Genomic DNA, 72089 nt, shown 5'->3' on the forward strand with positions numbered 1-72089 from the left:
AATGAAAATAGAAACTTATAAAGAATGAGAAATTTTAAAATCAAATACTAAGCAAAGATATTTGCTCCACTGATAAAATCTGCCACATGGCCTGCTAGGCTTTTCAAATCTCAAAGTGTTTTGAAACATTGATGATATGTGATGATCTCAAAACTGCACCAATATTCAGTTCTTTACCATTATGCTAATGCTCTTGACCATAAAAAGAGTTTTCAAAAAGCAACATTTTTTAAGGAAGCAATAATAATCTTTGATGTAGAAAATATCCTATGTAAGAAAAAAAAAGCAAGAAAAATAAAGATTTAGGAAACTGAAATAGGAGAGCTGTAAAGTAGACATAGAAACAGGAAAGTCCTGTTTAAACAGATAACACAAAATACAAAGTAAATGTGCTCTCCCTTCTCTTAATCTTCTGTGAGGAAAGCTAAAATTCCAAACAATGAAAGAAAATAGCTTAAGATTTATTTCTCTTCATCATCTAAACTTCTAGCCCATGATACTCCTCACAGGACTTGCCCTTCTTTAACAAAGTTAAAACATGTGTTCTTACTTTCTTCTTTCTTTTATCATATTAGAAAACTTTTATATTCATGCTTTTTTTGCTTTTTTTTTTTTTAATCTAAAATTCTAAATAACACAGAAGGAAAAGAGGTTGAACTATCACAGAAAGTGTGCATAGGATTCAAAATGGTCTTGCCAATCTTGAAGGATGGTTACCACCTACTAGCACCAAGAGAGATCCAGTTAGCTCTGCAGGTGCTCATTGCCACTGAAAATCACTCCAGCCAGTAACCTTGGCAGAAAAGGTTTTTTTGCTGCACTAAGGCAGGTTCAGAGCCTCAAAAAAATGTTATTCTCATAAATCCATTTGTAGAACCAGGACCTTATTCTATAAACCAGTCATGTGTCCATATTTAGACTAATGATTTGTTAATAAATGCTTCCCTTACATCCTAGGCATTGGTGTCTGCCACTTCTTGGGATGCAGTTCCCTTTCCAGTGATATTTCAATGTCTTTAGAGATGTTACTCCTGTCTTACTTAAGTTTGAATAACAGCCTTACTTTTTTAAGCAGCATAGTAATGAAGAATAAACTTTAATCTACCTGATTGTACTTGTATTGTACAGCAATCATTCCAGAAAAAGTTTTGTGAAGTGGGTCTTTGACAAGAACGCTTGCGAATGGTGCAATAGAAAAAAAAATAAGAAAATAAGTAAAAGGAAGCATCTGTTGGGAATTCTTCCAGCTGTGCTTAACACATTTGGAAGATGACAGAGACATAATATGTGCAAGGCTAACACAGTAGCTTGTCACTTCCTATAAACATGCAGAGGTGTTCTTTCAGCCATGATAACGTTTTCCAAAAAATACATAATATGACTTGCTCTGCTTTCCCTCCATGGGTCTCAAAGTAACTATTATTCCTATCTCACAGAGACAAACATGCAACTGGTTGGAGAAATTACTCAAGTGGCTCAGGTCATTCAAAGGTAGGAACTGAAATAACAGCCAAGTTCAATGTAACCATATTTAAGATCTGTTGGAGATCAAAAGTGCATTTTTGTTAGTTTTAATTCATTTACATACAGGATGCCCTGAAGCCCAGAACCACAAGTTTGCAAAATTGGTCTCAGTGGCCTAAGCTGCCACTGCCTTTCAGAAAACCTAAAACCACATCCAGTGACAAAATAACATTATCAAAGCACAGCAGATAAAAATAAAGGGTGCAAAATACATCAAGCTTACTAAGCAGATATTGCTCAGAACCACAAAATCCATGCACAGGTTAAGATCAATCAGCTATAGTTCAATGTACTTCATATTTTAAGATGAAAATAGGGGAAGGAAATCAGAATTGGTCATTTGATCAGACAATTCTGTTCAAAATGGCAATGAAGTCTGTTATAGAGAAGCACTCATGAATCAGAGTCGATATAGCCCTTATTTGGAGTAACTTTGTCCTTCTGTGGGCTCTTTTTAGTACTTAAATTATCCAGTAGTTTCTTGATGAAAGCATAGTTGACCAAAATCTAAGAATCAGAATTTGATTAGGTTGTTTATGGGTCTGGGTTAATTTTTTTTTCCATTAGCTTTCAGTGGTTTGTTCAAAATAAACCAGAATATCACTATATCAATAAGCCAAACTAGAGGTGACTGATTTATCTGTAGCTTCTATTTGATGAAAATATACAGAAAAATGTCAGTGACAGAGCTCAGTATTTGAGCATACAGAACATATTGGCTTCAGTCCACAAAACATTGTGTAAATTTAATGGGATAAGCCCCTTCTGAGTAGTAAATCATGGGAGTGAAGAGAAATGAGCCCAGAAGAAATAGTCCTAAAACATACAATAAGCACCAGATTAATTGCAAATTAAATAAATTTTAAATGGTCAAAGCAGATGTTCTTTTTTTTTTTAGAGATATCTTATTTCATCTCCAAATAGAGTTTGCTTTTAAGTAGAATAAGGAGCAGTATCTGAAGTGTCTAACTCATGCAAATACTCTTCAGGCCAAGATACAATAGATGGGCATTTTTGTCATTTTCTTACACTGTTGGCTTTGTATGGACATACACAAATACACTGCTTGTAATAAAATTTATAGTATTCAGTTCTCTTTACAGTTTTTCCTAAGTCAGCAATTAAAAAAAAAAAAACACATAGGCATTGGCATTCATGTGTCTAACTTACAGAAAAAGCAAAATACCATTAAACATATGTGCTAGACCATATTCTATAAAAATCTGTGAGCACATATTTAGCCTTGATGCTAATGATTACTCAGGGAAAAAATTAATATGTCTCTACATTCCACCTAAATGTGGAAGAAACAGTTCTAGGAAATTAAGGGAATATATAAGGTTATGCATTCTTTTTTCTGTGACAGAGGCACTTAAATGAATCACAGAAATCACTCTTCATACACATGTAAGTTAATGCTTGCCCATCTCAATTCCCACTTATTTTACCTTCTTTCTATGAATGCAAGGACAGAGCTTACACAGTCATATGTCCTAAATTTTTCTCTTTCCTAATTCTGACTTTTTGCTGCTTTTAGGAATAGGAAAGTAAGCAAATTTTTGAGCAAAGATGACCTATTCAGGAATTAATATTGGGAAAGTGAGAGCAAGACTACAAACAGCTAAAACTGGGAAATTCCAGTTTAATGGAAAATGCTGGTATTTTGATTATTCTGATTCAGAACAAACTATTTCAAAATTTCCCACAAAGCAGAAATTAAAAAAAAAACTTTAAAAAATGCTCTCAGAAATGTTGAAACACAATTTTTTGAGCTTTTTGGTTTTGTTTGTTTAGTTAATATTTTGATATTTTGTATTTTTCTACAGTCATAACTATAGCTCATCTCATGACACAATTAATGCGTAGCTTCCATAATATAGTATAATTTTTCAAAATTTAATTGTTCAAATTGTGAACAATTATAACCAACAAGAGTTAATGTATATTTCATTTGAGTAGGAAAATAGGATCAATATTTGACTTTCTATTACTCACAGCACATTTGTTTCAGAAAGAATGAAAACGTCGTGTTAATATAAAGTTATCAAAACAACAGTTACTTGAATTAATGCTGTACATTAAAATTTTGAAGTAATTTTATCTTGCTCATCATCACAGCATTTTCACCATACACCATCAGTTTACATGTCCATGGATTAATTTTGAGCTGTTACTAACATCATTTTTTTTACCACTGCTACCTATAAGCCATAATTCTGGACTTTCTCACACATCCAACACTCATGTTTTTCTTGATCAGCACGAAAATTTATGTGATCCTCCCTAAAACTTAATCATGAAGCTTGCACTCTCCCTGTTTTGCCCAAATGAGAAACTGTTTTTCATGGCCCTGCTTTCTCCTTGGTGTCTTTTCAGTACTGACAAAGCAATGACAGCTCAGTCTCCATGACCTCATCCTTCCCATCAAATTTGTCACTTGTATTTCATCTAGGGATGATGCTGCTTGGGTCACCATTACAAAAGGTGTCTGAGCCTTTTTTAAAAAAAAAGTTCTTTAGCTCATATCAACTAGCAAAATTTTTTTTTTGACTTCTGAACTTTTAATTTGATGAAAGGAATTTTCCACCATACATTTGACTAATCACTGACTTCAAAACAGAATTCCATATTAATAAAATACTCCCCTTCACCTCTTCCTGCAAAGACAAATTTGTCTCTGCCATTTTATATAATGAAGAACAGCTGTTTGCCAGCCACTGGGTTTATTTGCCTTCTTCCATCCTTTCCTAAACCATGCCCTATCACCCTCTCAGTGATATCTGTTATAGTGGTGATATCTGTTACAGGGGTTCTTTCTACCAGAGTGGTTCTGTCTTGGTTTTCTATAGGAAAACTTGTAATCTCAGTGTGAAAAAACAGACAACAGCTACAAATACTTGCATTTGGTAAGAGTGATCTAACAGAGAAGAATGCACAACAAAGGCACACTGGTTCAGGTGTTTTTAGACACTGTGGCAATGTTGCTACCTTTTAAGAAAGGATTTAGGTAGAGACAATATATTAATTAGGATAATTGCCTATTTTTGTATTTGCTATCTTCTATAAAACAGAGTTGTCCCTGGAAAAACTGACACATGAGATCTATAGCATTAGAGCATGTTAGTGAAATCATTGGAGTAATAAAGAACAAAATATGAGGGTCAGGACACATAAACACACATAAATACCTGATTCCATCTCTCACACATTTCATATATCTTTGTGGCTATTATAACACTGAAGGTTATACTTAAGAAGCCAAACAAGGATATATATACTATAGCATTTTAATGTAGAATAGCTACACACATTCCAAGTAGAAAACTGTACATCTTTTGTAAATACTTTGAAAACTGCCATAAACTCTGTAGTTTACAGGTGCATTCTATTTAAGGGAATGTATACGACTGCATAAGCAAGCAGTCACTTATTCTAAGTGGTTTAAAAAGTTATTAAATTTAACAAGGGAGAAATGAACCAATCTCCAATAGTTAACTGACTGATATGCTGACCAGAACACTATCACCAGCATAGAAGCTATATTTAGGAAACTAGTGATCATCAGATCAGTATGACCTAAGGGATTTTTAATTTTCTGTTTTAAAAAATGGTCTTTGTGAAAAAAAGCACTGCACCAAGTCTAAAAATCCCTAATGGAAACCTATCTTGAATCTCTTCTGTTTTCCTGCCTTTTCAATACCACTTTAAAACAAGAACCAAAAGAAAGAAGTGAAGTGGGACAGATCCTTAGGCTGGTCAGGTGTGTTGAGAATGGCACTGTGGAAATAACCAGCAGTAACAGTTGTTTAGAGACACTATGATTCTCTGATTACCCTGAGAGCCCAAAGCTGAGCCTTCAGCTGCTTGCTGCTCTCATGACAAAGAGAAGCCTGCTGAAACCATGGAGAAATCAAACAGTGAAGAGTGAGGAGTGTTTGAAGCCTGGGCAGCAGGGAGGTTATGGAGGAGTGTATTCCTGCTCTCATTTAGGAAGGGAAAGGCAGAAGTGTGTGCACCCATCTGTTGTGCTGCAAAAAGAAAAAAAATAAAAAAGGTAAAGATTATAAAGATTATCAGAGCTTTCTAATTTGTCTTCCCACATTCTTCTCTAAGGCTAGTGGAGTGAGTGATACATGTCCTGCGAGTTGCAGCAGGCTTCATCAAGGTATGTGCAGAATGGTGCCACCACTCAGTGACCTCTGAAGTGCAGAGGGGAGGATAAAACAGAGCAGAACATGAAAACACAGCACCTGCAGTACAAATGTGTATCAGAATACCTGAAATATCAGTATTACCTGAACCAAGCAAAATTACCTCCAAGCCCCCTGTGCTTCTGCCATTATGGTACATTAGAAGAAATCCCTTCCAAAGATTAATCAGCTTAGCTAACCATACACTGTTTAAAAATGCACAGAGCAGAGCATTAGCCATTCATGGAGGATACAAATAACTAAATGTGTCCTTTCTGCCTGGCAAGCACCCTATAGTTCAAGGTGGATCTGAAAACTGACAACAGATCTGGGCCAACATGGTCTCAATTGTTATTTTCAATAATAAAGTACAGCTAACACCTCAGCATGCAACCCTCACTTAGGGGAAGCAGACAGGGACAAAATGCAATGTTCTGAAAGAGCTTTTATGGAATTCATGCACTGCTTGTGACATGTGTTTGGTCTCTGGAGCTGCAGCCTTGTCTAGCCCTCTACTTTTAAATGCCATCTTCCAAACTCCGAGGGTAACAAGCATAAACTGTGTCTATAAAACAACATCACAACTTTATTCTCAATAGCTAAGTATTGAAATGCAAGCATACATTATAAATAGAAAAACAGCTGGCTTGGAGCACATTGCAAGCCACTAACACAGTTGAGGGATTTGAATGACATCATAACCCGTGAGAGCATGTTGCTGGCCAGCTGGTGTTATTTATAATATACTCATAATTGAGGAAAAATAAAAAGGCAGAAGTTAGGTATTGCAGAACTAATAAAGTTGAATTCTGTCTTTCTCAGTGTCATTTAAATTGTCATCAAAAGAAATTTGAAGATTATTACTATAAAGGGGGGGGGGGGTTATCACTTTATAATTACAACAGCAGATATAAGATAAATGTCATGGAAGCCCCCCAAACTGGGCTACTTGATTACTCTGTTCATAGTACTGTAAGTTCTAGGAAATTACATTATTTCTCCTGTGTGGTTGTTGAAACATCACAAAGCTATTTTGCCCTATTTACAAGTAGTTCTCAACAATTCTGTTATTTTTAGCAAATTACAAACTGTTGTTTTAGGGTTAATCATGGAGAGAGTTGGAGGTTTTAATTGGTAGTCAGCATATAGGCGTGCCAAGTTTAATAACATAAAAACACATTAAGGGAAAAGTAGATAACTGCCTGCCTGCCTTTTGTTACTATATAAATAAAATACCTATGCTGCTATGCATAAATAAAATGTGTGTTTATGTATATACACAAAGGTATGCATATATACAAACATTGCCCATACATATTTAAGTTTTCATATATTTGAAATGCAGATACACATAAATACAAACGCTCACACACAGCTACCTGAAAGTTAACCAGAATACATTTTCTTATTTTTCATGGCAGCACAAGCTCTTTTTGTCTGCTAACCCCTCAGTCACTAATTCACATTCTTTTAAAGGGAAAAAAATATGCTTCTGTGCTCTAGTTTTAAAATGCAAAGGTATGATGTTATTTGTCACCATGCCCAAAAAAGTCCTTACTCGGTAACTTTGCCAGAAGAGGGAGAGAGAGAGAGGCAAATGCTCCCCCAGCTGTTTCCTGTCTACAGTGTCTGTGTAATGTAGATAAATGTGAGGATTTTCTCTAAATCCCTCTTCTGTTTGCTAAATCTCACTGTCACTGCTAAAATCAGAGCAGATAGAGCCTGCGCAATGGAATAAAGTCCTCAATATTGAAATGTGACATTGCTCTCAACATCTCACATCTCTCTGGATTTCTTTTTTCTCATCATTACTGCTAACAAATTCATTTCCAGACTTTGCACTTTCAAGAAGCAATGGAAAAAATCAACAGTCTTTCAACACAATTAGTTAAGTGCTGCTTGTGTGATTTCTTGAAGGTAAATCTTTATTACTATTTCAAATAATTTTTTAGTTTTATTTTGCTGTGTATTGTCTGCTGCTGGCTTGAGGAGTATTGTGCACTTTTCAATAACATTATTTTAGAACTGAGAATTATTTATAAATTGCTGAACATGCAATTTTATGTGATCTGGAAAATGGCTGTATGTAATAGTTGCAATTACATAGATAACTGTAAGGGTAAACTATTGCAAATACCTGTCTTAAATTTCACTTCTATTCAGAGAACTTTGTAATATTTCAGTTATGTCATTTTTAAAAGGTCCACTTACATCACTGTCTATATTGTTAATTAATGCTTCTGAAAACATGAACTTTTAGCTATTTTCTGCAGGTGCAGGGTTTTATAGGAAAAAAGGTACTATTCACATGTTAAGTTTCTGCAGTTTTATTATACACAATTATAGAGAAAACGTTCATGCTTTCACAAGGAAACTTTTAAGGGATGTTGTCACTGCAGCAATTTTCTGGCAGCATCGTGGCATTTACTTGGTTTTTGCTTTCATAAATTAAAAGTAAATGAGAAGTTCAGTTTGTTTTCTACATTAGAAACCAGCTGCGACTCTTGCTGACCTTGCATATTTGTACAGCTTAAGCAATTGTACATAAAGAAAATGGAAATTCCTTTACATGTTCATCTCCAAGTTTTCCCTTCTAGGGAGGGCTTTCTCAGGAAAGTTTGCATGTGAAGTTTGATGTTATGACCCTATAATTTCTGCGCAATAATATAAACTGTCTTAAGGTAAATTTGACTTCAGTAGGTGCATTGACCTCTGTTTCTGTCAGTTGGCTCAAGTCCAACTTTCCATTATCTGCAAATTTATATCCTTCAAGAACTTTTTTTCCCCTTAGTATTTTGCAAGGATATTTATGGAGTTGAAAGAATTATCTTATTTTATTTGCTTAGGGCCTAATATTTTTTTTAAGTTGCTCTTACACTTAAAACACACTTATCTCATTCCTTAATGACCTAATTACAGATCTGAAATTGCAAGAGATGAAATCATTCCCTTAATGTATAAATGGGCATCCTTTCCAATATACTTGAAAGAAGAGGGGTTGGAGGTTTTTTTAAGTATTGAGCAAGGCTCTAAGAGACATAAAAGTAATGTGCTAGTTCCTCAGCTGTGCATCCTGCCAAGCTTCCTTGGAATCAATGGAACATATTGATTTAAGTTAGCATGTAGCCCAGATTCTTTTCTCAAAGTTAACAGTATTTAAGCCTTGATCCACTCCAGAGTATATATGCTTTATTTATATAACAATTACCAGTGAATACTGATATTTCATAATAATTGCACATTTCTACTATGGCTTGATAATCAGGCCCAGCCCCTCTGGAATAAAATGTAATTTTGAAGATATAACTCTTGATTTCTTGCTGTAGCATATAGTCTCCAAAAAAATGTTGCCTCCTGCACGATACTTATAATTCTTGCAGATGTTCTTACATGTTACTGAAATGACCAAGCATGTGAAGAATTCTTATGCACAACTTGTGTCAAGTGATAATTTGTTAAATGAAGGGGACTTACATAGAGGAATTAAGAAGCGAATGAGATGCAGAGTGTTCATATATGACATTCCTTTGTAGTGCTACTCTTCTGGACTACTAAAAGAGCAATGTAGCAAAAGCTGGCTATTTTACTGAAAAAAAAAAGAGGAAATTCCAGCTGTGAAAATATGGTCAGTCATTCTGTGCAAGTAAAAGAAGTGCTTAACCAGGCTCATCTTGAACCTGTATTCAATTTCTTAACGTAATTAGATGCTTCAATAAACCCCACCCACACGCCAATGCGTTTTCTTTTAAGCTCTCAACTTTCTAGTCAGACTGGGGATAATGTAAGTACCCTGCTTGATTGTAGAGAACCTGCAGCAATATTGGATTACAACTCTGTATTTCCTTAAGAATATTCCCCTCAGATATAAAGGGGTACTTGGATTTTATCACAGGCATATTGAATCAATTAATGTTGTGTTTAATTAAAATGATGAAGTAAAGTTAAAGTTTTAAACTGTGTTTTGGAATTTGCTTTAATGAAACAGTACTTGATTTATCAAACAATTGATTGAACCTCAGAAACATGTGAGCCTGTTTTCTTTTCTGCAAAGTTTTTACTTGTTTGAAAGTTCTTGACTGCTGTTAAATTTGGAGATAAAGTTAGAAATTCTCTGTGGTTTATACTGTGCAGTCTTTTTTGGCTTCCACTAAAGGAAAAACAGTAGATAATCTGTTTTGTCGTAGTTCAGTGCTGATATTTATCTGAAAATGCAAGCCAGCTGAGAAGTCTTTAAAAATAAAAAATTGTTAAATGTCTAAAATTTATGTTTAATTTTGGACCAAATGTTATACGAGAACAAATTGTTAAATACATAATGTTCTTGTATTTGTAATGTCTTTCAGCTTTCTGAGGCAGTGTGCTAAACAGCTTTCTGCTTTACCTCCTCAGAACTGGGAACCATCTTAAACTGCAGGTGCATCACATTTATCTTATAAATTCAAAATATGGCAAAGGAAAAAAGAAATTGTTGTTAAGATATGGAATCATTGCAGGAAATAGTGCCTCATGTTATCATCATTCATTTATAATCTGATTTTTCTCCATCTGCCATTGAAGTCATGATCATGCATTTGAGCTTGTTGGGGTTTGCATGGCAAAGTTGGCTAAAGACACTTGTGAATGGGAAAATAATTTTTTTTTATGGTATATCATGGGATTTAAAATTATTCATTATTTTTACAGTGGAAATAAGAGACTCATCCAGCAAGGCACTAAGATCTCTTGCCAAGAAAATAAGAATTCTTAAAAATTATTGACTAAAAAAGGCTCAATATCACACTGGATCAGATCCCAATTGATCAGAAAATAGATAACTACATCTTTTTTTCAAAAGTTCAGTGAAGAAATATTAAAGATTAAGTGGTCCCTGAACCCCTGAAAGAAACTTTAGGGAAGATGAATCATTTTACTTTCAATTACTTTGCACTAGACTGCTAACACAAAGCAGTTTTAAGCCAAGTTTAACTCTATGTGGAAGACAGATTTTTAACTTCTTACCTGACTGCAATGCTAATGTTAACCTTAAAAGAGAATGAAATTAAATGCAGATTTACACCTTTCAAAACTATCATTTTTGGCAAGTGATCTAAACAAGTTCAAAATAAGCATTAAGCACATTACTCAGTGTCCTGCTACTCTACGTAAATAGCTTTTCTTAATATTAAAAGAAAAAGCTATCTTCTTTGCATGTTGGGTAAGAAATTGGGTGGACATAAAGGGATACAAAAATAAGTGACTAAATGGATTGGTGCAATTTTACACCCATTGAGAACTGGTCTTTCTTTGGTCATAAGTACAGGAAGATAGTTTGTAACCAAATGTAAATGAGAAAAGAATTATCACCTCTGTATTAACCTCATGGCCACATCTGCCTATGAGGGGATAATGAAGGTCGATGAAGTATAGCTCCTTAAAACAAGTAAAAATAGAAATCTTTAATGTTTTAAAATTCACACTCCTTTTAATTTCTCAAATGTTTGCCTGCTAGTAACAGGGAACTGAAAGAGTGAATGAATGTAGTCTTCAGCTACAGAAGATCCCACATCAATTCCTGTAACTTTGGCAAGTTGAACCTTGCAACATTTTTGGTTTTTCCTGGTGTTTTCCTTTCTAAGGTGGCTGGAGAACTGTGGTGTACCAATAATGAACTATTTTTCTCTTGGGCCAAATTTCCTTACAGCAAGATTAGAGTCATTTATTCTTCTGACAATGTTGATTTTAGTTTAAACAGCCTTTCTCCATCCTATGCCACCCCCCCATTTCTCACAGTACATTGGCAGGCACCTGTCATATTCCCTCTTAGCTTACCTGGTCTGAGACAAACCAATTCAAGGTTGTTTTCTTTATTTATATTATTCCAGGCTTCCCTTTGTCTGCCTATTCCACCCTTCCATCTTTTGCTTTCCAAAAGCAAATATAAGTCATAGATACTACAGGGTTCCCTAACTAGATGTGATTGTGAGAATTCACCAGAATAAATAATCAGTTTCCAAAATACATAGACAAGGACATGTAGGCAGTTGCAAAATCATGGGGAGACATTTCCTGATACCATGCTTATTGTCCAAGAAATCACAGTACATATTCATTCTCATTCACAAGTGTGCAGGAGTCATTTTTTGTAAGACTCTTTGGGGAAATTCTGACACTGCTTCTTCTTCCTTGGCAGGTGAAGATGCACACTGCGTCCTACATCCATTTCTTCTACCTTGGCCTGTGTTTGCTTACCTTAACCAGTTCTGTTGCTGCTGGCCCAGAGACACTCTGTGGTGCTGAGCTGGTTGATGCTCTTCAGTTCGTGTGTGGAGACAGAGGCTTTTACTTCAGTAAGTCCTCCCTTTCTTTCCTTTAACTGCTAAACACTTTCATGTAATCCACTGGAGTCTGCAAGTGCTGTAGATTAGTTTAGCTATGATCATCCAGGCTGCCAACTAGGACTGGTGTCTTATACCTGGAAGATGCTCAAGCCTTCAGTTACCATAAAGCCTCAGTGAGGAATAATGTAGTGCCTGTGTTAAACCTCTCTTTCTGATAAAATTTATTTTGAGACTTGTTATTATTTTTCAACACTTTCCAGCTGTCGCTATTTCACCTGCTGTGTTCCTGCTTTCCACTGACCTGTCACTGAAATCAAATGAATGAGAGCAAACACCAAACCCAAGACACTCATGAGGCAGAACTACACGTACCTGTTATGTGAGACTACTAGTAAACACTTTAAGTACACACTTTTTCATGTTAAAAACACACTAAGCTTCAACATCTGGTGTAAAAAAAATGAAGAGCTGGAAGGCAGCAAGCAGAAAGTTACTGCATCCAAGTATCCACATGCTTCATCATTTAAATACAGGTGGAGGGAAATTCATGTGTGGTGAGATAATAAAGGCTAACACCAGTACAGGCAACAGATAAAGTTAACTCTGCAATAGTGAGGATCAAGAAATACTCAGCTTTTATGTAACAGAAATTTATTTCTGATTTTCAGCTATTTGCCACTTAAAGTTAATGAAACTTTTAGTTAGGAATATATTCATTCTGAACACATTCAATAATACATTTCTTCAAAACATGATAGAATTTGTGCTCCTATAGCCTCTGAAGCTAGCATTTACTTTTAATAACAATATGTATTTCTTTGATTTCCCTGATATTCCTTCATGACTGAAGCTTCTTGTCTTCTCTGCTAACATTTTTGTTTTTCTGATCATACCCACCCTATTCCTATTTATTTCTATTCATGAAGTCACTGCTTTAAATGTTTTCTCCCTGCTTGCAGTAAAAACAAATTCAGACACTTGCACTTCTAAATTACAGAAAATTCTACCTTCTTCAACATATAAATTGTAGAGATTTTCACTATCTTATTGGCATATTTTATTAAAGTTCACTTTTGGAACCTTAGTTTTATGTATACAAAGTAATCCACTATTCACAAAAGAACCTTTCTTTTCTGTATTTAACACTTCATCTCCTGTGAATAAGCACCTACTCCAGGGTGCTGTTCAGCTTTGTATTCTGGTGCTAAACACAGCATTAAAAGTACTGGAATCTCTCATACAGGAATTTACATTTTCCTACAAACTCATCAGGTGCTCATTTTTACACCACAATCTGTTGCATTTATTAGCAGCAGAGTTAGGGATTATTTGAGTGTCCTACAAATGTTTTATTGCTGGAGTGCCTGTAAAGACTGTCATCTCCCCCTCTTGCTTCTGCACCAGAAAACATTGAGACAATACATATAGAACAGCAGAGCAACTGTTCTTTTACTGTGTATGAATCTCAGGTGTTTCTCTACCAGCAAAATGTTTGCTGCTGGTTCAGAGACCTCTCATGCTTGCTTTCCACAAGAGTAGCTGTTATTGCCCAGCAATCATACATACTGTTAGGTGTACTTTGTGATCCTCAAGGTAAGAGGTCATGTGAAATGCTAATCGTTAGCAATAATGCTCTTTGCTTTCAATCTCAGTTATTCTAGGGTTTCACAATCTGTTTCAAACCTCTACCCCAAGCTAGGTCATCCTTAATTTCAAATACCATGATGGGCTTCCAGTGTTTCAAAGGAGATCATTACCTTTGCAATCTTGACCTTTATCTGCTGTCAGTTTAGACTTTCTCTCTAGTCTTTGTTGCTTTCTGACATTCTGAGTTTTCACTAAAAATAATGTAACAACACTATAAATGTCAACCTTGTTGTCTGTGGAAACCTGTGGAAGGTTTTACTTATGAATGACCACCCCATTTTAGGAGTCTTGCACAGTTGCAATCAATAGCCTGCAGTTGCATCATTCAACAGGAATGTTATGAAGCTGACATGTATGTGGCCCCTTGGATGCCAAGTAATGTGTGTGCTCTACCTGGCTACTTCTTATTTACGAGGAAGAAATTGAATCTGTTTTAACCCTCTCCCTCTTATTTGTTAGAGTTCAATCAAAAATACAGAACTAGAGAAAAGTAATCCCAGTAACATTGGTAAAACAAATTGAGATCCTCATATCAAATGTACTACAGAATGCAGCATACTATTAGAAGTTAAAAATGTTGCTTGATTTCTTGGGACTTTTTAAGAACGCCACATCATTTGCAGAGGTAAAAACCCAATGAAATTTTTATTTTGTTGCAAAGAGTATGTCAATAAAAGTAGTATTTTAAGCCTTCTTTTCTCATACTCTGGTTCCTTTAAATAAAGTATAATCAATGGTAGTATTTGCCTTTAACTTGCACAGGAAATAGCTGTCAGGAATTTTTTTTTTCTTCCATCACTCTGTATTTCACTAGAGACTTCAAATATAAAGAATACCTTTTGGCTGAGGTGGAATTCCTGGTTCTGAGTCAAGGTCAAAGCTTCCAAATATTCCTTGGGAATTGTGGGTGGAAGTGAAGATAGAAATAATTGTATTACTTTCTGTTGAAACTCTGTGCTTCCCAGCCACAAGGATGTATCTATGGCTAGGACTGGAAGACAAAATTTTCCTTTATATAGTCTACTCTGCCCAACTTTTTAGCTATAAAAGGAAACTCCTTACAGCTTCTGAGGAGATGCCCCAGCTGCTTACCGCACACAAGGAGAAGTACTGATTTCAAGAGAAAGTAAAATGTGATTTCTACCACTCTCTGTTGTCTTGAGATTGACTGACAAGGAGCATTTTTCAAAGATTTTTAAGGGAAAACACAGCACAAATCCCAAAATTTAACATCTGCTTTTTTCCCTTGGTCATATTTAACTCCAACCAGCACTGGATACTCCTCAGGCAGCTTTTTGTCTCCTATGATTTAGCAGAGAAAAGCAGATTGTTGCTACATTTTACCTAGGGACATATCTCTAGGAGAACTTCTGTCCCTCAGGTTCATGTGTGCTAGGTTTTGTTAGAAGAAGATGACAGAGAACCTGGCCACAGCTACAAAAGTGGCCACACTTAAACACAGCTTTTCTCAGTGTTTCTCCAATCTCAAAACCTCTGGATCCAAGAGTCATGAAGCCAAGTGGGATGGCTTTGACATTCACTTAAATTTTAATGTCCAGAAAGGTCTACCATGGTACGCTCATTACAAAACAACACTGAGAGGAGAGAATGTTAGAAAAACTTAAAGGAGAAATTACAGGAAACTTACAAAATTAAAAGCCTAAGAGGGGGGAATTTTTTCTTGGAATAGTCTAGTCTTATCACAGAAATTTACTTTGTAGATTACTCAAAAAAAAATCTTCATAAATGTTGAATTTGACGAACAGTCATTCATTCTTGCTCATGCTGTTTTCTCAGGGCCATTACTACCATGAGATCTAGTAGTTTGTTCTAAGGAGAAAATACTTTATTCTTTTTTAATCTTCTCCTTTGAAAATATACCTTTTAAAATAAATACATAGCAGTCTTGCTAGCAATACACAATTGCCAATAAAGAAACAGATTTCTTAATTCCTTAAACATTTTCAGTCTTCTAATTTCTAATGCCCAAGTTAGATGGCAATACTTATTTGAAACCATGACAATCAACATTCTGAATTAAAACCCCACCTTTTTTTTCTGTTAAAAACACTGCTTTAGTCTTTTGGTGAATCTTCTGAACAATCACTTGCATAAAAAAGCAAAGAGCGGAATTTGGGTACCTGAGACACTGGAGTTCCTCTGATATTCTTCAGAGAATGACCTAGCACATGCTTCCACGTGTAAAGCAGTGAATCCCATAAAAGATGGGCTTTTCTGGCATCAAGCTTAATGTTCCCTGTGTCAACTGCATTGAGGAGAATTACTACAGATTTTTACTACTTTTTTTTTTTTTGTCCTCTAAGACAATCAAAATTGTGTGCTGTCCTTGGGAAAATCCCCAGCTGTGCACAACGTAAGACTATTAGTTTATAATCATCAGAAAATCAGGATAAGCCTGTGAATATAATTTTGGGTGATGAGAGCTGTCATGAGATTCCTTTGCTTTGTAGAACTAAGGTATATGTGGAGGAATTACTGCCTTAGAAAAGAGGAAACAAGCAGCAAAGCAACAGGCAATTACGTTCTGCTTCTCCCATTTCCCTCTAGTTAAGAGCTTCTTGTTTACTTCAGGAAGTCTGCTTTTAAGATGTTATTAAAGTTTCTAGGCCTGTCAAACCTATCAGCATAATTACAAGAGATGGCATGGCACTCAGTTCTTTAAGTACTCCATACCTGTAGGAGCTATGAGTCATTAGCTCCTCTCTGCATCCCTGATTGAAAGGAATGTTAATGTTAGAAGCCCAGCAGAGGCATGCTGAAAAGCTGCCACGGACACACACAGACTCTGGTGTCACTGACAGTCTCACAAATCTTTGCAAACATGTGCTGGTCATCTTGGCTGTGTCCATACAGCAAGATCTGAGAGTGTTTTTGAGTTCCTTGGTCTGGCTACATGCCCCATTCACGTCCAAATATTATATCTATGGAAGATTTGAGCGTATTCTTCTGTCTATCCCTAGGTTCCTTACCTCTTACCCTGGAAAGGAGCTCAGGTGCGCTTTAGCCAGGTCTGCAGGGGCAGTGCTCAGGGAACCAGAACTATAGGCTGCTGATGGATCAGTATAAGAAAGAAAACAGTTCTGGCTTCTGGAATGATATCACTGTATAGTCAAACAGCTGGCACAAGTTTTCTGTGTGCTTTGTTGCCCCTGGTAGTAAACATTGAGGAAGGTCTCTGAAAATAAGCCAGTCTTTGGAAGAATTTTCTCATTTTTTACCACATTAAGAAAGGGTAAGGAGTTGTTCATAAAGGTTAACCTCAGTTTAGTGAGGTTAATCTCCTTAAGTTACCTCCTTAATAACAGAGAGAGGTTCTGTCTTCTTTCTCCATGGATTGCAGAGTAAGTCTAGGAGGAGTTAGCCTCTGATAAACACTAAATTTAGTCCCTGCAAACAGGTCTCTGCAGCTAGTTCCTTAGGTCACCAAGGATTTTATAATTTTTCAACCTTTTCCTTAAGAGGGACTGAAATAGTGATGATAATTTTAATGAAGTGACTGGAAACAAATAATTGATCAAAATTTCAACAAGAAACATCTCTGTAAAAAGTGTCTACTATCAAAACCAAATTAGTACATTTTCTCCAGAAGTTCAGTTTATATATGTCCTTTTTAGCTGGTGGATATTAGAGATGTTAATGCTTTTTATGATGTTTACCTTTTTTTATGCACTAGACCAAGCTTCAAATTTGGTCTCAAATAACAGAAAGCTGTTACTTGACATTTGATTCCCTAACTGCTAGATATGTATTTAATACATAGTTTAGTCTCATGTTGGATAAAGCCACTCAAAGAAGCCCTTGGCAAGATCAACATTAATTCTTGGCATAGCTACCCATCTTACTTTTCCACTGAATCTTAAATACTGAGAAAAACCCTTCCCTGACTTCAGCTCTGGCACATGCTCTGTGCAATCAGACAAAACTTTTGCGTATGGACCTCCTTGTTTGTTCTGGTATCAGTAAAGCATTTGTGATTTTCGATCAGCAGCAGGAGTCACAGAGTGAATCATTCCATTCAGCAGAACCACATGCCCCATTAATTAAAACCTTTTGCATTTACTACCTGGGCATGGAGGGCATTCCATGCACAGTGCTCATTCCAAAGGCAGAAATTCACAGAGCCATTTCTCTAGGGCTCATTCAGCACTTTAGCTCTTAGGCACCTTTCAAACCCTTTCACATTGCTGAAAATCAAATAGAGACTTGAAGGCACCTCGGTGCTTTGCTAACAAAGGATGGATCTGGCCTTGCTTATTAAACCACATCCAAGCTTAATTGTTCAAAATATGAAAACAAATGCAAGAGATAACCAACAGTTAAGTAATTTCTCAGTCTAGAAATCAAGACAAATACCACAAATGTATATTTAGTGAAGAAATTATGCTAAATTTATCTCTGGTAATAACCACAGAAACTTCTATGTCAAGAGGAAGGAAAAGCCATTAATGCCTACTTTCTGCGTGGTGCATTTAGTGCAAAACCATTATGAAAGATAAAGCCCAAATTCTGGGTCTAACTTTTAAGTAATGACAGCCATATTTCATGTTTGCATCACTAAATGAGGTTCTGAGAACAAAAATTCTAACGCATCCATAGTCTTTGGAGGGGCATACTATATAATGACCAGTGGGTGAGTCCAGCTTGTGAAAAGTTACTTAAATTCCTACAAAAATACAGCCTAGTCTGAGATAATTTCCGTGTTTTCTGATTGAATCCCATACACAAAGAAATTTTATGTTTTCAATGTCCTTACTCTTACTAGGCAGAGCAGAATGCATTTGCTTATCTCATGTTAAATCCTTTAATAGTGAAAACTTGAATAGCTTCCTTTTATCAAAGAAACTTTCTAGGGCTCATGTGTCTCTTGCCTTTTTTTTTCCTTGCGTCTACAGCATATTTAAATATTTCCCATCTTATTCTGAAATTCAGCTGTGATCCCAGTCTTCCCATTTATGTAATATATCTCTTCTAGAGTAAGAGGATGCTTCCAGACAGCAGGCCCTTCTGCTTCCTTATGTGCCCATAAAAGTGTGGAAGTAGGGAAAAAGTGTCCTGTTAAAACCTTTCCTTTGGGAAATTATGACTCACACAAACCTGAAATTATATTATATTTTTTATACATAACTATTTGTTTATATTGTTTGTGTCTTTGTGTATTGGGCAGAGATTTACACAAGGCTGAATATGCAGAAAAAGGAAGGGGTTGGCTCAGGCCATTCTGATTCAATCCAGCTCAGTGAACTGTTTTCTTTCTGAAAATAAATATTCTAGGAACACCATTTCTATCTCCAAAAAAGTAAACACTTAATACCCCCAAATCCTATAAACAGCAGGTTCTAAGAAAACAAATCCTACTGAAAATTGGTTTGACTTGAAAAGAAGGTTCATTAACAGCCATATCCTTCTAAGGCCATGGATAAAATCATAAATTACGCACACAAACTCTGTATTCTAAAGAAAATTTTAAATGTATGGCTTATGCACGGGTATAAAACATCTAAGTGTCATGGAGAATATTGTAGGGAAGGTGTCATTCTGCTTGTGGATCTGAAAAAGATGAGTACATTCCTAATTATGTTTGCAGGCTCTTCCAGACCACATATAATAAATCCAGTTTACAAGAAGGATTTGTTTTTAGACTTCCATTAACTATACTGAAGGTTTCTTTTAACTCAGCCCCATGAAAACGACTGGATATGAGCTTCTACTCTTATAATGAAAGCTATACAGCTTCTTTTTGTAAGTCTTCATTGATTACTTCAGATTGCATGAAAGCTAATGAGGATATTTATTTTAGGTTAACATAGCAAAAAAAGTGAATATGCTTCTTACCTTGAAACTTCTGAAGATAAATAACAATATTGTTGCAATAATTTGTTTCTACATCCCCCAAATTCCTGAATTACTAGTCAACAGGTCTTCCATGAAAAAAACTTAGTTTTTCCTACGTATTTGAAGTTTTATGTTTCTTTCCATTAAAGTTTCCAGCCTTTTACAGACATATTTAGTTTGGCAGGAAGAATCTGGTGACTCATAGACTGTAGAAATTTGAGAGCAAGCTACTGAAAATGTATCTAATTTCTTCTTGTGTAATTTGGGAGCAAGCTACTGATAGTATGTCTAATTTTCCTAGCTTAATCAAATGTATTATTGGCAAATACATGTCCTGAATAAAAGCCATGTTTATTTCTGAAATATATAGCTAAGATTAAATGCAAAAACACCATATATATTTGCTTTTAGAACACTTCTCATTTTTTGTTCTAATTGTTTCTGGCATTTCTCTCTAAATCAATGGGCACTGAATGAAAAACAGAGGCACTAGTTGAAACAATTTGCATTACAATCCTACTTATATTTTAGAATTCAGTAATGTAAAAGCGTTCCTTATGTTGTTTTTTGTGGTGGTTTTTTGGGTTTTTTTCATATTTTCAAGAGAGGATAGAGGTGTAGGAAGCATAGGTGCTGTTATTATACCTTTATAATTTATCTAGAGAAAGACAGATGTATTCAAAAAGATCTCATCTGTATTTTATGCTGTTGACTATACTGTTCCTTTCATGTCTTTTCAGACCTTCCTAGATATACATCATTTTAGTTTGTCCAAATACAGAATTAACTTGCTGAATGATTAACACTGAACAGAGTGTGACCTGAAATACAGAGATTCTGGTTCAGATGCAGTCCATCTATTTTTGGGCGCTTAAATGAAGATTCTGAGTTAGGAGTCTACTCAAGCTCATCCTGCAGTCAGTGAGAGGACTAAAAAACTTTCAGGGCTCTCATTAAGTTATGAATTTTCCCTAGGACACCCTTTTTTTTCCTCCACTAAATTAAGCAAGGAAGCTGTAGCAATTGTACTCTTATGCTCGTTAAGTCAGTTGGGTAAGGACCCTCCATTGGAAGCCTAAATTTTGGCAGAATTAATCTGTTTAAAACCACACAATGAACTTCCATTTAGAGGTAAAGATGCACTCATACAGATCCCATTTTAGATCAAAGCAAACCCAAGCTTATTTTAGCTGCTATGGTGTAGTGCAGTTAAGCAAAGACCCAGAAAGCGCTTTATGCAGGTAACACCAGTTAGAGCTGCTCCTCTAGCTCTTAAAAACTCCCAGGCTTTAGTCTGACTAAGTGTGAATCCTGTTGGAGAAAGCACTCCAGTTGGACACAGTAAAAGTGCAAGGGAAAAGCTTATCTATCTTTTCTTTCTTGATAGAATAGATAGAATATACTCTTACATGTTATAGCAAGTAAAACTCCTTCATGTTTTATTTCTGCAAAGCAAGGTGTACTTTTCCACGCATAAGTAATGAAGCAGTTTTTTACACTGGTGTTCACACCAGATCATTTCTATTCCTATGAGTCTTCATTTTCCAGTAGTTTTTAAAGAAATTGAGACAACAATAATGTTTATAACCTACAGAGGCAGCTAAATACCAGATGTCATTAAAGAGGGATTTTCTCTTTTAGAGGGCTGTGCCTTCTATCATGGTATCGTCATGGAGAAAGACACAGAATGATGCTCAAGTGAGATACTCAGGCAATGAAACATTCACAGTTAGGTTGGATAGGGCTCTGAGAAACCTGATCTAGTTGAAGATGTTCTTGCTAATTTCAGGGGACTGGATTACGTGATCTTTAAAGGTCTCTTCCAGCCGAACCTATTCTATCACTTGGAAGATTTAAAATATAGCTACTGCTGACTTAATGAGCTCACCTCTAAAAGCAATAATATGAGTGAACTAAGAATCCCACTGGCTGTAAACCATTCAGTGAGTCGAAACAACACAAAGCATCTCTACCTTCCTCACACCAGTACCCCTCCTCATCCAAGATAATATAGAAAAGCAAAGAACCACTTCAAAGACGTTGGCATTTCATGATCTTCTGTAAAGTTACCTCTTTGCAGAGAACAATAGTCACAGTAGTTAAAATTTCCAAAACATCTATGGGGACAGGAACTGCTCTTTAGGTTGTTTGGACATTGATAATCCTTTTTCAGTACACATATTGTTTTGAAGCAGAGTAAAAAACAAGCACTAAAATCAAGAAAGAATTATTTATGTTTGCTATGAATAAATATGTATATGACATAGCTTATTTCAAGGTGCTCTTAGTATTGTGCGTTGTACTATTCCCAGCTGGTTTGGCTTGAGGAAATAGGGGTAGAAATGGTGCTGTCACTTCACATTTGCTTCTGCATTTAAAAGACACAAAAAGGGTGTTCTCAAAAATTATTTCATACACCCAAGGAGTTCCACCACCATTTGAGGAATTACAAACACTAGGTTTAATGTAGCTATTCCAAGACACAAACATTTTAAAACGTGGAATGGTCAAGAAAATCTGTTGAATTAAAAAAAAAAAAAAAAAGGAAGACATTTTGCAGAATTTCACCCTTGTCTTTCTTTCTGGAAAAAAAATAGAATTAAATTCTACAACTGCAGCTACAATGGCGTTAAGTCAACTCCCCTAATTTTTCTTTCATAGTCATTTCATTTTAGTTTTTGAAAGCAATAGGACTTGATGCAATAAAATACAACTATTTCCTGTTATCACTAAGATGGAGACTAATAAAATGAACAGAATTCGTAAGTGGTGATATTCTTACTGTCTGCTGTCCTTTTCAAATAGAAGTTTTTACTCTGATATGAAACAGATGAAATTCAGATCTGTGAAAAAGGACAACACTTTTTTAATAAATAAGGCTTTCCCTGCCCCCATCAAGAATCAAATAACCTGCAACAGATTCTGAATGCAAAATGATTATATTATGAAACAGGTGGAAATATCTTGTTTATTTTTTTATTTTAGGATCTAATGTTTTTAAGGTGTATTTCTACTTTTGCATGTGGCAAAGAGAAAATGTCAAGGAAAATCTGATATGTAGTATAATAAAGAAGGGACAAAGCCAAAGCCTGAAAAGGAGAAAATAGTAATGTTCAGAAGCGAGGCTGGCCCTATCCAGGAGTTTCTTCATAATCCAAAATTGTGATTCCATGGATACTCACTCATGGCTATCTGTTAACTTCAAATGGCTTTAGTTCAGATCATTGACGATAGTAGGAGTTAGTCTGAGGAATTCTATTTCATGGGCTCTGTGCTATGCTCACTAAAGAAAACATTGATCACTGATTTTCCTAGGTCTTTTGGCCATAAGTGTCATTACACCACAAATATTTTCCCTTGACTGGATTCCCATTGCTTTCCTACTAGTCACCTGTTTTTCCTAAGAACTACCCACTGAACTTCTAATATTTTTCTTTCTGTGTATAAATACAGCAATTAAAGGCCTTTTTGAGCAATCAATAGATACCATTTGCTCTGATTTGAAGAGGGTACACGCACATACAAAAACTCCACATTTTTAACATTATTCAGACCAACCCGAAAGTTTGTAGTTTAAAGATCATCTATCATTCAGTTCTTCATAGAATCATGGAATGTGCGGAGTTGGAACAAACCCATCAGGATCATGGAATCCAACTCATGACCCTGGAGAGGACACTCCAAGAGTCACACCATGTGCCTGAGAGCACTGTCTAAATACTTGAACTCTGACAGCCATGGTGCTGTGACCACTTGTCTGAGGAGCCTGTTCCAGTGCCCAGCCACCCACTGGGTGAAGAACCTTTCCCTGATAACCAACATAAACCTCCCTTTACTCATCTTCATGTTGTTTCCTCAAGTCCTGTCACTGGTCACCACAGAGAAGGGATCGATGCCTGCCCCTCCTCTTCCCCTCACAAGGACTTTGTAGGCTGAAATGAGGCCTCCTGTCAGGCTTTTCTTCTCCAGGCTGAACAGACCAAGTGCCCTCACCTGCTCCTCCTACAGCTTCCCAGGGCCCTTCACCATCCCCGTGTCCTCCTCTGAACATCTCTAAGAGCTCAATGTCTGTTTTACACTGTGGCACCCAAAACAGCACCGGAGGTGAGGCCTCCCCAGCCCGGAGCAGAGCGGGACAATCTCTCCCTTGCCTGGCTGGCCATGGTGTGCCTGATGCCCCCAGGACAGGGCTGGCTTTCCTGGCTGCCAGGGCACTGCTGGCTCGTGTTCAACTTGCCATCAACCAGGACCCCAAGCTCCCTTTCTGCTCTCCAGCCTCTCTCACACAACCAGGGTTGCCCCATCCCAGGTACAGACTCCAGCACTCACTTGTTAAACTTCATGTAGTTGAGGATTGCCCATATCTCTAATTTGTCCAAGTTCATACATAATTGTTTGCTAAAGTGCCTAAATCAGTCTTGATTTTGTGGCAGGTAGATGGCTACATGTAAAAGATTGAAAACTAACTTTTGAGAAGTCTTACTCTATTTTCAAAAAGCAGCATGAATCTCATAAATAGCCAGTGAGACCTTTGAAGGTCCTAAAGGCACATGAATCAGATTTTTAGGCATCAAAGAGGCAGACAGTCAAGAGATTTTTCAAAAGCAGTCATTACTTAATTTCCACTAAAATCAATGATAGGTAAACCTAGGCAGGGTTTTTTTGTTTTATTTTACTAATCCTTCCAGGCATATGCCTGTGTTTTTAGTTGCCTCAACATCCTTGGAAATACAAGTCAGGGTCCTTAGCTACTTGTCTAAATTTTGCTTATGGACCTTATTGAATACTTTTGAAAAAGTTATCACTATTAAAAGCTCTTCAAAATGAGAAATGAGAATTGGCATAATGACTTGTCTTCCTCTCTGACGTTAAACACACTAATACGCTTAGTATGAAATCTTCTTATTCCTAGCATAAATATGTGAGGCATCAGATGAAAGCTAATAATTTCCCAAGCGAGCTAAAAATAATGATAGCTGAATTTGAATAAATATTCTAAGAGGCATTCTGGAACAGACAGTGGTTAATAAGTGCTGTAAATGCTACCTTTCTACTAACCTCATTTGCAAGATGCCAAAGCCTAAACATGCACCACAAACAATACTGGATGAAAACCAAACAGGAGAAAAATTATAATCACTGCAGAAAGTTGGAGACAATGCATATCATATAATTTTCTTTGTCTTCTAAGCCAGAAAATTTAATTCAAATTCTCAAAAAATTCTTTAGGATGTCTTATTTAGGAGTTTCAGATAGTGGTGGCTTAGACCTTGTCTCCACTGCAATGAGACTGACTGCACCTAAATTTACTGCAATAATTCAAAGTACATTGCAATATAAGGAATAAGTATTATTTAAAAGTATAACTTTGTGTAACAACAAATAATACAGGAATATGTAAATTAAACTCACTTGAAATCATGCTACAATGCAAACAGAGTTTAATGGAAGAATCAGTGACTGAAGATGTGTCTAGGAATTCCTTAAAATCAGGGAATAGTAATCCTTATTTTGGTCACAGCCTGTGAATTTCATGTTATTATACGTAAGCCCATCACTAAATTACTAAAGCATTTAACAAAAAATTGTATCCACAGTTATGCAGACCACACACTTCTCGGGAGAAGGAAAAGAATCAGTGTCTTCATTATGTAATAGGTGGTCTCATGCCTTATTGACTTCCAAGATCCAAACACTGTAGACAATAAGAATTAATATTTTCCTCATAAACTCCTTTTAAGTGCTCATCATAGAGGTATTTGATTGCAGCCTTCAGACAAATACATTATACAATACAATAGCCCAGGAAATCATCTATTCCTCCAAATATTTCTAAAGGGTTTTTTTGTCCTAGTGATTGCATATCCAACTGGAGATGGCATTTTTGTATTTTTGCTAGAACTTTGCAGGTTCAAAATAGAATATAAATGTCAAAGAATTTAACCAAGCAATAGAGTGAAGTAGTACTTTCCCTTTATACAGGGAACAATGAAGGATAAAGACAAAACCAAAGCTGCAAGTGTGCCCCTGCCTCAAAAGCAACTTTAGCATAGACTCTATCCTACCTGAACTAAGAAACTACCAAAGCACTTTTGCCAAAAAATCTGGAAAAAAAGCAACATAATCCTCCTCTGATTTCGTTCAAATCTAAACACCTTTCCAAAGGCTCATTAGCTTCTTTCTACTTTCATTGGAGTAACAGAAATTGCCTCATTCTTGTGAGCTGCAGAAATTCCAGAGCACCTCCTGTTAAGGACAGCAGCAAAGCTCTGACCAAGAACAAGATTTGCTGCCAAGTGTCTAATGATAAACAGAAGTCAATGCAAAAACATTTAAAGTGTTAAATTATTGAAATCGCTTGGTCAAGAGATCTGATTTTAGATGAACAGGTTAAAAGTAATTAAGAGAAAACATAAAATAATTAAATTTTCTTTTTAGCTAATGAAGGACTCCATGGAAGGAGATACAGAAAACCCCAAATCTGCTCACTAAAAGTTCATCAAGTACTGTAGTTGTGTTAAAACTTCTCAGAATTCACAGAATTGTTAGGGTTGGACAGGACCTCTGGAAATGATATAGTCCAAGCCCCCTGCCAAGGCAAGGTCACCTAGAGCAGGTGACACAGGAACAAGTCCAGATGAGTTTGGAATGGCTCCAAAGAGGGAGATTCCACAACCTCCCTGGGCAGACTGTTCTAGTGCTCTGCCACCCTCAATGGAAAGAAGTTCTTCCTCACGTTGAGGGGAAACTTCTTGTGTTTCAGTTTATGGCCTTTGCTCCTCATCCTGTTGCTGGCCACCACTGAAAAAAGTCTGTCACCATCCTCTAGGAACAAACGTCTGAGGTATTCTATAAACATTAATGAGATCTCCGCTCAGTCTTCTCTAGAATAAATAGACTCAGTTCCCAAAGTGAGATGCTCCAGACCCTGCATCCTCTTTGCCATCCTGCACTGCCCCTTTTCCAGTAGCTCCTCAGCTCTCTGGTGCTGAGGAGCCCAGAATCTGACCCAGCACTCCAGATGTGCCTCACCAGGGCCAAGCAGAGGGGGAAGATCTGCTGCCTCAAACTGCTGGCCACGCTCTTCCCAAAGTACCCCAGGATACCATTGACCCTCCTGGCTGCAAGGGCACACTGCCAGCTCAGAGTTTCCTTCTAAACCTCCAGCAATTTCCTGTCTTCTGTAGTGACATGAATGAGGCTCATCCACGCAGGTAGTCAGTTGAAACTACCAACTGGATGAGGAGCCAATCAAGTGATTTTACAATGTCAATGTTTAGCAGAGACCACCAGTGCATTTCTCAACAGTCACCATAAAAATTCAATATCTTTCACATGCCAAACCTTGTTTGCAATGAACAGTAATCTACCAAATAAAAAGCCACTTGCTATGTCACCTGGGTTCCTTCCTCTTTTTTTCATTCTGCATCACGATATTGTACACAACTCTTGGAAAACTGGGGGTTCTGAACAACCTAAATAGATAAATATGATTTTTTTTGGTCAAGTAAACTGGACCCAATTTGACTTTTTTTTTTCTCCAGACAAAGGAATTGATAAGCTGTGATTGCCAAAATGCCAGCATAGATGGATAATATCTTGCCAAAGTATTCATTGTAGTGTTTCCCTATAGTCTCAGAAGATGGAGAGATGGCTTGGAAAACTAAAACTTAATTTGTATCAAAAGTGGATTGTTTTCTTTCTGGAACAGCTACAACCACAGAAAACTGAAACATGCAGCTGAAACCTGAAAGTCCCATCATTTCTCATTTTGAGCCAGTACTAAAAACTCACCTTTCCTTTGAACTGCCTCTACCTCTTAAGTTTGCATGATGAGTTAAAAGCACAGTCATAACGCAGTTGTAAAGGCCTGCTTTGAATTCTTTCTAGACACATTCAAGCCATACTAATTTAGCTGATGGCTGCTTGATTTCAGTGTAGCCAGTGAGAAAGCAAACAATCCAATGACCCCAAGTTCACTGAGATTGCTGGAAAATGAAAACAAGAGTTTTGGAAGGCCAGTGCTTCAACACATAAAGAAATATATTGAATACTTCAAAAGATATAAAATTCTTAGAACTGTTGGACAGGCTTCTGTGTGTGAACTTTCCTGTCCAAGTGGCATTGCTAAATACCATGGCACCAATCAGAGGGCTGACATCATATTGTTGTGTAACTCATAACCATAGCAATGTCACTTCTTAAAATGCATTATATGTGCATTCAGCTTCTTAAAATCTCAGCTGTGTCAGCTATTAAATAAAGTACAGTGCAGGAGATTTATTTTGAAACATGAGCTCTTTGTGCTTTGTATAAAGGAAACAGAAAATATAAAGCTTGCTAAGCCAATGTTAACACTGGAAGTTTGGATTCAGACGAAAGTCACAGAACAGGTTTCATCACCAATCTAGTTCACAATGATATAGTCTAGTAAGAGAGCTAATAGTGGTCATTTTAATGGACAGCAATACACTTGGGCTTTTACATTACAAATGGGCCAAAATGCACCAAAATATATGCATCAATAAAAAAAAAAACAAAAACTCATAGCACACCCTAATTGCTGAGTAATGATGCAGGTATCAGGCCAAGTGAGTTTAATACAGGTTTGGTCCAACAACTACAAGCAATGGAGAAAAACATGTAACAGAAATTGGGAATGTAATCCTCCTCTCCTTTATTTCAACCCTAAGTGGCCTTCCAGAGAAACATTATCTTCTCACTGGAACAACAGAAATTGCCTCATTCCTGTGAGCTGCAGAAATTCCAGAGTAGCTGCTCTGCAGGGCAACAGCAGAGCCCTGACCAAGAATAGTGCTTGTTGCCAAGTGGCTGGTGATAAACAGAGCTCAGCACTGCCAGGTACTAGTAAAGGGAAAGACACGTACCCCTTGCCTCTGGTGACATGTGGTGTGGAGTAGCTGCTGTTATCGATTATCTGTCCTTTTGGAATATCAGCATGTTGGAGCTATAAACCAGAGGAACTAATGCTGGTCTGATGGTGCCTTTCTGAGACCACAGTCAGCAGCAGTGGTGTGATGCAGCCTTTGCCTTCCTGGTAATCCATCAAGAGGAACATCAGCACTGTCTTTATGATGCATAAAAATATGAAATAAAAGCTCACTGTGCCCCTTAGGCTGGCCTGTATTCAGTGAGATTTGAGGCTATGCTTTCAGAAGATAAGGGATGATGTGTTCCATGCAACATCATCTTGGGTAGACAGTACTACAGTTTCTTTGGCAAAGATAAAAATACTTGAATTTCTCTGGTAACCAGACGACCGTCTTGCTTTTCAACACCAGGTAATTACAAATGCTACTTACAGTGCACAAGACTTCTGGACACAGATTACTTACAGAACCAAACCCACAGTCACTTAATTGATACGCTGCATAAGATGATCTTGTTGCTAGCCAATTTCTCAAATGTACAGAAAATGAATTTATAAATTTTGAAACCATGAAAAAGAAATTATGAGATGCTGAAATGTCCAGGAGTATGCAGTTATGACTAGCACAGTCCCTTTCTGTGCATTCCAAGAATCCAGAAATTAGACTTTATAATGTGAGAAGCCTAATTGGTGTAAATCATCTTCTATATTTCAGAGAACAGACAAAGTGTTTCTTTAGATAAAAAGTAGATAAAGAGTAAGCAGGGGGGAGGGCTAGGACTATTTCTGGCTATGGGACTAACTGGTTTACATAACCTTGAACCAACTAATTTTATCTGTATTTGTCTAACTTTCACCACGTGTGAAAATGAGGCAACAATGTTTATTCACCTTTTAAAACTGCTTTTGAAATCCCCTGAGTCAGGTAACAATTCAGGTCCAACGAAACACTACTTTTTAGAAGCTCACCCACATATAACCTAAATACTGCAAGGGTTAAAGTTTTAAGCTAATAGTCACATTGCAGTACTGATGATAAATTATAGGTAATAGCCTATCAAACTTAGGAAGACAGTTCAGTAAATACAAAAAAAATAGATCTGTTTACATAAGGGATACAAATTGGCTGCTACTTTCAGTCTAGAAGTTAATATATGCCATATTACTGCAGAGAATCCTGCAAACCCTTTTAAAACAATGTTATAACAGTTTACATAAAACTTAATGGCAAGTTAAGTAGATCACCCCAGCAGGCCCTCTGCTTACTGCAGGAATATGGCACAGAGTTCATAGGTTACTTGAGACTCATTCTCCCAGCCAAACGAGTCAAACAATAACACTTTTAGGCACTGAAACACTTTTCCTCGGTTTTCAGCAGAAGCAGATGTGGGGCTGACTGCACAATGAACAAAAAGAATACTTTGAAAAACAGCAAAAACACAAGCTCAGTTTGTAGCTTATCCTTGATCTTCCTTGCCTTTCACCTTGACACTAACTTTCTAATATTACCCTCCTCATCTCAAGATCAGTGCAAAGCTTCAATAACTTGAAGGAAGCTAATTTTTTCATGTTTGCATCAGATTTCCCTTCTAAACAAATTGGTGCACTTTTTCAATCTTCATTTTACTTTGGGGTGTAAGTTCTGAGTCATCATCATTTAATTTTCTCCAAGCCTCCAGCTCGTGTTTTCTGTTTTTCTTCCTGGATGTGTCATAACAACTAAATTGTACCACCCCAGTAAAATGGTGAAGCCTAGCACACATCTGCCAGCAACAAAATACTGAGCTCTCACTCTAATTCCCCCACACATCCCACTTTTCACACTTCCTTCGCATCCTCTCAATAAAGTGGTAGAGCCTAGTAAGCAATTTCTTTTATTTTCCACAACATTCTGCCAATAAATCAAAAGAATTACCTCAGAAAAGATCACACTTGCCTTGCATGCTCTTTTCCTAGTCCCATTTCTATCAATATTCCCATGAGATTAATTTTCTGAAGTCGGTGACTTCCCTGTAGTTAGGATATCTGTTGGTTCTGGGTCAATGCTGATGAGCTGTGAAGGCATTATTTTGCAGAACTGCTAAATAATTTTGACTTGGAAAAATCACATGAGAAAATTTTTACTGTTTCAAATTTAATAGAAACTCTTTTCAAAAGCTTCCAGTATTCTTAATGTTGAAACAATAGAAAAAAAATATCTTAGTCTGAGCTTTGAGGTATCCATCATGAATTTAAAGGAGTCAATACACCAGTATATTTCTCTAAAAACATTCCTTATACAACAGATTTGCACCAAGGAGAAAAGAAGGTGAGAATTAGCAATAAGGGAAAGGTGTTACAAAAAAGGCAGAAAAACCTCATCTCGAAAGGGGTGACAACAATGAATCAGAACAAAATGTAATTTAAGACTGAGGAGCCTTTAAAAGTTGCTCACAAAGTTCTGTGTTTGGCAGCTACCTTACCTGAACTAGGACTTTGACTCCTTTGAGGGTGAATCATGTTTGAACCAGGTTTCAAGGACAGTTCTGCTCTCACCAGCATGCAGCACATGCAACCTTGTCACATTTTCCTTACCAGGTCTGGCTTGGGCAGTGACTGCCCCTGTAGTAGCCATTGCACATCAGTGGACAGACACACAAATATCGATTTTGCAGCCCTGGTTGGTGCAGGCTGTGAAGCATCCCTACAGAAACACCCACACCATCCCACCTGACCACAAAGCAGCCACACCTTGTTTAACTCCTGTACCGGTAGATTCCAAGAAAAAACGTTTTTAAGAGAAACCTCACGTCAATGTTCAGATGGGGAAATGTCAATATCAGGCAGCAGGTTCACCTATGGCAGCTGTAACAAATGACAGCAGCCACTCTAACAGCAGGAAAGTTGCTAGATGATAACTCATTGAAATTATCATGAAGGAAGAGTAACAAGAAAAACATCTGAACCAAAGTAATGTCCAGGGGGGTTGGAACTAGATGATCTTTAAAGTCCCTTCCGACCTAAGCCATGATTCCTTTTTGCCTCTTCCCCAGATTCCACCTTCACATGGTGGAAGCACAGAAGTTATTCAGTAAAACAGGCCTACACTTCAGGAAGGAGGGGGTTACATTTTATCAGGGGCAAAATCATACAGCTTCCAATCTTACTGTCAGAAATGACTCAATGGTTTTAGCTGCACCTTTTTCTTTCCAACTCCTCAACAAGAAGGAAACAAAACACCTCATGAGCCTATACAATATGCACAAAACCTCAAATCCAGACAGTTATGGTTTGGTTAAGTTATAATAGCATTAAGGCAGAGATTAAAATTAGCAAATGTCAGGCAATCTGGAGATTAGGTGTCATGACCTGCTCCAACAATTAGTGGCAATATTAACATGCCAAACAGTCAGAATTTATGTGCATGATTACCAAACTTTGTGTTCTGTTGCTCAGATCATGATAGTGGATATTTAGTTTGTTTTTGCAGGGGTATTTAATTTTCAAACACTTATATGCACTCTGTGCAGTAAATCAGGATGAATTGCTCTTTAGGGGTTGGGCTGCCCCCCACTGACTCCAGTTTGAGCTATAGCAGGTGCCATATAGACCCTCCAGAAAAGCTAATTCTTCATCTTTCTTTTTCTCCATCCACTAAATACAACTTAATATAATTGTGCCAGAGCAATGAGACAATAATGAATGAATTGTCCATGAAGAACTCTGGAGCGTTTTCAGCAATTTCTGTGAGGAAATGAGTCAAAATTAATCTGAGCTAGATGGAGGATATGGTACAATAATATCTGTTTTCTTTTGATTAAAATGAAAGAACAAGTGTCCTGACACTGATACTTTCTCTTAATCCAGTATGGTATCTAATGTGAAAGTTTAAAATATGAAATAGTAAATTAAAAATGTTTGTTCTAGTAGGAAACAAGTACTCAATAGCTACTATCAACTTCAACACAAAAATTTAACAATATTTTGAGTTTTTAAAGACTACATTTTTAGCAATTTTACAGCCTATCACTTTGAAAGACCTCGTGGATACTTGCCAGATGTGATACAGTGGTAGAGGAACTCCACAGCAGAAAGCTTATTTATCCTTAGATCACCGCACTCTTTTCCTCCCCAACCAGAGAAATGATTTCTGAATTTCCTAACGATCTCGCAAGATAAACATTGAAAATTAGTAGAGCTAGAAATTACTATATTAAAAGGAGCATTATATTCTTTAAATCTAGTGCTAAGAACATAAACCTTTCCTAAGTCCTACTTATCGGTGCAGTGACGTCATCCTGGAGTAGGAGACAGATAATCTTCCTTGTTGCTGCTTTATTGAAGAATGGCAAGGAGTCCTGACAAATGTGCTGCCCATCGTGCAGGGATGTTTAAATGCAACCAGCACTGAACAGTCTTTTACATAGGATGGAACACGTTGTGCATATTAAAACCCATGCACTGCTTTCTTTATTTCTGGCATCCTTTCTCCCTACAACACAGGAATATGTTCCAAGTGTTTTTTTTCAGTGCTTTGTCTCTGCTCTTTGCCTTTTCCAGCGCTTCTTCTCTGCTCTTTGCCTTCACTTCACCAGCTGTCACTCCAGTGACATTTCCCAAGCATGAAGCTGACATAGAGCAGGGCAGAGCTTGAGTGCTAAAGCTGTGGAAAACAGTAGCAGTGTTTTAAAATATCAACACAACTCAGTGTTTTGGGAACAATTTCCAATATTGTTACTCAAACAGACGCTGTTTTCTACACAGCCACTCACGCTGAAGAGAATTCAGTTATTTTAGAAATTAAAAGGTTACTGAGCCATAGCACACAGCTATTTAGTCAGTAAATCTCAGGTTTTTCTGCCATAACACTTCACTTAAATTAGACATTAAGAAAGCTGAATCTGATTTATACTAATAAATTTCTGTACAGAAAATTAAGGAAACTATTAATATTGTGAAAAAGTGGACAGATAACAGAGAACAGGACAGATATTTGAGAAGTGTTTTGCTTCCTGATTTTCATATCTTCTCTACATATCTATCTTCATATCTTTCTCTATTTGAAAACTTAGTTTTCAACTTTCAGAGCTGTATTTACAGGCCAAAATGACCTGAAATTCTAGTCTAAAAGAAAGGTCAAGAATAGTTATCATATGGGGGTGCTTTCTTCCAACAGTTAAGCTTTGTTCTAATTTTCTAGTTCTTTTATGTTATCTGATCTACTGTAATCCAAGGTACAAATACTGATAGGAAAGACTACTGCAACATGCAGAGTTAGCACAAGCATTTTCCTCAATCTACAGAAAACACTAGTCCCCAGTACTGAAATTAAATCAACTCCTCCACTCCAAATGCAGAAAGACAAGTCCAAATGATTTTCAGTAGTCTCCAACTATCTTACCTAATTTTAGGAAACATTTAAGGTAAGATTTGCACTTTATCAGCTGGCTTGATTATGACATTTATTATTCTCATGAGTACCTTTAGGCTGAACAGGGAGCAAATCTTAACTTCTCTTTGCCCAGAAATAGTTCTGTAGTGTTTCTATTCTTCCCACCTTATGTGCTAAGAAGGAGAGAAAATCACCACAGGCCAGTCTGACACTGCTCAGGAGGTGCCGGAGTTACAATATGCAGAAACAATTTCTGTGAGGGGAAGACACGGGAGCCTGTTATGTCCTGAAATGCAGAAAAACCCTTGCACTGCAGTGTGTTTTCATTGCCCTGACCTGTAGGTGCTGCCACACTGCTAAGCAAGTGTGAAGGAGCCCTCTAGTGTGAATAAGAAATGGACCTACAGCCCATAATTCACACACAAATAACACAAGAGAGCAACAACTACAAATAATGTCACTGCCAGTCCTCCGGTTTTCAACAGCACACACTGCCCAGCAGATTCAATAATTAAAAACCTCCTGGATCTCAACCCTGAAGTCAAACAAACAAACAAACATATATATCATAATGTATGACTGACCATAAAGATAGTCTTAATTGAACAAAAAATCCAAAAACTTGAGAATAATGTAGAAAAATACTGCAGCCCTTGTCAGATAAATATTTTGTTTAAATTTTTCAATAGACCTTGACATTAAGAGCAAATAATATGAACAATTGAAAGACAGACAGCCTTTTTTAAAACCCTATGTACTGGGGTAAAATTTATCAGTTATCACAGAACAATTCAAATCTTCCAGAGAAACAGTCAGTTTGCACTATCATACAACCATATCCAGGAAATTCCAGTGCTCAGATCTATTTGCAAGTGGTAGTATGGCAAAAGATCACAGCCATGCAAGTAGACAGAGAAAGACAAAGAGAGGAAGATAATCAGTCCAACACAGGTCATAATGTGCATCTATTTCTGTATAGAAACCTTTTGGTTTATGCTTTGTATCACTAAGATTAGGAAAAAAAAGCAAGGATGTTGTTTATTTTATTGTCATCAATTCTAAAGGAAACATACCTTAAATGTATCTGGTTTAAAGCAATACTCTTCTGAAGCTGCATAGAGAAAGTCATAAGAAAGAATTTATTTTTTGTGGGTTTTGTCTTTAGAGTGATCACAGTTGATTGCATAGCAGTTTTATGATGCTGAATGGAAAGTCAAAACAACTATGAAGTTTAAATTGATAGCAATATATTTAATGCCCTGCTGTCTAACTGCTAGAGGGATAAACAAAGAACACCTAGAATTCTGGAATGAGTTTAGGAAATTCATTAGAAAAGTTTTGAAATGGTATCAGAAGAAGTCAAGAAAGAACACATGAGAGACATATGCAACAAACAGATTATGAGAAATTGCAAATAATTAAGCCTAATCACCAGAGATTCAGTTTAGGTAATCATTTAGAAACAAAGAAGAGAAAATTCAGACCCATTTTAGACAAGAAGAATTGTGGAAATGACTTCATTGTACTTCCATTTGGGATTTTATCCTGGATGCAGAAATGAAACTTTTCTAAATTTCACAAAGGGGGAAAATGAGTGAACAGCCATGCTTACTAAACTTGCTGTACTTCTCACTTCTGGAGAGGCTGCACAGCCTCCTTGGGTTATTTTGGTACCTCCTTTTCTGGCAAGCAATGAGGAGTTTAGAGGAATTTGGAAGAAAAAAAACAAAGGAAAAAATTAATTCAGCTTTCCCAAACCACAAAAAATTCAATTTAATTTGGGATATCTTTAGCCCAAATTTTCAGTGATATTTTATCCAAAAAATCACTCTCGATGGAAAGAACTCTGAAAGGTTTTGCTACAGAAGACCTGAAAGAAAGAAATATTGTATGCTGGCATTATAACTTCACTACAACTGTATAAAAATAATAGTGCAGGAGGTTGTATTTTTTCATTTTTTCAATGACCTTTGAGTGGATAATGACAAAGTTGATTTGGACATGTTATTAAATGAAAATCAACTACACATCTAAAATCTGAAAAATTATTTAACCTCACCTGGGCATTCTCTAACTCCTTCAGTTGTACCCAATCAGATAGAAGAAGCAAAGAGGAAAAAAATTCAAGGAATTGGTGTTTAGGTGGCTTTCTTGTGTGGAAGCTTTGTTCTCTATGCCATTTGATTCAGTTTATGTATATGAGTACCAGATTTAATTGTAGGATTAACTACAATTACCTACTTAAGGCCAGTTATCTGAAAATATTTATGATCTTATTAAGTCAAATTTTGGGTACTAACAGGATATGCCTGCACATCATTTTTGCTTGTACATCTTAAGTCTTAATTGGAATACTGGGTTTTTAATCTCAAATACAGCTAAGTAACTTGTAACCTCAGAACTAAATATCTAAAGACACACACCAAAGATATCCATACTGATGTCTACATCCAAGACAAAACAGAATCTCTGCTTTCAGGTGATCAAAAGATTTCTTCAAAGTCCTGCAGGCTTTGAGCTTTGTTAGCGTGTAAAGGAATAAAAAATGAGTGATAGGTGTTGAAAACCTGCGAATTAAAACGGGCTGTGATTTTTGATAACCAACAGGAGATCCTTTAGAAATGCATTTTATAGGAATTACTTGATTCTACTTTCTCATTTGCTCTGACACCATGTAAGCCCTCCACTGGCCAATGATGCCTAAGACAAGTATTTTTTCCACAATGCTTTTTTTAAATAACCACCATAGATCCTGAGCAGCGCTAGGCTCAGACTGACAAAGTGGATGACATGATGTGAAAAACATTGGCCCAGTACTGGGAAGAATGATGTTGCAGACAAAATACATTTAACAGGACTTACAGAGTCACCATTAAGCTTACACATTATGGCGCCTGTAAGAGAAATGCAAAATTCTACACACTTATAAGAATACTTATTCATCCTACTGCTTTTCTGCTGAACTGGAGTCACTTGCTTAAATAATTGTGGATGTTGTGGCTCAAGAAAAGTCAGTGAGTACCTAAAATTTAAAGGCCAGATCAACATTGCCAAAGCCCATTTAAAGTTTATAGTATTCCCATATGACCCAGAGAAGAAGCCTAGTGAGGCAAAAGGACGGCAGGATTGCAAAATAAGAGAAGCCATTCAAAAACATCTTTTAACTGATGCAAAACTTTCAGTCATTAATCAGACTAAAGTTGGAAAGAAAATCATAGAAGAAAGGAATAATTCTGGTTACTTATAAAAACTTCTCTTTTAATGGAAATGAACTTTTAAAACCTTTGAACTTCCCTGAAAAGGCCTCTGAAACTTAGCAAGTGAGAACTGAAAAAAAATTTGTTCAGAAACTACATTCCCTTTTAGGAAGCGTGACCACAGAGAACATTGTCAGCCCCATAAAAGAAGGATTGCATCCTCTTTGTTTCATAAAACAGCTTTACTGCTTACAAGCACTGCTATTTTCAAGGATCCTACAGAAACTGTAGTTTTGGTACTTAAGGTGTTATACTGGAGCTAATTTCTCCCTGCGCTATACCAGTGTTCCCTTATAATCCCCCTGGATGTCTTCAGCAGTAACAGGGTGAGCTGGAAGGACAAGGAGAGCAAATGTAGTTTCATCTCTTATTCAGCACTGACTTCTTTTTCTTTATGTTCCTTTCACTGGAATTGATTTTCCTAGCTCCTACTTGCAAAACTGAATCACTAAAGGATGGAGCTTCAACTGGTAGTGTGAGTGAAAGATGAATGAAATGGGACCATATTTTAGCTAGTTTTAGTTCTAGTTTTATTTCCAGCCACAATACACTGTCCCTTTCTTATCCCAATGACCTCATCCTCACTCCCTAATGACTATGTACTCCTCTGGAAAGTTTCACTTTTCTTTTATCTCCTTTGACAAATTTAACAGGAGCATCATGACCTCAAACGAATGTTTCATTTCCAGATTATATTTTAACGTGTCCAACTGACTCAAAAATTATGGTTAAAGGAAGACAGGTATATAGTTAAAGCCTGATGCTTATGTTGATGTAGATTCACTTCCTGGCAGTGACACAGCCTTCTCTTGTGCAAATAATTGATAGTTAGATTCCATATATATTACTCAAATTATGGTCTTATCTTTCTCTCCAAAGAGCTGTTGTAATTTAGGATACAGTACTGTTTAGCATCACAGAAGAGAAAATAATCTGTCTCAATCTTTCTGTCTTCATTTCCTTTCTGAATGTAGCAGTTAATTTGTACTTTCTAATCAGGAGTCTTGCAAGTCACTCTTCGCAGGTAAAAGCTTCCCAATATGGCCAAAAGTAGCAGACAATTTTTTTTTTTTTTAAATGATTCACATCTAAAGTGTTGGCTGTAAGAAAACTACATGCTGGACTTTCACCAAAAGCATTAAGTCATCTGACCATGCTTAAAGTAACTTCTGGAGTAATTAATGTCATTGTACAGAAAAGTTCAATAACAAAGTCTAAAGAGGTTTCAGGACTTCATAGGTACAAATCTGAATCTTGTTCATTCCTTAGGCTCTATTGCTGCATCACTGTACAAGGTTGGACACTTTTCCCTGGCAAAGCCCCTGGCAATGATGTGAGCTCAGAGCACCTTAGAGCAAACCCACCAAAGTTAACAGAGTCAGTGAGGAGTGAGCCAGGCCCTTACTGGCCTTACCTTCTTTTCCCCTCCTACTTTCTCTTCTATTGCCACACCTTCAGAACCATTAAGGATGGAAAAGACCTTCAAGATCATAGAGTCCAGCCTTTGACTCCATAACACCTTGCTCACTGAACCACACCACAAAGTGCCTACAGGTTTTCTGAGCGCTTCCAGGGGTGGTGACTCCACTCTCCCCTGATCACTGTTCCAACACTTGACCATACTTTTAGTGAAGAATTTTTTCCTGAAATTCCACCTGAACCTCCCTTGGAACCACTTGAGGCCATTTCCCGTTTTCCTATCATTTTTTACATGGAAGAAGTAAAAATCAACCAACCCTCATCTCCCTACAGCATCATTACAGGTGGTTGTAGAGAGTCATAAGGTCTCCTCTGAGCCTCATTTTCTCCAGGCTAAACATTCCCAGCTCTCTCCCTCAGCTGCTCCTTACCAGACTGGTGTCCCAGACCCTTCCCCAGCTCCATGCCCTTCTCTGGACACACCCTCAATGCCTTTCTTGTAGTGAGGGGCCCCAAACTGAGCACAGCACTTTGAGTGTGACCTCACCAGGAACAGAGGGACCACCCCTGCCCTGCTCCTGCTGGCCACACTATTGCTGATACAAGCCAGGATGTCACTGGCCTTCTTGGCCATCTGGCTCATGTTCAGCTGCTGTCAACCAGTACTTGTTTCTAATAAGGAAATTAAAATTCTCTACATGTCTGGTAGGTGACATTAGCCTGTGCCCACCTACTTAATCCTCTTTTAAGGACTATTCTGTAGAAATAAAAATTAAAATTGTAATGTGTGCCAATACATGCACTCCTGGACAATGGGAAATTTATTAGATGGGACTTGGAACAGCCATTCCCATCTTCTGCCTCTAACCAGATGATGATGATGTCAAAATGCAAAATCTAGAGTACCATACTTGCCTTTTGCTACTTGCTTTCATTTCTTAGCCTACAGCTGAGAAAGAGTCACTAAAGAGCTAAAAATTCTGATTACAAAGTGCAAAGCAATGTACTGCATGTTATGTGGTCAGTGGCATTGACCACATATCAGTCATTCTGCTTCACACTGTACATCAGTATCCTCTTCTTACCTCCTTCAAGGAATCTCAGCACTTCCATTCCCTGCAATCTCTTTAGATGCCACTAAGGCAATATTTACTTACTGAACTTTAAAGCTGGAAGAAAAAGCAAATGTTCAATACCAGCATGTTGAGAAGCCTACTAAGGACATTGGAAATCTTTCCACTGATTTCAGCAGACCTTGGATCAGGTTATACACAAGTAACTTCTGGCATCTGATTCATCAAGACATAATCCTGACTGCACTAATTTACCAGTGACTTCAGCAATGCTACAATTTCACCCAGTCATATGGCTTCATTGTTATTAGTTTGGTAATCCAAATAAAACTCAGTTTTACACTGGCTTGGGATGAGAAGGATAGGACTCTATCATGACTGCTCCTACTTCCACCACACACAAGGCTAAGCAGTAATTATTTCCTGTGAGAGCATGTATAAGGGGAGAGGATGCATTTTCATTATGGATGGATATCTGTATTATCATTGCCCTCAATACACTTTAATATTCAGATGTAGCAATGACCTACTGGCTCCTAATTATCTTGTCCTAAACCCTGATCAATCTGGCTATTCTTGCAATAATGAATTTCTCTTCAGCAAAGCATTTCCCTTGCCAAAGTATATATTTTTTGGCAGCACCTGGCAATTTCCAGCCCTGGAATCTATGTAGGCTTGTGAATTGTGCTAGGTCTGCAAGGTTTTCACCCTCCAGAGTACTGGTTTGGTGCAAAATAAAACATCATATTGTTTCCCATTCTTTTTCCAGTTGGTGTTTTTTCCTCAAAAATATCTAAACACTGAAATTCCTGCTTCATATCCCAGCACAACACTCAAAACTGTAGTGCTTTCTCTTCACACATTGCAAAAGGCTTGGGAATTACTGTGTGAAGCAGAATGGCTCTATCACATGCTTAATACACTTGATGGCCTCCAAAACATCTATTGCACAGCAAGAGCAGAGTACAGCACTCCTGTATGTGAGAAGAAAATGTTATAAGTGCTGTACTTTGAAAATAAGTTTAGGGGAAGAGAAGAACTCCTTCCCAATTCTACAATGAAGGGAAAAAATGTTTCTGAAAGGATATTTCTATAAGAAAAAAATATCATTTAACTCTGAGACAGACTAAATAAACACAATCATACAAATAACAAATTAAGATGTTCTGGAAAAAAGCTACACTTGTCTCACTGACTTTAAAGAAGTGAAATAGTTATTTTACTCTGCATTTGAAATATCAAAGAGCTGTCATCATTTCAAAAGGTGAAGTTTATAAATCTCACTTATTCAGGAAAAACATTCTGTGAAGTCCTGATAGTATTGATCTATAAGAGAAATCTAACTGAGTGTCCATGTTTTCCAAGTCTTACTTGCTAGGATTTCAGAGCAAAGAGCAAACAACTTATTGCATTGGACTCAGTAGTTAATACAATCTAGAATTCCACAAAGCAGTAGCTGTAGTGCAATATCTCAACATTCACAAATGCAGATGCTTTCATAAAGATTTTACTTGTGCATACTGATAAAGCTTATCCTCTATTCTCATGCATATTAAATTAGATTTCAGAGCTAGGGCATTCATTCATTCAGCATTTATAAATGCTAATATATGCTCATTCTGATGAATACAAACAAAAATCAGTCTAAGCATAATAATTTTTTGCATTAACAAAACATTGAAGGAAAATGGAAACTAAATATTAAATATTGCCACTTCAAAATGCTTGCAACTTATTTACATTAAAATCAGATTGCCTACTTTGCACATTTAAACCTTGAGGTATTTCTGGTAGGGGACTTTACAACAATCCCCAAGATTTGTTATTTGCTTGTTTGTTTATTTTCTTGTTTGTTTAACACTTCATAGAAGTATCAAAACCCAGGCATTTCCTGCTGATTGAACATTGACTCATAATTTCTCAAATATAGATGAGAAATTCCAGAGCACCCTCAAGACGTATTACCAATATAACACTAATCCATTTGTTCAAGATTACAAGGAGATGAAAAGTGATGTCAACAGTCTCTTATTTTGCATTTGAAGGCATTTATAATGCAAAAATAGATAGTGCTAGACTAACATACAGAATTTAGTCAAAGAGATACAGAGATACATAATTAAACAGCACACTGGCTGGCATGCTCTTTAGAACAATTTGTCATATTTAATTATTAAATTGGAAATTAAAGAGAACAGCTTTGTACTCCATCAGGTGCATACATTTCGTGACTTAGGACAAATAATTTTTAATTTAATTCATTTTCCTTGAGTTCAGTTTCCTAGAAGAAGCTGTGCATGTATGCTAAGACTGGATCAATTAGCTTTATCTGTAGCTGATGAAAGACCACAGTTTCCTTCAGAGGATAAGAATAAATTTAATTTTAAGCAAAGCTTAAATTCGATACAGGAAAAATTCAATACTCTCAATACACACCTTCACAGGTGATTTCACTGTGTTAAACTAGATCCCTAATTTTCAGAGACCAAAGATGAGCAAGATGCATCTCAAGCTCAGCATCCCTAGCCTCCTGTGCCACCATATAAGGCACACAGCACATGCAATTCAAAACCTCTCCAAGCATTAGCTCCCAGTCTGGATCTAGCACACAGGAGGTTCTTGTTCAATTACTGTGCTGTAATGCAGCAACACAAACTCTCAGCCACAGGAAAATCCTGTCTGACTGACCTCCTGCCTTACAGGATGCTCCCATACATCCTGATGCTGTAAACTGCTGTCTATGCTTCCAAATTGCACCTGACCTCAATGTTTTGATGGAAACATTTTGAGTTTCTTGCTACAAGACCACAGCACTCTAACAGGTCAATGGCCTTTCACCATGCTTTAAAAGCTGCAGTTGTATCTGAAGATTGACTCTAATACTAGATTAGATTAGATTAGGATTAAGAGCACTGTTTTTCAGATTTATGATGTATTTCTGAATTACAGTCTACATGGCACGCGAGTTCTACTGCTTGGCTAAAAAGACACAACAGCAAATACAAGGAGTCACATAAAAATTCCAGAACACATAACCCCAGGTCTTTCCTAGAGTCCTAGATTAGATTAGTTTTGCTTTTATCCTGGACTATTTCTCATGTAACTTCTGATTTTAATACTACAACAGCAGATTATGGTTCTACACAGAATGCCTAGATAACCTTACATCTGAAACTTCTGTAGTCCACCTACACCAGTTCTTCTCCCATTGAAACCAGTGGTAGAGCAGATCCAGTGGCAGCAACAGGAGGATATTTTGGAGGGATAAGGAGGAACAGAAAGAAACCAAGTGTGAACAAGTCCTGCTGAATTACTCCACTGACTTTGCATCCTTTAAAGGGAAGTGCTGTTAGTGGAGAAGCCAGCTGTCTAACTATTGGAATCTATACCTTGGACTGCTTTCAGGAGACATCACTGTGACTGGACTTTGTATCTTCTTGTTGTGCACTGAAGGCAACATCCACTGCTATGATAAAGCAGATTAAATAACAGCCAAATATTCTATTAAATAAACTTTGACCTACATTATATGAAATCCTTTTGAGCTAGCCACTGACAGAAAAGGAAAGAAACCTCCAAGGAAATCAGCGTACATCAGCAAAAAGGAATTCCCAGGACTGTTGTATGCCCACAGGCAGCCCTTTGAAGGTTGAGTAAATAGAAGGAACTTTTGACAACAGCTGGAAGGCTGCACTCAAATTATGTCAGAAAGATGAGAAAGAACTATGGTCTCCCAGTATAGTGACACAGAAGGTGCAGTCCATACTGAAGGCAGTAATATTAAAACAAAAATGAGGAGGAGAAATTACATTAAAAATGCAGAACCACCTGCCATTTATTTACCAATATGGGCTCTTGTCTAGAGAGCAACTGAAGTGCTTAGTTATATCAGTCCCTATGCAGGAGAGCAGTGAGGCATGGGCTCACTGTCTAATATGTGATTTAATCCAACACACCACGTAGGAGATTGAACATTTGCCTAGATCTAAGTGCATGCTTTGTTAACTTGATGAACTGGGACCATCTGACCCTGCAGTCCTGCCAGAACAGATGGGCCCAACAGTGATAACATCTGTAGAAGTGGTGGTATCTCCTTGTAATTCTTTATCTCATCTTTCTCTGTGATAGCATCTTTGCATACTGCTGCACTTAAAAGGTCAGCAGCAATTTAAAATCTATTGCTTAAAAATTACTTTAGTTGTCAGATACTTCTCAATTATGATTGTAGATCATGATTGCTGAAAAGGAATATTTTTTTCTCTTAATTTGCTCTTTCTGTTGTACAGCACATTAGGCAATATCACACTTTCTACACACTTTCTATCTTTCTACATCACACAAATTTTACGTATAATTGATTGCTTTGGTCTTTGGAAAGCCTTGGGAAAACATTTATCAGAATAAAAAATTCTGACTTTTCTAATACTAATGTTATCTTTATGTCAAGGATGAGCATTTATTATGCCATAGGATACACAAATATTTAAGCCTGCAAATAAGTGAATGCCATGTTTCATAGCTGAAATCATCACTGGTGTGATAGATATTCCATTCCTATCTTGTTACATGTCCCACACAAGCTTTTTGAAGAGCTATTAGACATTATATAATCCTTCATAAAATTATTATTCTGTAAGAAAAATACATAGACATCTTTGGTCTGGCTACTCTAAAAATGATTTTGAAGTACTCAGAGATTTTCACCAGAAAGATTCCAGGATTCAGGATTTGTATTAACTACTTATGCGTATTTATGATGGTATGGAAAAATGTTGCTACTGATTAATAACTAAAGCAGGCAGCAGGAATAAGTTAGTAAACCTATCAACTTTATAAATTATTAAATTTGGACATTGAAGGGTAAAATAACTTGAGCAGAAGTTTTTAGAGTTTACTTGCTTATGAAAATTTGACAGACTGATAAAAGAAAAGGAAGGCTGACTAATCAGTTCTTGTACCTACAGTTCAGCTGGATCTGGCACCTGCATATCCAGGAACAGAATTTGCCCTTCCATGCTTTAAATGGGAACAAAACCAAATGTGGCACAGCTGTGGGCATCCTGCAAAGTCATGACACTCCACTTTTTATCAGGAGCGCTCAGTTTTAAAAGCATTAGGCTAAAACAACCTGATTGGCAGATTTCAGGAAAAATCTCTAGGGAAAAGCTTGTATTTCATATTATAACTCAGTAAGGGAAAATAATCTGGGGAAAAAAGAAAAAAAAACCACAACAACAAAAAAATCAAACCAAACTCCACATCTTTAGTATTTGTAGTACTTTTCAGTGATACACATAAAACAACACGCACACAGACACAAACCAAAATATTACTGTAATCTACTCCTGGTTTGCTGTACTTTTTAGTCTTATGAAACAAATAATTTAGCAGGCAATGTACAATATAGAGGCCTCCGGCGGATTGCAGTATACTAAGTAAGCATGTTTTTCTTTTTGTTTAATTTATAGTCCCTGGGGAAAAAAAAGACATTTTAAAAGCCTGTTTCCTGGGTTTACAAATCTCATAGGGATAGTTAGTTCTTAACTGGCTGAATTGCTGGCTAAAATGTGAAACACACTGTACCACTAGAGGTCTTTCCATCTGCTAATATTCTAAGGCCTCAAGGGTTCTTCACCAGGGAATCTCCATGTTTAAATCACAGGGAATAGTAATATGTAGAGCTGTCTTTTCAAATTGACAACTGCAGGACAAACAGAGGGATATCAACCTAGACTTTGCTGTATAAGCATTAGGGGCAATAAGTTCCCAAAGAGAAACTGAATATTCATCTTTTTTTATGTCCTAAATCTTAATTTAACTTGAGTAATTCTTAAAATGTAAACTCCTGCCAAACTCTGTGAATAACAGATTTTTGGTCTCAGTGATATAACTGAGAAGGAGAAGAGAAAAAAAAAAGGCAAGAAAAGAAATTGGTAGAGCTGACTGAATTGAGTTACTTCATGTTTTGGCTCTTGGCATGCTTGTCTTTTTTTTCCATATTTTTCATTTCTTAACCAAAGTGGATCATTCTGTAAATGGAAACGTTTAATGCTGAAAATGTCAAAACAAAACACTTAATCTTTTCAGAATTTTACTGTCTAAAATCAAATTCTACCAGAATTTTAAAATAGATGTAGTAAGTAAGCAACTACTTACTTTTTGTGAATTTATTGTTCCTTCATTTCTAGTTAGTCATAACAGGGCAACTGCACATCCGACTTGGTCATGTACAAACAATCCCAGGAAATAATGGATCTTTAATCTCTGTGTAGGACAGCAGAGAATTCAGCAGTTACTAAGGAAATCAAAAACCACAGCAGGAAAAAAGACAAAAATACAAGAGCGTAAGAGTTGTATGAATGAAAACATTGACGTTTACTGGAGCTGAGTGAAAAATGCAAAATATTTGCCAATTAAGTATTTTCCATAGGTGGCTGGTGCAAATGCAAAGCACAGGAAAGCCATGCTATATCAGTCCCATTTCTTATCTTGTGCAAATCTATGGAATATAAAAATCTTCCACTTTTATCTGTTCCATCAGCCTTCCTATTTCATCGGTTACTTTGCTACTTTGATTCCTGCTTCCCACTTTTTAGCTGGCAGACCTTACAGCCTGTGAGTGGTACACAGCATTTCCACTTTGGAACACGCACTGACTGTACACAGGACCTCAGTGTAGCCTTTTTTATTAGAAAATACTTGCCTACAACACTGTTGTGATCTGTGGCATTACACTAGCTAAAAACAACAGCTGGCTCAACAATCAGTTTTCATACAAAAGCTAAAAGGTAAATTTCCTTTGTAAGGTGTGCAAATGGCAGATTTCAGCTTCCTCCCTCTCCATTTTTGAGGCTAATGCAGTTCAATAAAATATTTTAATAATACTTTTCTAAGAAGGCATAGATTTGCTCAAATGCTTAAATAGCAACCACACATAGAGATGAAAGCTGTCCATTTCCAGGAATATCTGGAAAGGGATATTCAAAGGCAGCCTCTACAATGGCCACTGGTGATTCAGTTAACATAATACACCTCAATGACATGACTGCTCCTGGGACCTTTGCATTTCCTTTCTAACCTCAAAACTTCCCCTTTGTGTTTTGAACAGGCAAGCCCACGGGGTATGGATCCAGCAGTAGACGCTTACACCACAAGGGAATAGTGGATGAATGCTGCTTCCAGAGCTGCGACCTGAGGAGGCTGGAGATGTATTGTGCTCCGATAAAACCGCCCAAATCCGCGCGCTCCGTACGCGCCCAGCGCCACACCGACATGCCAAAAGCACAAAAGGTAGGTCATGCTGGCAAAAATTCCCATGAGCAACCAAACCACACCAACAAAAAAAGAGCCAACCAAAAAAAAAAACCCCTACGTATTTTAGGGAAGGAAAATTCTATCAAGCATAACATTCACATTCTCTGAAAAAATCCCTTCGCCCAGGATTTTTCTCCGGGGAAGCTGAGAAACCTCAGAGAAAAGGAAAACAATTCTTATCTCATTTGCTTCTCCTCTGTTTTGCTCATGTGGAATGTGTTTGGAGATTGTTTACCCACAGGTGGTTGTTTCATTGGACTCTGCTGTGAGTTGTTTTGACTCACTGGCCAATCAGGGTCGAGACTCTGGAAAGAGTCGCAAGTTCTCATTATTAGCTTTTTAGCACTCAGTAAGTATCCTTTCTGTATTCTTTAGTATAGTATAGTATTCTTTAATATAATATAGTATTATAAAATAATAAATTAGCCTTCTGAGAGCATGGAGTCAGATGCATCATTCCTGCCTTCGTCAGGATGTTCCCAGCAAATACAATAATCAAGGCTGGTAACATAGAAAACAATTGGTGTGTTCTGCCTACTAAATTTAGTGGAAATCTGGAAAATATTTGCCAAGGTGGGAAATAAGTGGGAAGTGGTGTTTTCTATCTCATCTCTTAGAACACTGAATAAAACACAGAATTGCTAAACCAGTAGTTGTGAGGTCTTATCCTGCTACTATAGGGTAGTAAGTGACAAGTACCTACATCATCCAATCATAAATACCACCTAAGACTTCTTTCAAAAGAGAAACTAAACACTGAATGTTTGACAACGCATCTATGCAGAATCTCTTCACTCATCCTCCCCTCTTAGGCAGAGGAAGAGTGGGTGCTCAAGAAGGAAATCAGACATTATGCTATTCATTTTACATTTATTTAAATGAACACATTTTTTTTTCTGCATTATTTTTACCTTTTTTTTAATTTATCAGAACTAAATTAAATGGATAGTCACAGGAATCATTGCAAACTTCATTTTACCTAATTAAAGTTCAATATATCTATATATTCTCCAAGCCATTTCCAATATTGATTGGTATTATTTATAGAGTTGTGGAGTTCTGAGTATCCAGATTTTTGTTCCTCTGATACCAGATATACTGTATGTATGTGTACTGTATGTATCAACAGAGCCTATAGCTCAGAAAACCCATTTTAGACTAGGCTACAATTAAGCTCATGTTCAACTATCTCTCCTGTTTGAGGTCTGAACATCTGTTTTACATATTATCTGTCTTCTGCTGTAAGTCCCCCATGATTTATTTTATTACTGTTGACCCTGTCTGTCCTACACACATGTTGGCACCACTCCTGCAGTTATCTGAAAATTTTTGCTTACAAGACCTGGAACCTAAGATTTCATAGGAAGTCAGGAAACCAGTGCTGTATATTAAAATCCTTAATATCAACTTTATGAAAAGAACTATTGTAATCATTCCAGCATCCATTCTTTTCCATAAGTCAGTTCATAGAATGGAATCCTTTCCCCTTCTTTCCTCAAGAGTTTTCCAAAAATCACTGTACGTGTGATCCTTCCTGGGAAGTATCACCTTGAGGTCTCAAAGGGCACACGGGGCAACAAGTGAAAACTTCTTCAGGTGGAGCTCAACTGCAGAACCCCCTGTTTTAGGTTTATTCCTGTCTGGGCACACAAAAACTCAAGGAAAGCTGGAGAGAAGAAAGCAGGCTTGGCCAGGAACCAGTGTGCTCCTTCCCATGCTTGTTGCTAAGGAGATGGATAAAACATTGGAGTAAAGGAGACAAGATACCTGCCAGCTCTTTGATGAATCTCCACACCACTTTCCTTGGAGGACTAAGGAATGATGTCATCTTTAGGCAGCTGTCCTCTTCCCAGTTTAAAACATAGGCAGGAGAGCACTGTCTTTTACAGACAGGAAAGACCTTGTATCTCTCTGCAGCATCAGGGGAGGTAGCACTCAGGAGAGGTACTGGAAGAAGGAAAAAAATAAAAGGGAGTTGTTATTGAGTAATTGAGAGAGCATAGCTGCTGAAGAAATCATCCTGGAAATTGAAAAGGGAAAAAAATCAAGAGGTGAAATGGACAGTAAAAGGACAATGAGGAGCACAAGAGAAAGAAAAAGGGTGAGGGAATTAGATCAAAGAGGTCAAGAAGATGTAAAATATTGCAAAACTGAATGAAGCAACAAGCATCCCAAATAAAGGATGCAATTTTTAGAAAATTAAATTAGAGATAAATTAATATAAAAGAAAACACCTTTAAGGAAACTGTGCATGAAAAGAAACATGTTGAACAGAATAAAAGAAGTCATAAATGCTTCTCAATAGGAACTTGGCAATAAAAATAACAAATCTCATGGGAAATACAAACAGATTTTAATTTTTTTCTGTGGATGAATAAATTAGTTTGAGGAAATGAAAATACAAACAGGTAGGAGAAACTATTATGCAGATTTCTGATAGATAAAAGGAAAGTCCACTGGAGGGAAGAGGAGTTCTGTAGGAAAAACCAGTACTTATCCTCATTTAATTTTTTTCTTTCTCTTTACTTTTTTCAGTCAGTTGTACATGCTACCATTAAGTAAGACAACTGCGTTCAAACTTTTTTTGGACACACTCTCCCAGGATGAATGAATTTAGCTAGTTCATAGTGCTGATTTTAACTAAAATAATAGACCTGCTTAAGTCAAATTATTTTTCTGTTAAACAATGTTTCTCTCAATATGATATGCCATATATGAGATCTATATCTTCTTCATAGAAAGTGAATATATATACCTATGATTATATAAATACAAGCTCTTCAAAATTTTCATATTTAAATGCAAGATGTAAGGTAGGACTTGGTGCAATACATAAGAGGTTGTTCAGTTCCTCTCAGATTTCATGGAGAATCAGTTTCTTATGCTCTTCATGTATTGGATAGTCTTTGTTCAGCATCTCCTCAATCTTTTTAAATGGTAAATCCAGGATTTGGGGTTTTGGTTTAGTGTTTCTAGTGCTTAAGTGGTCTATTTCCTCAGTTCCTTGTGCAGATGGTTCCTGCTAGGCACAGTTTGGTAGATGATCCTAGTTCAGAGGATTAGGGATCTTCTCTTATTTACAGTTTCAGTATTTCTGCTGGAAAGCAAAGTATTGGTTTCTCCTAGTTACACATTATATTTAGAGTTTTAAAGTGCAAAACAAGAGCAAGAAGGGGAGTTTAAGTCCTGTCTTCGGTGTCATGATACCATCTAGCTTTTCTTTTGTTTGTTTCTTCCTCTTCTGAAAAATGCTTAAAGTTTAGTCAATTATCCTTAAGTGAATTAAATTTTAACAGCAATTTGGAAAAGAGCTATTGAGTAGCTCTTTGAAAAACAACTGCCCTAAAAAAGGAAACAACTGAGCAATTCCCACAACTGTACACATGAGGAAAGATTGTGACCTTTTCAAACGAAGCAGTGTCACAGAAACAATGTCACAAAGTCCTTCTAAATTCAAGATTATGAAGTACCTTGAAAATTACTACTCAATAAGAAGGTTGGTGAGGCTGATTTAAAATTCCAATAAAAAAAGAAACAAAAAATAATTTAGGTAGAAAAGGACTCCAAGAACATTGAGTCCAGCCATTAACTTAGCGCTGCCAAGTCCACCAGTAAATCCTGTCTCTAATGCCACATCTACATATATTTTAAATAACTGCAGGGATAATGACTCTACAGCTTCCTTAGGCAGCCTTTTACAGTGCATAACAATGTTTTCTGAGAAAAAAAGGGTTTCCTGCCATCCCATCTACACCAGCCCTGGTACAACTTGAACTTGTTCATGAGCATAGTGCCATGTCATCCCCTCACCACCTGGGAAAAATGCATATCTAGATATAATTTTGCTCTTCCTTATATTTGCAGTCCTTTTTCTTCTTTAGGCCTCATATGTGAAAAACACACATAAATATATATACCAACAAAGTATGAATAGGAGGTGGATTTTCTCAAAAATGCTTTTCATATTTAATCCAATCTTCAAAATTTAAATAAATACTGAGTGGGACTAAGAGAGAAAGGGAAAAGATACTAGTATTTTTAGTTTAAGAAAATGCCATTAAGAAAACAGAAAAAGTATTGCAATATTTCTCATTAATTTTTCTAAGACTGGCAGATTCTTTTGTAATTGGCTCAGTATCAACTCAGATACATTCACAGGCCAAAATATGCACCACGGCACCAATCCTAATTTCTGTTGAAGCCATGCCACATTACCAAGCCAATGACTGAACTTTTAGGTGTAACAGATAGAAGGACTTGGCCTTTTCAGAGAATTATTTTCTCCCATTGCTTGCTTTGCAGCCCTGTTTTTATGTCAGTGATCACACTGCCCACAGAACTAGAAATCTTTCAGAGACCCCAGAGAATTCATAGCTAAGGTATCATGCCTGTTACTACAAACATTAGACTTTCCATTTATTACCAATAGAGCTAGAGAACTTTCAATGCCAATATGAGGTTTGAATGTCTGCCCTAATGGAATAAGAATGCTGCTGCTTGTGCTGCCCAGTCCCCTTCCAGCTCAGTCAAATGACCATTGCTGAGGCAGTTGTTATCCCACTGCTAACGACGCCTTATCTCCAAAGATCCATGCTGAAGGTGATGGGCTAGAAGTCTGCTCCCCTGTTCTTTAGCTGACTTATAAATTGATCACATTTTGCATCTCTCATCTTAAAATTATTATTGTCTTTGTGTGGGTTTGAATATCAGCTCAGAGAAGTTTTATTTCCAATTACCTTCTTCTCAAAGACTTGAGAAACAAACCAAACTTTTCTACACCAGTACAAATGCAGGTCTGAGAGCCTAATTCAGGCATTCACACCTGCTTTTGGGGTCTGTGCTTTTTTTCTCCTAGTGGTCTCAGTATTTCATACTTGAAAAGAATGTGTTATGTGGATAAAAGCATTTGATGGCATGCATGCTACCACCAGTACACATATTGGTAGTTATCAATCAACATGCTGATTCTGGAGAAGGAAGTGTTCTAAAACAACCTGCCATCTTCCTTCAATTTCAAAGCTAGTTCTTCCATGACAACTCTTTTTCCACCTACATGTCATGATCAAAATCTGTAAGTGAAACACTCCTGCTTTATTTGAATGATAAAGCCATTTTAAAGTCAGACAACAACAGTAGCAGAGAGAATTTATATTTTCATTTTGGAAACATACAGTTAATTTTCAATCCAAATAGACTTTGAAAGTCACTGCAATGAAAAATGAATTTTGTTTCATTTTAAGGCTCTCACTGTCTATTCTATAAATCAAATTTGTAATCTTAAAGAATATATGACTTTTGGCAAATAAAATGAAGCATAGAGCTTTTCCTATATGCTGGTAAACTCTCTTCAAGGAGGAGCACCTAGGGTCAGCACTGAGGAGAATATTTTGTTTTGTTGCTGTGTAGAAAAAAACCCCTGGGCATATGAGTAAAGAAATTCCTGTTTTCGTAACCAATATAAGCACTTGTAGAATAAGTCAGGATCCCTAGTGTTGGCAGACTCCTGTGAAATGCTGCAATGATGATTTTAATCACTGAAAATTTAAGGGTTCACCCAGAATGAGTTTTCAGGATGAAAACTAATGTATAACTTAGGAAAAAGTGAAGGCAACAAAGGTCATTTTGGAAAAGCTGGAAGAGAAACAGGCAATGAAAAGAAAAATATATTCTAATTTAAGGATAAGCAGAATTCTGTTGACATTTCTGATTCTGTATTTGATTGATGCTATTCTACAGCAATATTAGCAAAACTGGATGAAGACAAGCCAGCATCCTTCTGAACTGTTCACAGAAATAGTGCCTAGATGATTAATATAGTATATAATGGCATATTCCTAACAAAAACATTTCTTCATTATGACTATTTTGCTGTTAACAACTTTGGCTTGTCAGTGTTGATAAATCCTAGTTTGGCTCAATGTTTAATACTTGGTGGTTGTATAATTAAGTTAACAATTACTAGTTCTGCCTAATTTTTGTTTTGCATACTAAAAATAATAATTCCTCTCATATCCATCAGATGCCAATACAAATCCAATGAAAATTATAAGCTCTCTATGAGTTCAAGTTTTGTAACCCTTTGGAAGTTTCTGATTTGCTTTATTTTTAATTTAATTTCTGATTTTATTTTTAATAGATACTGAAGGGAAATGGAAAGGTTATAAGTAGAATAGAGTTTTTAAGGGAAATTACTAAAAACCCCCACCAAAAAAATGTTATTACTTTAAATTTTAGAGGCTCACTATTTTTAGGGCTTAAATAACAGCTAATGCAGCAGTAGAGCTGCATACACATGGCTTCACCTTTTACAGAGATTTTGGTTTTTTGCTTTTCTTAGGAAAAAAACCCCATAACTTCACTGAACTAAGGATTTGACTTGTGATGAGTATTATAAATATGGAGAGTCACTCAAAAATTCCAGCCTTGGTCTGATACAGAATATACAGTCTTGGGCCTGATTAATATTTACTAGAGTGGCAAACAAGGAAATCAAATTGAAATGTATGTACCACCCCCATCGCTGCTGCTGCTGGCCTGTGTGTGGAATGACAGAGAACTGAGGGCATTATTCACTCCAAAGCTCTCTTTATTTGCCTGGCACATCACCCTTGTCTGTTTTGAAAATACAAATAATATGGCTGCAGCTTCTGCAGCAAACCCACCATTTTTTTTCCTCCTCAAGGTCTTATCCAACAAATCTATTATGCCATCTGTGCAATATGCAGTTAGCAGAGCAATTTTGAAAATACCTGGTACCAAAGCCCAAGAGATTCCATAAATTCTGCAAGTTACAACTCAAAAGTTCCCTGACCTACATCCCTCCTTTTGCAATTATCTTTGGGAAAGAAAGGGAATCTTTGGTACCTGCTGTACCCCTAAAGTCTATCCAGGTTTCAGCAGCAGATGTCTCCTCTGCCAAGATCAAGAATGACAACAGTGAAAGTGTTTATGTCTAGGAGAGCAGGGGAATTCAAGTACAGAAGTTTTGCATAGTTAAGTTCTCTGTAGATAACTGAATTATTGATTAAAACACAATTACCCAGCAGTTCCAGCACTCTGGACAACTGTTTTCTTACTGTTATAAGTTTTGTGATCATACAATGTATTTAAACCTACCTGTAATAAATTTTTCTTTCTAAACTTTCAGGAAGTGCATTTGAAGAACACAAGTAGAGGGAACACAGGAAACAGAAACTACAGAATGTAAGAACATGCCATCCACAAGAATGAAGAATGAATGTGCCATCTGCAGGATACTTTGCTGTAAATAAATTATTTGTTAAACATTGGAAGACTTAAAAAAACCCCTTTGTTTTAAAAAGCTTGATGCAATTTCAACCAATGGGCATTCTCCCAGTGAACAATGCAACTAAACATTCCAATATTAAGTCTTTAGAGAACAGAACATTTTAACCAGACCAGAGCTAAAAAAATTCTGTGGTTGATATATTGCTGTTTGTTAACCTGTTTTAAATGTCCTGCACGAAAACTCTTAAAGTCCTGTGCCCCTCAAAAGCCTACAAATTTTTGGGCTTTTGATGGATCCAATTGCACTAAATTAACCTATGAACACTGGCTGGTGGAGTCATTCATCAGCCTTGTCTAAGTGGTGGTTTTTTTTATTTGCACTTCTTAACAAGCAACAGGCTGTTTGTTTTACAGTGTCTGAAAACATTGTTTGTCTACCCCTTCATATTTGCACAGTTTGACATTCCCAGTAACAGCAGCAGTAAGGTAACATATACAGTTTTAAACATCCATTAATTCCATCTCTGGCATTTCAACAAAATATGGGTTATAGATGCATTTGTTTTAAGACAGTTTTATTCTTCCTTCTCTTGCAAATTTTTTTTGCAATTTGTGAGACAAAAGATTTTTAAAAGCAGTTCAAGCATACATAGGCTCTCGAACCAGTAATGATTCTTCCAGGTAATTATTTTGTAACAGTATAGGTAACTTCTTTCTTCCTCCATATAATGCAGTATGTAAAATTTAGCATATCAACAATACACATATATCAAACAGTATGTAAAAAATCTCTGTTTTATAGTACAACGGTGCTATTTTATAGTTTGTTACATGAAAGGGTCTGGCCAAAACGGTAATAGGTAAAAGCAAATATGGAAACACCAAGCCAAAGATTAAATAACAAATTACTTGCAAAAATATTCAGCTTAAATCAACTAAAATGGCTTCAGATTTCAACATGAAAATAACTTTACCATCTCCAAAAGAAAATGCTTGTTTCCTCTTAGATACATGAAGGGTGGTATTTTGACATCTGATTATGTGGAACACAAACTCATGTGTAGGCACAAAGAAGAAAATTTGAAAAACACGTGACTTCAAAGAGTAGTCCACCAGGGCCTAAATGTTTCTGAAATATCAGCATTCTGTTCAATCATAAAGGGGTACTCAAGCCCCCCTCCATTTTAATTCTTCCCACAACCAGATGTGGCTTACCTGACTGTGAGTTGGGCTGCATCTCTCTGTAAATCAGAAAAGCTAATGTAATCACCAGATTACTAGTGTAGAATGAGTCCTTGAGGAGAGATTACCCATAGCATCCTTACACCCTCACGAGTGCCATTCATGTGCTCTTGTGGGAGTCAGAGATGCCCAGATAATCCCTGCCGTGTAACTTTGACAGGCCTTGCAGAGGTTCTTCCTTGAATAACACCTCTGCTGTATTTCTGTAAATCAGCCCAGTGTAAATTTGGGATAAGCAGCCAACAGTGTCCCAAGGTGAGCATCAAACCTGTCTGTGAGAGAAGGGAAGGCAGAGGAAGAGGGAGGGAGGAGGAAGGCACTGTTCCACCCTGTCCAAGAACCCCAATGCAGTCCCATTCAACTTTTCCCCTCACCGTGCTGCATGTGGTAGGCTCAGGCAAGGGATGAAGCATTTCTTGGTCAGCTCCAAAAACAGCATATGAAGGGAGCAGTTAGGGAGGTGGCAGATTAGATCCATAAAGGAAGTATCTCCTTTTGAAAGCTGCTCAAATCTGCCCTACTTTCTACTGCAGTATCCCTTCTGGAGAAGGAAGGGCTTTAAAAGCAAAAGAGGGAGTGGATAACTATTGACTTAAACACAAGAGAAAGTTCTCTCCAGACTGCATATGTACAGCTCCTCAATAGTCCCTTGTGAAAGAAGTAGGAAAGGTCATAAAAGTCTAACAAATTATTGTAGTTCCTTTTCTATTCCCATAGAAAATTTGTGGTTTGTATTTTTAACAAGTGCAATGTATTCCTATACAACTCTTTAAACCCTCTGCTTTCTGTGAGATGGATGTCTATATGCACAATAAGCTGCCATAGCAATGTAAAAGTAGAACAGCAAATGAATAAAAAAAATATGTCACAGCTCTCACCGACTGAGATAGTTATGTTGAAAAAGGAAGAAAGTAAAGAGAAACAGATAGGGAAACTAACCTAAATTATTTACCACCAATTCAATGAACAGTGTTAGCAATTCTGATACCTGTCACAGCTCCTACAGGCCTTTTTTTGGCAGGGGGGATGGAGAGGGAAGGACTTTCTTTAGTGGCTATAGGAATTCTGCAATGAAATCTAAGAACAAGCCATTATTTTGATGTCACAGACAGAATATATATTTCCAGTTCAAGCCCCATGACCCTTTTTGTCCCCTGTCTCTTCTGAAGTTCTAAGGGGAAGAGGGAAGAAAGGTGTGAGGGCAAAAAGCAATTTGAGATATCTGTGGCAGCAAGTTTCTTTGTAGATAACTTTTTTACTGATGTGCTTTTAACTGAATAGCTATACATCATTTTGCATTAATTCCTGCAAATTAATTCAAATTTTTGGTCTTATCTTGGGATTCACACACTCACATTCATGCCACCATATTTCTCCTGTTGAAAAACCATAATTAGAAAATGTCACTCGGAGACAGCAATATTTATCACAATTTGACAACTGCCTAAACAAATTGGAGCAATTCTTGAAAGCAGCTAAAATAAATACTGAATAGCTGCAAACTTCAAAGGCAACACTTTGCTTCACTAGAGAATAAATGAGATCACAAAATGTGAAGTAGCTCCAGCCCCACAGAGGTGAGAAATGCATGGGTGGGGAATGCACTTTGTATAAGAAATCTCCAGTCATAAGGCAGGGAGCACATGGTAAACCAGTTAGTTTGAAAGATAAAGCATTAGCTTAATAATCACAATAAACCCACTACTTAAAGAAGTTGAAGCATTAGCTAAAGCATCTCCCTCCCAAATGTACAAAGCAGTCTGCCTTGAAAAACTTCTAATTAGAGAAACTGAAAGGTTCAGCTGGATTTTTAAAAGCACTCCAGATATTTAGGAACAGGGCTCCCACCAGATGCTATTGATTCTCATAAATCACCAAAATGCTAAACAAAAGCACATTTCTCATCTTTCCCTATTGTTTAATTCACATGACAAAGATCACAGATCTCTGCTTTCTAGAATAGACCTAAAATTCCAACTATTACACAGAATACCACTGAAATGCATAATTTAAAAAGTGAATTAAGCCTCATTATTTTCAGTCAGTCCAAAAAGCACTGCAGATCTAAACCCACTTCAGTTAGTATCTCTCTTTCATCAAGGTAGCAAAATTTAAGTCTCATCTACATAGTAAACATAATTAGTCATTAAGAGTTTAAATTTAAAAATCAATAAATTCTTTATTCTGCTCAAAATGTAGTTAGAAATGCACACTTCCATGAAGGACTTGTATGAACTTATTTGCACCATTCAGCCAAGAGAGACAAGGAAATCAAAGCCTGGGCTAGTGCATCCAGTCCTGGTAGACACATGAAAATAGCCCCCTTTTTTCCCAAGGCAGCTTACCCTGCTGATCCCTTTGGTAAGACTGAAGGGTGAATTAGTGGTAAGTTTTCTTTACAAAAGTCAATTCCACACACAACTAGGAGCACCTAGCTGCCCCTGAGCTCCTTGTTCTCTCAGTACCAATGGTTAAATTTGATTAATGAAGACTTCAGGCCAAGCCCTATGTCTTCTTGGCTCTCCATTCAACAAGCAAGTGCATGATATGACAAGATCAGAAAAGTGTATTTGCATATTTGCTTTACCTGTTACTGATTTGGCCAACAATGCCAAAGTGGTGCTATTGTTTTGTTTAAGAAAGTACTTGACTAAAATATAAAAGAAAGCATAAATATTTTTTTAATGTATGAAAATTACATAGGTATGGTTATTAAAATAGAAATAAAACTAGCCATAACTTTTCAACTTTTTGTCACTCAAAAAACAGCAAAGTAATCTTATGTCGATGCAGGTGGGTCAGGAATAAGAGTCAAAATGCCACAAAAATTCATAGACTTCAAATGAAATTCTGAATCCTTATTCCAAGTGAGATATTCAGATGAAGAAAAGAGTTAGAAGTCAGGGAACTGAAAGCCTTGATGTGACTGAAAGCTTTTCAGATTGTGCAAGTCCTATATCATACCAGAGATTTTTAAGCCACACTCTAGTCTGAAATCAGTGTAGAGTTTGGCTTGGTCAGTGGCATGATATGATTGAGATTTTCACTGTGCACACGTTTTCAGTTTTACCTAATTACTTTCTTACTCATGGCACATAATCAAAAACTTGATGTTCTTAAAACTCACAAAAGATGCAAGCACATCTGAAGTTAACAAGGAATGAAAAAAATTATTCTTAACAGGAAATTGTTGGTTTTTTTAATTCTCATCAGTTCCAAATTGTGAGAAAAAGTTGAAATATATGGCTAACAGTCTGTGAATTATTTTTCTTTTATTACTTTATGTGGTCACTATGAACAACCTTACGTGCAAAATTTCACATTTCATTTTTCTGTTTTGAAATTATCCTATAGGCCAAATAGAATACTTATGTTGTTCTGTTGAAGGTATAATCAATATATTTAAAATGTTTTATTTTTAGTCTGAAAAGGAATAGTAATAATTTATTTGGGAGGGTCTGCTTATACTGGTCCCTCTTTTTAGGTTACTGGTCAGTGGAAATTAGTCTTCCAAACACCCAGCTTCTAAACAAAACCAATGTTTTTCCTTCCTCCTGCTCCACCCAGCAAACTTAGTTAAAAGACTATTGCAACATAATTTTATTGTTTGTCTGTTTGTTTGGGAGGGTTGTTTTACTTTGATTCACTTTGTTTTGATTCTGGGGGCAAGGGATAAGGAGGAGGAGATGAGTGATATTTTTTTCTCTTGGGTACAATCCGCATAAAATAAAGAATTTTTCTTAATGAGATTACTAATTATCCAATTCATGTGTGGAAGTGGCATTCAGTAAAGCAACCAGACTAAATTTGTCTTGAAAGAAGGAAAGAAAGATTTCAACACAAAGTTGTTACCCATTCTACTCCTACACTAAACATGTTGCTTGTGACAGCACTGGAATATTTTACTGGACTATAAATGCCCAAACACACAGTATCTGATATATATGATATATAGAAATCTTCTTTGACTTTTTTTTTTTTCATAAAGGGTGTTATGGGAATGCCAGAAATTTGATTCCACGTCATGCAGTAATGAGATTCCATTCTGGCAGAGGCCAAAATAGGAAGGACCTCCCTAATGGTTACATTAAAATGTTACAGTAGCTGCATAAAAGGTGTTGTTGTGTATATATACACATATACAGACACATGTGCATATATATGGGTATATATAGACAATGCTACAGCGTATGCATGTCTATGTGCATGTGTGTGTGCACGTGCATATTATGATTTTCTTTTTCCTGTCAAGTAAAATTTGAAATGCTTGCTTTTTTTCTCTTCAGATTTTATGGATTATATTCAGTAATCCAACTGGAATCTAATTTTAGAAGAGCATTGTGTAATATGGATGTCACAATTTAGGTCCTGTCTTTGTTTTTCATACCTAAAGAAATGACCAGATATTTAAACTCTAAGACACCTCTTCATTGTCATCAGGCAAATAAATTTATCTGTTTAGATATGGATAAAAAATACTAACTCTGAGGGCCATATTATAAAAACCTGTATTAAAATTTTATCTTCTATTTCATTTTTCTCCATAAACCTTCTATTAAGTGTGTATTTTTAAGCGTAAGCAGCTCTTCGAAGTAAGAATACTAGGTAATATAAACAGAGCAGAATGATGATTTCTATCATCACCTTAACTATTATTTTTGCCATTTATATGGTTTTTGTAAGAATAATTCATCCCTCTCTACAGCAATCTTAACCATATCAGAAGTGGAAAAGGCTTAGCAAATTCCTTATGCCCCAAATTATTTATAATAATTCTTGATTTCTCTGTGTTCTTCAGTAGCTTTTTATTTTGCCAGCTTAGCTCACAAAAGTCATAAAAAGCACCAGTGTGATACTTCTGCTGCTAAACATTCTTTCCTACAAATATTAAACATGCACTCACCTAAAATATCTATATATTCACACTTCATTGAAGCTCTTAAGAAACAAAACAAGTACAGCTGAGAGATAATTTTTTGCACCATTTTTTAACTAAATCAAAGGCATTTCATTTTATTGTATTTTCCATTCATTAGTATAATTTCATTCCTCTAATGCAGCAACAAAATACCTGCAGAACAAAAAAGGACTCTATGCTGACAAATTGGATCATGCTTCATGTACTCATGTTAAAGAAAAAGGTTTATTCAGATAACTAGATAAACAACTGATTAAATGAAACTCCTATTTTGTAGTGAAATATTTAACTTCATAAATTTAAAAATCAAATGAATGTTCCACTCTTCCTGGTTGACTGGCATTAACCTGATTTATGGTGTGAAAAAATCCTCACTTCAACAATGATCAAAGACAAAGGATCCAAAACAGACTAAAGTTTTATCAATTAAGAGGTAAAATGTCCTTATTTTGTGCACAGCAATGAATTATATCCTATTTTTTTAAACTAGAATTTCAAATGCAATTGATATAAATACTGCATAAGAATTATGGTTCTCTCCATTATCTCCACTTAGAGACAAGTTTGAATATAATACAGCACATACAAGTGAGAGCACATGATATACCGTGTGATACACTCATATCTTTTCATGTATTACCATTTCTAAGGAATTAGTCCAACAGAATTCTATAGAAATCCTGTGCAAGTTGAAAAAGATAATTCTCACAAGTGTAAAAAGATAATAGTTGCCTGATTAAACTAAGTCTCATCAGACATGAGTCATAAAAGGCTCCACTGAAAGGAGATTGGTACTTCATTATATTCTGAACAGCTTCACCTGTAGTCTGACACCTCTCATTGCTTTTGTCAGAATGTGATGGTTCTGTTTCACATTTTCTTAATCCTTGGAGTCTTGAGGTTGAATATTAAACATGTTTATCAAGACCAAGGATGCCAGGAAACAAAATGAAAGTAGAAGAAGCAGCACCACCTGCTGCTGATAATCAAATCCTATATAAGCTTTCTTTTCTCCCAAATTACTGCAAAGCCACCCAGAATGCTAAACAAAGAGATTAGTAGCACTTGCATTTCAGGACAGCCTTTCCATAAGGAGTAACTGTCCTCTCTTTCTTCAGTGTTGGACCTCAATTGGTATCCTGACTAAAACTGGGGTTTCCATGATGCAAAGCATGAATGTGGATACATGAGTTTCTGATTTCACTACTGAATAATCCTACTATTAACATTTCAAGTCATTATAACCAAACAGTGACAAGTGTTAAGTGTTCATTTACTAGAAACCATTTAAATATCTATTAAAGTTCTAACTGGATTTATTCTTTCTTTTTTATTTTCTCGTGCTTACTCATAATACAATGTCACTACTTGATGACAAATAATATTTCATACTGTGTATGTAACATCATTGTGTTGCAGAATCCCCCAAATACCTCAACAATGTCTTTGTTGCGCTATTCTCCCCATCTAGCACTTATAAGCTTTTTTAGTAACAACCAATAAATTAAAAAAAAAAAATGGAGCTCTTGATATGTACAAATATAAAAAAAATTCAAGAAGTTTTGGTAGCTTGCAGTTCATGTAATGCCATCTTGACCATTCTCTTCCCCTCTCTCTATGAGCTGTCTAGAACAGTAAACTTTGCTCCATAAATAATAGTGTATTCATGCTTTTAAAGGCTTTTATATGCATTTATGGTAGGTAAAGGTTGGAAGAGGTAGTTGACTGATTTTCACTTTTATCTACTTTGATTTCAGTAAAGGGCTTTGTCACTCTGTATACATAAAGGCTAATGCACCCTTTGGTTTGTAGAATGTACTGAAATGTTTGCAACCCTCTTGGTATCAGGTCCAAAATGTGAAGCATTACTGTTGAGAGGGTATCTTTCTAATGTATTTGTATGTATAGTTTACACCTCTGTGAGGTCTAATAAAGGATTATGGTTAATAAAAAATGTGTTGAAAATTCATCATCCACTCAGATTTTGCAGCAATTTGCATTCTTCCTTCCTCTTCCCTGGCATATACATTTCAATTTTCTCAGAATACACCAAAATCAGGACATACCTTAGCAGGGTGATCAGGCTGCATTCATCCTAAAATAGAGCTGGCATGGAAAGTGGCTCAAGGGCCTCGATGAAAGGAAGTGTCAGCAGATGAAATTATGGAATCTATAGATAAAATTGATAGAAGTGAATGACCAGGAGCTGACTGTGTTCATGCACAGAAGAACATGATTGAACTCTGCTTTACAGAGGTCTCTCAAAAGCTCCTCACTACAACAGAAGTAAGTGGTAGCCAGTATCTGGCTTGTCTCTCTATCACTTCTGTTCTCAAGAACAGAATCTGTGGGTAGGTGAATAAATACTATATGAAAAATATGGTATCTTGTAAGAAAAAGAAGATTGTTGTGGGGTAAGCTTCAGAAATCCATTGGGAGTTCTTTTTTTAAAAAAAGAACCTAGTCAAGGAAAAACAGAGTGATCTGGTATTTCCTAAATGTTTGTAAATTAGGTCCCTCATCCAAAGTTATTTAAAACCTAAATTGCCATGCAAAGAGAGGCAAGTTCTCCATACCTGCACAGTGCTGATTAAAAAGCAGAGGAGGGACATCAGCGGGAATGCCCAGTTGATAGTGGAGTGGCACCGTACGTGAAACCTTGATGCAATCTGTTCCAGCACCCTCAGTGTTCAACCTTTCCCTAAAGGAGCAGGAGAAGGGGTGGACAGTAAGAACTCAGTTTATAGGTGATATTAAGGCAATCAGACTGATCAGGCATGATGGTGGTAAATCTAGGCAGACCATTCCCAGTTGTCAACTTGTCCTTCAATGTGCACGTCCACAGCTCATGGCCCTCTCAGATGGGTGCACTATTGGCCTTTTTCAGCCACTAAACTCACACACTTTCCTTAATCTTTCCAAGATGATTGAGAACAGCCTCAAAACACCACAGTGCAGCCCCCTTTGCACCCTCCTATGTATCCCAGGTGTTCCCAAACACTTGTGTATCTCCATTTGGCTGAAGTGCTTCATAATTCCATCTACTTTATTTATGGGAACTGCTCCTCTCTGCCAGTGAGCTCTGGTGCTGGAAGGCTTGAGGACAGCCTCACCATGGCAAAAACTGACAAAAAAATGCCTCTGGTCTGGGAAGTCCCAAAATTGTGAATCAGTGGAGGGTAGGACTTTCACTGCATGTTGCCTTGTTCTGGTATTTTTCCCTAGATATTGATTTAGGCTAAAGGACAAAACAATTTACTGGATTTACCCCATTTTATCTTTACTCTGACTCCTTGTGTTTTAATCTTGCTGTCATAGTAGACATTCCAGATTCCAAATGCACAATCTCTAAGGGCACAATCCCTGAAGTGATACCCTTCATACAAAATTTTCTCTATTTAAACATTTACAGGCAATAATGCTTAAACCCATACTTTTATCCTTATTGCTAGTTGAGCAATTTAGGGAGATTTGGGGTTAAAAATAATTATTCAGCAATATTCAACACATTTTCATTTTTACATTCTCATGACAAGATTCAATCAACAGAGATCCAATGGAGAGTTTGGCAGTACAGCCAAGGAAAAGTGTAAAAATCCATTCTTTCTAATCTTAATCACAGCTTTTTAAAGCTGTTAATCCTATGTCTTCCATTGTACTACAGGTTTTTAATCTTACACGAATTGTAAGATTACAATTGTTGATATCTACAACTGGATGGTAGGCTATGCTAACACAAGCAAAATAAGAACACAGATTGAAGAAATGTACAACAAATTACTAACAGTTCAGAAAAAATAAAAACTTCTGTGTTCAGCCCCTTTCTTCAGTTGTGTGCTTCCTCAGACACAGAAAAATAAATTTATAGGTATTTTGATCTAAGAATTGTTGCATATTAACCAAACCTGGAAATGGACTTGGAAATCATCTTATTTATTGCCCTAACTTGAAATAGGTTTTGGATCACAACTAAAGAAAAAGAATAAGTCTAGAAAACCATTCCTACATGAAGGCCAGCCAGACTTATGGAAGCTTAGTGAAAATTAGGACTATCAACAGCAGCAATTAATAATGTCATGGAAGACAGTCTTATTTTATTAGTGCAAGTTTATACTGAATACTAGAGAGAACTAGACTGATTTTTTTTTTATATACATGGACAACTTCATTAAGCTAGATGTACCTTTACCTATATTTTCATACAGCTTTACTTGGTTTAAAAACCCTTCATTCTTACATTATTGCCTAAATTTTGGCTCTTACAACTTCTATCTAAAAAGTGTGTACAGGAGATATAACAAGTAAAAATATGAAGTGGATTAGTGGTGGTTTAAGCCAATGTCTCATCTCTGTGAAAAGGAGTTACTTCTGAGCAGTGTTTTCCTAACTGAGAGGGTGGCAGAGCTATTAACATTCCCCACATGTTGTTCGATGCATCAGCCGTACATAGATTTTCTGCCGGAGTTCTGCAAAGAAGTCATTTGTCATCTCTGTATTTTGACAACCAAAACACTGAGAAGAAATTGAACAGATCAGGAAGAGAAGTGTTAGTCAAACTGAGATAAAACAAAGATTAAAGCTGGATTTTCAGATTACCACTGGGCTGGTTTTGTTTGTTTGGGGAGTGCTTGGACTTAATCTTTAATAAAACAACCATTTCAATTAAAATGCACTGTCTTTGTATCAGACTCCAAGCTCTCCAGGACTTGCTTCTCAGCATGTGCCCTCTCCACTTAGTAATGTTTTTACTCTTTTTGTTTTCTTTTTCCTTCTGTTCCATATACCTCCTATTCTTGCTACATGGTGACCTGATGTCTTCCCAGCCCTTGCAACAAAAAAAGCTGGTAAAGTCTACTGATTTGGGCATGCTGAGAGATAAAGGTTTGAATGCCATCAGGCTAAACATGGAATGAAATCAGATCTCCCATTGATTCTGCACATACCTCAATTAGCTTAAAATTTGCAGGGGGAGGAGGCAAAGCCACAATGCCAGAATTTTTGGGGTGCCCAGTGCTACACCTTTAAGCATGCCCTCAGCCTCTTATGGCACACAACATAACTACAATCACTTGAAGATATTTTGGGTTCAAAAGCAGATAGAGCAGGGAAAACCAGTTGTTTCCACAGAGAAGCTGCCAATTTTTTTTTTCCCAGTTTTTGTCTAGGTTTTATTATTTCAGATACATTTTTAAGTTTCTGTCACATCTAGAATTTTTATTCTAAATCAAACGACAGAGAATCAGTCTCTTACCTGTATTTGAATTCATATGGTTTTTATTAAAACTACCTGCCTGCAGAATCCCCACCAGAATTGGTATTCATACTGTGCAAGGGGGAGAGTTTTCTTCATTTCACATTCTTCAAACACTTACTTTCCAAATAATGCTTTGTATCATTGCCTCTCCTGCAGATCTTCATCTGGATATTGTTATCGTTGTTGGTACTTCCCAGCTTCAAACATTTTTTTGCACACATAACTTCTAGAGCCTAATCAGTCAGTAAATTTCTTGGTAATTTAACATGCTGAAAACAAGCCTGTACTGCTTTAAGCACATTCTGTTGTTTTTTAGCAATCAATAAATAAGCAATTGACTTCAGACAAAACACTTCAAGTAGCCTTTTATGCAAATAAATCTTACTATCAAACATATTTCCTGCTGCTTGTGTTTTGTTTAAACAGCATTTCTCTTTTTTTATCCATCTTTTGAACTTCATTCAATTACTAAATATTCTCTGCCATGTCAGCCAGAACCACTGCACCAGTTAATATTAAAACATGATTTCCTATACTTAATCTCACTTTTTGCCCTACCTATCTCACCATCCATACTGTTTTGAATCCCAAAATCAAAATAATTTAAGGCTGAACTTGCAGCATGCTAACTGCATCCAAGGCCTCCAGTGAGTCAAGGAATTTCACCAGCACCTTACAAACTTAGATCTCAGATTCAAATATGGACACTTCTGCTGCCCTCAGAGGTAACCAGGGCAAGAGACATCCAGGTTCTCCTTTTTAGGCTTTTTAAGCTTTCCAAGTTTACAGTTCATGTTTTTATACCCTGTAGAAAGCCAGAGTCCAGCAAGTCTGGCTCTGAATACTTCTGTAATTTTGAGGATAAAGTCAATCTTCTTTCTAACCATCCTATTCTGAGACAGACTGGAACTTTCCTGGGCACTAAATAAAGAAATTCTCCGGTTTGAATGATTTCTCTTTTAGTCTTACTGCATTTCCATTTCCTTTCTAAAAGGAAGCAGACTGGTTCTTTAAACTTACTTATTCTAAGCTCCAGTGCAGTAACAGAATTACCAGGATGAAATGCCATCCAAGACTTGGGCCAAGATTCAGTAAGTTATTTTAATCAGTACATGAATATATACCATAAAGAGGTCCATTTAAAAAAACCCTTCTCAAAAATGAAAGTGATATTGATACAATTATTAAAATTTTTCCTCCAGAAATATTTTCCCCTGTGAGTTTATTAATATAGATATATTATATTTTTCCTTTATGAACTCATGATATGCCTCTTGCTACTTCAACAGAAGGCTTTGCAATGAGTTTTATTCTTTTTCAACTTCTCTCCTTTTTTCTTCCTTCACTGACATTCTTCAACAATATTTAATACGTGGTATATTTAAACTGTATTTCATTTAAGGATTTTCAATTACTATATGTCTTTCAGATAAATTAAAATTCATAAACTTCAGGCTTCCTATATTTCATATAGCTCAAACTTGTCGCCCTGCCAGAGTAAAGCTCCCTTGACTAGATTTTGTTTGGCTAGTTTCCATTCATGCTATCTTACTTTTCTCCTTTCCTTTACCTTCTTCTATTCCTTTGTCGGATTAAAAAAAAAAAAAAAAAAGAAAGAAATCCAAATCAACGCATTTATTCTTTGATTTTTGATTTTTGAAGGAGCATTCTCAAAGAGTAAGGTTACTCAGTGGCTCCTAGCACCATGAAAATTTTTAATTTCCGTACACATTTCTGTTTACTTTATTCAAGCAGATCTTTACTTTTCAGGTAACATTGTTCACTGAGGAGTTGCCGCCACCATTTTTTGGAGTCAGTTTCCTAGAAAGTGTGTATATAATCACATTAAGCTAATACAATATAGAATCATACAATATTCTGAATAGGAAGGGTCATCAAAGTGCAGCTCCTGGCCCTGCACAGGACAGCACCAAGAATCACATCATGTGCTTGACAGCACTGTCCAAAACCTTTTTGAACTCCAATGACCTCCCTGGAGAGCCTGTACCAGTGCCCAGCCACCCTCTGGGCGATACACTTTTCCTGATTTCCAGCCTAAACCTCCCCTGGCACAACTTCATGGAGTTCCCTCAGGCCCTGTCACCAGAGAGAAGAGATCAGTGCCTGCCCCTCCTGAGGAAGATCTAACTGTAAGAAAAGAACATTCTGCAAATGTGTGATTGAATTTTCATCTGAAACTAACTTTCCAGTATCTTGATAAACTATTGCTTCAGAAAATGGCAATTAATATATATCCTGTCCTAAAACTATCCTTGCTGGCATTATCTTTAGCATCCATCAGTACTGGAAGCATTTTCCTCTTTACTCTCTGCTCCTTTTTCAACTGTTGTGTTCTGTGCAAACAAGTTTCTTGGTACAAAAAGTATCAGTGCTAAACATTCTTCCCCATCCCTCACATTCGAATAATTATCCATCCCTCCTCACATTCCAACAATTATCCATCCAGAGAATCTCTCAGAAAATATTTTTCACACTATATGCCTACTTGTGTGAGAGTAAACCTAGGCCATGAGCAAGAAACTTTGTCTCCTCCTTGCAGTGCTTTCTATTTCTTCAAGCTTCCCAGCAGCAAATAAACACAGTAACTTATTTACTTAAAGCTGAAAATTTCCAAAGAATATTTTGTAAACCTCCTTCATTATACCTCTTACATTCCCAAATGTGATAAATGAATCACACTGTTTTTATTTTATTATGGATTAGACAGGATGACTTCCCAATATCAGTCAGCACAATAGTGTCAGACACAGGTAAATTGTCCACGGGACCTTGATTAAAAAAAAAACAGAATTAATCCATGACAACACAGTGCTTTTCTAGTATCTTGTGATTTCTTCCTGACTTGTTATATCAGTTTCTTAAACTCTTTCAAGCTTTAGAGAAAGCAAGAATCATTAGATGTATGCAGCACATGCTTGTGCAGATGAGAGATTCTCCAGCTGCACAAAAACCTGACTTAATGTGCAATATACAATTTGAAAAGGTTATCCAATCTATCAGTGCAAACAGTGGAACAAAAAAAATGCAACTTTTATTTGGAATGTCTCTTCTATTCTAAAACATTTTTTTCAATATTTGGCTAAAAAGAACCCATGATAATTTATAGTACAGTGGATTCTTTCCCCCTTATCCAGAAATGTCTGTTATTTGCCAAATTTTCGAATCTTCACACAACTACAGATGCTTCTCAGGAAGAGAATAAATCTGCAAAATTTTAACCTAAAAAGTTTCAGGGAACTGAAAGGACAAATGCAAAAATGTAAAAGCTAATACATAATAGTAAATACATAATAATCTATGACAAAAGCCCCTCTAATACTGTCAGTTTAGAAATCTGTTGTGTGGTACCTCAGATTACTGAAGCCTGAACACATTATCAAGGTGATACGCCATATAATTTGAACATAATAAAAAAGTTAACAGAAACTAGCACAGATAATTATGTTATGAGATCATGGAGGAATAATTATTTTTGCTTCTGGAACATATGACAGTGTTTTTCAGAAGAAAATTAAGCAGAATTATCTTCTTTTTGCATCAAACAAAAGCAAAAGAATGAATTCTAGCTAATTTGCTAAAAGTCAGATAATTCAAAACAAAATCAGGAGCAGCACTCAAGAATTCCAGCACTGGTTTTATACTCACTGTTAAAACCAAATACTTTGCTGCAGCCATTCTATTATTCTAGAGTCAGAAAACAGAGCATCAAGTGTAGGATAGACCTGATGAGAAAGGAACTGGCACCAAGAGTGTCAGCTGTCAAACACTTAGAGGAGCATTTATACAATGTCCTTACCCAGTTACAAAGAGATTATCTATATTTATATAGATCTACAAAGAGATTATCTATATTTATATATCATGGGACAATGCCAATTCACTAATTTAAATCTATTGCTTATGTCTTTAGGTTTGCCTTTAATCATTGCTAATCACTGTTTTAAACTCTTTATTTGCCAAAAAAATTAATCTGTATGCTAAAACACTTACATAAAGTCAGCCCAGGCTTTTCAGAGTAACTTCAAAAAAAATTAAGCTATTGCATTCATTTGAACATATTGTTAGATCAACATGTCAGATATGTACATATATATGTATATAAAATAGATTTATCTCACTTATGATGCTGTACAAGTTAAGTATGAAAGTCTCAGCTGTTGGAATCTACCAGACTGAAAATTCAAAAGGTGAAGGACAGTAAGGTGCTGTTTTAACATGGGCCTAGAAATCATACTGAAACTACTTAGTACCTTCCTGAGATATTAGAGTCCTTCTGAACAGGTCTTTAAACTAAAACAAACACAGTTTTCTACAACCATTGGCAACATTTACCATGCACTAGTTTCAACTGCAATCTGAATTATATACCTAGCAATAACAGGTTTATTTTTACTATTCTTCTTTCCAAACAGAGTCTCATTGGTTTCCTGAAAAAAACATTGATAGAAATTCAGCTATCAAGAGAAATGGTAAAGGGATTTTGTCTCTGACAATCACTTGAGAAATTTATGACTACATGGGATCAAAACACAAATTTAAATCATGAAAGTAATCAAGTGATATTGAATTACAAGAAATCAGCAATGGTTACATGTTTCTCAACCCTTTCTTTGCCAGTAGGGCTGCAAAACAGATTATGCTGTCAAAATGGCAAAAACTTCAAAAGAGAAAAAAATCCTGAGATAGTTCAAGAAAATAAACCAATACATTATGAATTGCTAACAGAGACCCCTCTTCTGACCACCATTTTGCCAGTAACATTTAGGAATCTTGTATTATAAGGGAAGCAAGATCTTCACACAAGCAAGCTGTAACAAGTACACTTGAATTTACCAGCTGAATAAGTTTTCAACTTCAACTAAAAAAGAGAATTCTTAAATGAAGTCATATAGTCAATACAATTCCTTCAGTCTCTGCAGAATAAAACTTTACTCATATAAGAGGAAAGAATAACAGGCAGCTCAAAAATGACTTACCAAAACCAAACAGAGGCAATTAAAATGTAAATATTCGTTAATATTCCTAATGACATTCACAGAGGATTTTTATGCTTAATCAAATGAGATTTGAGCAGTTTTTGAATATATAAAATTCAATACATTAAATTCACATAATTATTTGTCGTGCTCTCTGCTCAGAAGACCAGGATTTTGCTTATTTTAAAGGCTTAGTAAAGACATCTCTGTTTCCACACTGGATAAAGAAGAAACCAGTAAGAGAATGGAAGCATATCATCATTGATAGAAGAGAAACATTCACAGAATCATGAAATGCTTTGGTTTGGAAGGGTCCTTAAAAATCATTTAGTCCCAACCATCCTGCCACAGGCAGGAACATTTTCCATTATATCAGGATGCTCAAAGCCCCATCCAGTGTTGCCTTGAACACTTTCAAGGACAGGGCATATCCTCAGCTTCTTTGGGCAACCTGTGCCAGTGCCTCACCACCCTCACAGGAAATAACTTCTTCCTGAAATCAAATCTAAATCTACCCTCTTTCATTTTAAGGCCATTCATCTCACCTTAAATTCAAGATCTGAAGAAGATCAAATTTATAACTAAGAAATTATAGTCCCAGTTTTCAGATGACTGCCAACTTATACTTGGAAAAGTTGCTATGAAATATATCAAGAATTTAAACTTGTCCTTGTAAAAAATCTTTTGTTTTGAAGATCAAGTGTGACTTTTGTGTATTAGCAAAGCAGCATTTTGAAGAGTAAACACTTCTTTCAAACTCCTCATTTCATTGTTCTAGAGGATGCAGAAGAGTTCATCCAGGGCAGAAATTTGGAAAAAGAATGCCAGCTGACCCAGTTACAGCTTTAGGATAAAACATCTAAATTTGGTTGTCTATATAAACAAATACATGCACCTATCTCTATAGAGTTTTAGACATCATGAAACACTAAGCAAGTGATTTCTGGTTTCTGCTAACTTTAGCTTCCAACTTTAGCTTAGCATCTGCTTGATTCACTATAGAAAAAAAGTAAGAGGAATTTTCAAGAAATTTCTTTCTCCACTGTGGTGAATGAGTGCAAAAGAACAACTAGGTGTAACTCTTGAAAATTCTTGTTTTCAGGCCTGGCTCTTAGACAGTGGAGAAAAATGTCCTCTGGAAGTGTAATATTTATCCTGCCATAGATATGATGAGCTATTTTAAATAACAATGCTTCATCTCCCTATTAGCACAAAATCTGCGACTGAGAAATCATAACAAGGCTTCTCATAGAGCAATTTAGAACACCTTATCACTCATGCTACAGATTCAAAATTACAATCTCCTAGAGATATTTTGTCACATCCTAATACAAAAACACCACAGTAAAGAAAAAAAATGAAGAAGGCTGTTATATTTTGCACATAAATTTCACTAAGCAAGGAGAAGTATTCTTCACCTTTAGCAAACTAAATTTAATTAAATATTTATTTCATTTCCAATGGAGCCAATTCATTTTAAAATGCACATTCAAAACTAGGGGAGGAAGAATAGAAAATGGAAATAAAATACAGCAACTTCAGAAGCATTAAGGCTTCCACTGGAATGCTGTGCTC

At 36.5% G+C, this 72089-nt stretch overlaps 1 protein-coding gene across 2 annotated transcripts; it reads left to right on the forward strand.

Moving 5' to 3' along the window:
- Positions 1 to 7368: 7368 nt before the first annotated feature.
- Positions 7369 to 54143, forward strand: IGF1 (insulin like growth factor 1). 2 transcript variants are annotated; one of them, XM_054282109.1, is made up of 5 exons: positions 7369 to 7631; positions 10058 to 10128; positions 11884 to 12040; positions 46650 to 46831; positions 54003 to 54143. In XM_054282109.1, the coding sequence occupies exons 3-5, from the start codon at positions 11890 to 11892 to the stop codon at positions 54060 to 54062; spliced, it is 393 nt and encodes a 130-aa protein (XP_054138084.1). In that variant the 5' UTR covers positions 7369 to 7631; positions 10058 to 10128; positions 11884 to 11889; the 3' UTR covers positions 54063 to 54143. The 2 variants fall into 2 exon arrangements, with proteins under 2 accessions (XP_054138084.1, XP_054138083.1); XM_054282108.1 differs by lacking the exon at positions 10058 to 10128.
- The last annotated feature ends 17946 nt before the right edge of the window (positions 54144 to 72089 follow it).

The sequence above is a fragment of the Melozone crissalis genome, unplaced genomic scaffold, assembly GCF_028551555.1.
Source record: "Melozone crissalis strain CALT ecotype California unplaced genomic scaffold, PUWL_Pcris_2 ptg000033l_1, whole genome shotgun sequence".
NCBI classification, from domain to species: domain Eukaryota; kingdom Metazoa; phylum Chordata; class Aves; order Passeriformes; family Passerellidae; genus Melozone; species Melozone crissalis.

What these genes read in the sequence shown, in the direction of transcription:
- IGF1 (XM_054282108.1), top strand. Translation starts at nt 7,569, where the DNA reads ATGGAAAAAATCAACAGTCTTTCAACACAATTAGTTAAGTGCTGCTTG. An exon ending in GCTTGTGTGATTTCTTGAAG is followed by an intron (nt 7,632 to 11,883) that starts GTAAATCTTTAT and finishes CTTCCTTGGCAG; the next exon opens with GTGAAGATGCACACTGCGTC. An exon ending in AGACAGAGGCTTTTACTTCA is followed by an intron (nt 12,041 to 46,649) that starts GTAAGTCCTCCC and finishes TGTTTTGAACAG; the next exon opens with GCAAGCCCACGGGGTATGGA.